Raw genomic sequence first — 71,899 nt, forward strand, 5'->3', positions numbered from 1 at the left:
CCTGCTGCCCACGTGGTCCCCCTGGGCTGGCTTCCTGGTGAATGCTATTTGGAGAGTGCCAATCCACTCCCCTCTGTTTGCTGTTTTTTCCTCCCTCCAAATGGTTCCCACAGAAATCTTTCCCAGCCTAGGCACTGTGATAAATATGCTTTACTAAAATGTCATTATGGTTTCATAAAAAGTTTTCTTTCAAGGTGCAGAACAACGCTGATGGTATGAATATAAAATGGCTCAACCCTCTGGAGAATTGTTTGGTAGTTTCTTATAATGATAAACGCACATCTATTCCGTGACCCAACAAGTCCATTCCTAGGTATTTTACCGTAGGGCAGTGAAAATATACGTTCACACAAAGACTTTCATAAAAATGTTCATAGCAGCCTTCCTCATAATAGCCAAAAGCTAGAAGAACACTAGATGTCTACCAACAGGAGAATGGATAAACAATTGTGGTGTATCTATACAATGGAATACTACTTGGCAAGAAAAAGAAATAGATTATTGATAAATGCGATGACATGGATGAATCTCAAAAACACTGTCGATTGAAAAAGCCAGACACACACACACATTAGCATACTATATAATTCTGGGGTGATAAAAATGTTTTATATCTCATTTTGAGTAGTGGTTGCATGGGTATAAAGTTGTCAAAACCCATCTAACTAAATATCCAAGATCAATGCTGCTTATTGATTATAAATGGTGCCTCAGAAAAACAAATAAACTTCCTTTATAAAATGCTGTTAACATACCCTCTGCATATTCTCAGACTTCAGGTGCTTGAAAATAAGCCTCCTGTCCCATTTCATACCTTAGAATCGCTTATGAGGTAAGTCTCAGAAGAACTCGAAGGCAAACACCAACAGAGGTAAATGACAAACTGTAGCTAAACCAAGGCAGAAACTGGGTAAGTGCTGGGGCCCAGCCAAGTGGCACTGTGGTGAAAAACTCCTGGCTGTTTTTGCCAACAACAGACCCCCTCTTCTAGTATGCCCTGGAAGGAGGTTGGTGCTAATTCCAGCTGCACTGGCTCTTGAGGTTTACACAGAGAGAATTTAGCAGGAGTTGACCCTATAGTCTTTTGTGTAGCCATCCTCAACCGATCCCAAAAGAGAACACTCCCTTCCCTGAATTCCTGTTGTATTCTCAGCTGTACCATACAACTCAGCATCTATTTTATATTTAATACTTTACTTATTAGGCAGGCAATACAGCAGAATGTTTAAAAGCATGGTCTTTGTAATCAGAGACCTGAATTCAAATTCTATCCCTGTCACTTATTATCTGCCTAAATTTGGAGAATGCACTCAAACTCCCTAAACTTCAATAACCATTTGCACTAGACAGGGAGTTTTCCAACAGGGAATTATTGAAGAGGGATGTATCATACTTGCCAAACTTACCAATCAGTTTCACCCTCCTGGGTGGAGTAAGCTGTGGGCAAGGCAGACCAGGGCTGTTGTGCTAACAGAAAGGAAACATAGGGAGTGGGGACAAAGCATTCTCCCCCTAGCAATTTGTATGAGAGTTCACCATTTTCAAAGCTCTTTCACCAATATTACCTACTGTGAAGCAGGTACTATTATCCACTCTTTATAAATATGGAAAATGAGGTTCAAAATCATGGTCTGTACCAACATAAAGCTGACAGTAAGCAGCTACACCTGCAAGTAGACAAAGAGTTTTCAAGATTGTTTTTATTGATGTCTAATTTGGGCAACTATTTTAAATTTTTATTGACAAATTAAGTACTTATATATGCTTTGTATATATAAGTCATAAGTATATGCTTTGTTAAATGTTTACAAATTGAACATACTCATGGAGTCATGACCCAAATTAAGAAATTGAACACCCTCAGCTCCTCCAAAGGCCAGTCCCTCTCCCCAGCCTGTGCCCATCTCAGATCAATAGCCCACCCTCAGGAATAACCATGTCTTAACTTCTGCTACTGACTGCATGTTTGTGTCCCCCTCCAAATTCATAGGTTGAAATCCAGTCCCCCATGTGATGGTCTTTGGAAGTGGGGTCTTTGGTGGTGATCAGGACTAATGCCCTTATAAAGCAGACCCCAGAGAGCTCCCTTGCCCCTTCTGCCATGTGAGGACACAGCAAGAAGACAGCCATCTGTGAACCAGGAAGCAGGCTCTCACCAGACACTGAATCTGCTGGTGCCTTGATCTTGCACTTCCCAGCCTCCAGAACTGTGAGAAATAAATGTTTGTTGCTTATAAGCCAGCCAGTCTACAGTATTGTGTTATAGCTGCTGGAACGGACCAAGACACTTCTAGCATCAAAATTAGTGTTGCCTGTTTCTGAACTGTATACAAATGGAATCCTGTGGAATCACACACTAGGCACTCCTTTGTGTCCATTGTTTTAGCTCAGTTTTATGAGATTTATCCATGTTGTGGTAAATCTCTCATCTTGTTGCTGTACAGTCTTCCACTGTGAGGACACACCAAAGTGTGTCCATCCATTCTCAGTGGATGGGCAGTTGGGTCGTTCCCAGTTGGGGGCTTTTATGATTAGTTCTGCTATTAGCAAGAATGTCTTTTGGTGACCAAATGATGTGCATTTCTGTTAGGTAGACACCTAGGGGTAGAGTTGCTGAGTCCTAGGTCACACATATGTTCAGCTTGAGGGTGTACCGTCAGTTTTCCAAAGGATTTGTACCAATTTGCACACCTACCAGCAGCAATTCCTTGTGTTCCAGTACTTGTTACTACCAGTCTCTTTCATCTTAGCCATTCTGGTGGAGCTGGGGCACATTTTGTCTTCGTTTTGATTTCGGTACCACTTGTTGGCACTTTTTTTTTTTTTTGATTGTGGTTTGAATTATTTCGTTTCCTTTCACACAATGGCTGAGATACTTTTGTTCCAGTTTCTTTGTTTTCCTTCCGATCATTCATCCTATAGGAAATTCTGGTGAGTCCTTTCTTGTCTCTTCGGCTCATCTGTTGTTTTCTTTCCCTGATCATTGCTTTCCATCACTCTTACACATACTTCACTGCCACTCCTCAGAGCAAGTCCTCCAGAGACTCCTGCCACATCCATCAGAATCTCAGCCGCGTGGAGTCTCAGGGTCCCTAGGAGGATAACTGTAGTTAACATTTATTGAGAGTTTACAGTGTGCCAGAGACTTCACAATACTCCTACACCCTCCACAAAAGTCCTACACTTTACAGGTGAGGAAGCCGAGGTGCAAATTTCTCCAGCTCAAATCATTAGTAACTGACAGAGCAAGGGTGCACACTCGAGAACTCCAACTCCAGAGCACGTGCTCTTAGGACTTTGGTCAGTTCGGCCAAACTCCACAGTATCTATTGTCTGGTCCACTCATCTGGCAGCTATATTTTGATCTTTATATTGTTGGTCATCCTTTTATTTCCATCACCATGATTTTGAATTTTTCGGATCTCCTCTCTGATTTTGTAGGGCATCAATTTTCTGGCACTGTGTTTCCGGTATCAGTTAGTCATGTCTGGACTCTGTCATCAGGACCTGGCAAACCTGGCTTTCCCAACCCCCCCTTTTGTCCCGAGGGTACAGTGGAGCCCTACAAATCAGACTACTTCGCGTACCTGCAGTATTATCTTTCCTACCCACAGCCCAGCCAGGCTGGACTCCTTTTGGGCCAGTCAGATGCCCCAGCCTCTAAGATGACCTATTAAAAAGCCATGTTACTTGTTGATGCAACACATTTTCCGGTCAGAAATTTCATCTGTTAACTCAGACCCCAGCCCACTCCTCTTTGAGTCCTTTCCTGACTTCACTTGCAGCCATGAATTTCCCTATCCTTCCTATAAAAGTCTTCATCATAAATAATACTGTCTATAATTTATTGAGTGTTTACTTCTTGCCAGGAACTGACATATATCCTTCATTTTAATCCTCCCAACAATACGTATAGTTAAATATAATCACTATTTTACAGATGAAACAAACAAGGGTCACCGATCAGAGCACAGCCAGGATCCAAAGGTGCATCTGTCTTTCTTCCGACCTGGGGTCCTTCTCCCCTCAGCTTTTCTTTTGCCAAGAGGAGCCCCGGCTGTTCACTGCTGAGGGCTGGACTGTTACCACCGCGGGTGACCTGCTTTCTCTCCGAATGGTGCTCAAGCAAGCCCTTACCAGTTTCCTCATGTCATTATCTGCACCAGAGACTTATACGATCAGACCTGCCCACCAGTCTCTTCCTGAATCGTTACTCTCAACACCTGTCAATCCAGCGCCACCCAAATAAGAGACCGCTCTTCCCTGTCTCCAGGAGCACGCAGCATCCTGTCCCCTTCAAGTTTGAGTGAGAAGATACTTTGTGTTTCTCTTGATTGAAACACTTGGTTCTATCAGCATGTATTTGTGTTTTAAAAGAAGAATGTGTCTATCCAAGTAAATCTCTAATGCAAGTATTGATACATTCTCTGAACAGGAAGAAGTTCAGAATAGCGGGGTGGCAGCAGTAAATCCCTGATTTACAAAGAAGGAAGCTGAGTCTCAGAAAATCTTTGGCTTGGCTGCGAATAAGTCGCAAAAATGTGAAAGTGAAGCTCTACCTTCTAATCGCTGACTTTAAACCTTGCCCTCTTTCTGCCCCCCGCCTGGTGCCCACCTTCATCAGCCACCACGCTGTGCTAAATCTCTCCTTCCTCTGTTTTCATGCTTGTAGGAGACTCATTTCCTCAGAGTGCCCTGGAGAGGGGCCTGGGACAGAGCTCCCCTCCTCCCCTCCAAAGCTGGACTCCATCCAGGCTCACAGTCCTCTCGGTGAGTAAAAAGTGTTGCTAAGGCTCGTCGCTCCATTGCAACATTCTGTGTCATTATTATTTTATGAGATAAAATGTTCACCTCTTGCTCACCAGTCTCTCCCAATTTTCCACCCAGGAGATGCTCCCTAGGATATACATCTAGGTTCCATAAAGTGTTTTCATTCATATATTCGTTCAGTGTCAGGGTATAATGAATGCTAGGTCCTGGGGAGAGAAAGAAGAACCCCTCCACAGAACTAGGGGTTTGATTTTATGAAATGATTTGCTTCAAATTCACTGGATTCTCCTTGGATTCCAAACTTACTGTCTCTCCAACCCAAGGCTTAAGGTGAGCCCGAATACTTGCGATTCTTAGGCAGTTGGTTGTTTGTAATAAAAAATCGTGCTACGTTGGTGAGCTAGCTCCACCTGATGCTCCACCGCAGATTCACACAGTGGCTTTGCCTCCTAACCATGGTAGCCCTGGCAGCAGCCTGCCCTGTCCAAGGGCACAGAGCCAAGTCACGGCTGCCACCTTTGGCTCCCTGACACCATCCGACAGAGCGTTCTTTCGCTTCCACACTCCATGCTTCCTGCTCCTGGGCTCCTCTGTTGTCACGGTGCCCACACTTAGCACATTGCCTTGTGTGGGGAGGGCCACAGACTTGTGCCCACTCACCGCTTCAGCTGCTGTCCTAAGACCCAGCCTCCTGACGTACAGACAGAGGGGCCAGGTGCATGGTCCAAAAGTGCACCTTATCCATCTCTGCATCCTAGCACCTAGAACAGTCTCTACTGCATGGTAGGAGCTCAGCAAATATTTGCTGAATGAAGGAATGAAGGACCAGAATACTGAAGTGACTTGCCTAAGATACCTAGTTTAGAACTAGACAAGGATCCTGGCTCCCTAGGTGCAATATCATGCTCATTCATCTCTATCAAGCTAAGTTTACATTCACCTCCTACAAAAAAAGAAAAATAAGATGAATAAAAGCAAGGGAAGGAGGAGAGAATATAGAAGAAAAGACACAATAAATAAAATCTGGGGTTGAATTTATAGGTGGCAAGATAGCCAGACTGGAGCTGACATTTTCCTGGGTCAGAGGTGGTCTGCTCCAAGGCAGATACATTGTATTTATGGATAAACGGTACTATAGCCCAAATTCTCACATCTGGAACAGGCCTGGAAAAGCACTTGACTCCAGGCATAGTCAAAGTAGCTCAGAGTGCATATTTATAAGATTGAAATGCGGCCGTTTACCACTTATCCTATCTCTAATTGTCAAGTATTTTTTTTAATCTCATTTAAAAGATAAATATGATATTTTCCTAATCATCCCAGCAAACTAAGTGTCCCCTAAGAATTTGTTATTGTTTTGGTTGCTGTTACTTTAAGTATCTTAAGGAAAGCAAGCATATTCATTAATATTTATTTTTATTTAATTAGTATGGATCAATTAATCCTCGGAAACCACAGCAGAAATTCCAGTAAGAAATTTTTTTTCTTCAGATTGTTACTTAGATGTGTATTTTTTTCCACAATGTATTGATTAATGAAGAGTACGGAAGAAAAAGTATCTTAAGAGGAAATTTCTGTGCATTAGCTGTATTGTTAAGACTCAAGACCTGAAGCAGAGAAATGGAGTAATGAAAAAATGATGACAATGCAAATTTAGGCATGCTATCACAGAGTCCAATAAAATGGGTTTTGGAAATTATCATTAATTCTTTTACTTAATGCGAAAAAATTTATACAGAAAGCTATAAAGAGATCAGTATTTCTTGGAATCCTATCATCTGAAAATAACTACAGTTAATGTTTTAGTACATAATCATTCAAATTTGGCAAAATAGGGGCAGTCCTAAGACATCTCAGATTATCAAAAAATATAAAGAAAGAGGTAATAAGGGACCTGGGAGGGATGGCTGGGGAGTAGAAGTGGGAGAGAAATTTTTCATTATTATGTAGCTTTTAGAGTTTGTCCTGTTTTAATGTATCTCCTATCAAAAATAAATCAAATTTAAATTTAAAACCAAGATTTAAAAAATATTTTAATAGGAACAGAGAAGTTTCAGACTCACAGTAGAACAGGGGTTTTTTCCACAGTCATTTCAATAATAAATGTGTTTTCATAACCATAAGTGTATCTAGTTATTGCCAGCTTAAAAAAAAACAAAAAAAGGTGAATCAAAAAGTACAAAAGCAAACAGACTCTTCCTTCCTTGCCCTTTACTCCCTGTACTCAGTACCCTCTGATTCCCTATCACTGCTGCTGTGCAGCTCTGCTCGCAGCCCAGTCCATAACAGCCAGGTTAAGCAGCAGCTTTTTTTCTTTTTATTTACTTCTATTCCGATGATGCTAATCATCAAACTATTCCCAACCAGTGCTAGTTACCATTAAGCGTTGCTCATATAAATTATGCTTCATAATTAGCTAATTGTGCTATACCCAATTCTTGTTATGAACACTTTAACTATAGAACTCATTTTCCAAATTATTTTTTCAAACTTTTTTCCAAGTGTGTGTACACATATCTTACATAAAAGTTATCTTTTGTTTTGTTTTTACCAAAAAAATGAGATCATAATAAACGTACTACTTTAGACATTTTTTTTTAACTGCACGGGACATTCTGAACTCTTCCATGCTAAGAAACGTAGATCTCCCTTATCATTTTAATTCATCACATTACACTTTTTCTACCTACAATATAAGTTTAATTAATCCCCTATGCCTTGGGTATGTATTTTCCTTTAAAACAATGAACACTTCGAGAATTTGCCTTTCTTCATTAAATATGGCCATGGTTGTCTTTGCAGTATCTTTACAATGTTAGTATATAAACTATTAAAATGAATGTGATTCCATTATCATTTAAAGACAGACACATAGGTCAATGAACCCTGGCTATTGCCTTTGCTGAAGCTATAACAAACCCAGGAGTAATCGAGGTTCACCCAAGATTTCAGATCCACCCAACCAAAGCAGGATATATGTATGAGTCAGCATTCTCAGATCTGTTTTAAGTCAAATCATTTCTTAGATGGGGATTTCATTCCATTCAATTCAAGCATTTTTTTAATTTGGTAAAGTGCAAGGCAGTGTGCTAAGGAAGAGAGAGGCACACTCTACTGAGTCACTGTAATTGTCCAGGACACTAACAATCTAATAGGGAAATATACATACATAAGACATACTTAAATAAGTATGATGCAAAAAAGACTTGTAAGTAAGACAAAATAAACAAAAGTGTTCTAAGAAACACAAAGGAACAGATTAAATTAGGCTGGGAAGGTAGCATTGGATTTGCTCCTGTAAGAGTCGGTAGGATTGCAAGAGAAGAGAGAAGACATGGGCTGTTGACATGGGCTTGATTCAAGCTGCTCCCAGCTGTAGAACCTCTCTCCTGTTTCCACTGTGTCCTTTTCAGTTTTCTCTTCCTGGGCTGCTATGTTTCTGGGCACGCCCAGAGGATCTTCAGACTTCACAAACCGGTCGTGCAGAGCCTGGCATTTCAGTAAGAAACAAAATGCTGAGTAACAACATGAAGTCAATCTGTCTCTTGCCAAGACCTGGGAGGCCTGGGTGGTTTCCCAATCTTAAAGAGGCAGAAGGATATTAAAGCCAGCTCCCCGGGGGAAAACCTGGATGGATTAACCAACACAGAAAACGCTGTGCACTAATCCAATTCGGGTAGGTACACCACCTGTGATTACTACTGGTCACTCCCAAATCCGATGGGCTATCTGAAGCTCTCCATTACTTTGCCTTTTTTTCCCATGACAGCCTAACATCCCACAAATGACTTACTTTTGTGAAGAATCTTTCATGCACTGCAGAACAGAGATATTGTGCAGTCAGTTCTGGGTCAAAGAGGAAAAGTTGAAGAGATTTAAACAGGAAATGACTCAACTACAAAGAATTCAAACGTATAAGTGAATAAAACGAGCCAGGCACAAATGATGAATTCTAGGTGTCCTAGAAACAACAGGGCCCATTGCCAGCTCAGATGGGTGGAATCCCAGGCTGATGAAACACTCCAGAGCTCCAAGGAGAGCACTCCTGGATCCATCACACCCGTGTCACAAGTTTTCCACCAGCTCAGCTCTTATTCAACACCCTGGGGCCTTTTGTCCAATCCCTCATGTTTGACCACTTGTTCTAGGAACAAATGCTGGGGTGACCTCACACTGTCTATAACTGAAATGAACAGAGGAATCAGCAGTCAGAGCAACTCAAGGAAGACCGAGGGCAACTCAGGAATTTCTTAATTTAATCTTTGCTTAGAATTCTCAATCAAAAATTTAAAATATGGTTATAAAATAATAGCTACTCCTGATGGAAAATTTGGAAAAACAGAAATCTAAAACACAGGAAAAAACACGAGTCCGCCACTGACATATGTTGGGTATATTTATTTTCATTCAGTGCTCTCTGCCCACATGAATGTATAAAATTGTGATCATATTATATATACATAGTTTTTTTTTTTGTTTTTTTTTTTTTGCGGTACGCGGGCCTCTCACTGCTGTGGCCTCTCCCGTTGCGGAGCACAGGCTCCAGACGCCCAGGCCCAGCGGCCACGGCTCACGGGCCCAGCCGCTCCGCGGCACATGGGATCCTCCCAGACCGGGGCACGAACCCATGTCCGCTGCATCGGCAGGCGGACTCTCAACCACTGCGCCACCAGGGAAGCCCTATACATAGTTTTAAGTTAAGTTTTATCTAACATTACACTCTAGTCATTTCCCCTGTTATGAAGCATTGTAAACATTGATTTTAATGGCTGTATAATATTTCATCCTACAAGTAAATGACAATTTATTTAAACAGTCCCCTTATTGGGGCACTTAGACTGTTTCCAGTTGTTTTTCTGTTTATTTTTTGTGTGTGGGGGGTTGTTTTTGTTTTTTTGAAGTTATACTGTGATGAATATCTGTACATATAAATATTTTACTACAGTTAAATATATTTCCTGAGGATCCATGTCAAGAAGTAGAATTATTGAATCAAAGAGTACTCTCAAAGTTTTCTAAAGTTATAAACAGATAAACCATGTTGTATGAGCAATGTAGTGTATTACAAAAAAAACATTTGTTTGAACATGAAACAAATCTCTTTGAATCACCGTGGGTGGGTCAGGGAGTCCACGGCCACACTCAGCCTTATTTTGTACATTTCACCTATAGTCCCTTGAGTTTCCTCACGCCCTGCCCCAGACCCCAATCTAGCCAGTGCTTTCCCATAGCTGATCATCTTTTTTCACTTGAAGGATTTGAAAACTGTTGAACTCAAAGGTTCCCTGTTCTTCCCAGGCATCCTACGTCCAAATAATCTGAAGGAGCAGGTTCTCTGGGCCATGAGACTAAATGCTCTATCTCCCTGTTTTACCCACCTGCCTGCATCTACCCACACGTATTGGGTGGACCAAAAACTTTGTTCGGTTAGTGAACATGTTGTTCAGTAAAGTTCTTTGTGAAAATGAAAAATGTGTCTTTTATTTTTACTTAAAACCAAACGAACTTTTAGCCAACCCAATATATATGTATTCTCTTCTGTAAATGTCGTGTATAGGTTGTCAACAGCCAAACTTATCTCTCCAGCCCAAATTTCTCCTCAATCCAACTGCCTACCTGGCATCTCTATTCAGATGTTTAATAATCATCTCAAACTTAATACTATGTCTAATACCAAGCTATTGATCTTTCCCAAACCTGTTCTTCCTGTAGTCTTCTGCACATATGTTAGTGGCAACACCACCTTTTTCTTTCTCAGTGCCCAAAACCTTGGAGTTCTTTTTCACGCCTCTCTCTCACATCCCACATCCAATCCATCAGCAAATATTTGCATCGTTTCTCACTGAATTATTGCAATAATCTCCTTACTGGTCTCACTGCTTTTCAGCCTATTTCTCAATACAACAGTCAGAATGGTCCTATTAAAACATAAATCAGATCACGTGACCTCTGTGCTCAAATCCACCAAAGGCTTCCACTTCACTTAGAGTAAAAGACAAAGTCCTGGGCTTCCCTGGTGGCGCAGTGGTTGAGAGCCCGCCTGCCGATGCAGGGGACACACGTTCGTGCCCCAGTCCGGGAAGATCCCACATGCCCCGGAGCAGCTAAGCCCGTGAGCCATGGCTGCTGAGCCTGCGCGTCCGGACCCTGTGCCCCACAAAGGGAGAGGCCACAACAGTGAGAGACCCGCGTACCGCAAAAAAAAAAAAAAAAACAACAAAGTCCTTAAAATGGCCAGACACAATCTTCCCCTCTCCCTGCCTCCGTACCCATTTCACCGTATGTTTCACTCTTTTCTCTTTCTTATCTCTGCTGTAGCCACACTGGCCTTTTTGCTATTCTAGGAACAAGGCAGGCACTTTCCTTCTTCAGGGTCTAAATACTTCCCATGCCTTTTATACTCCTCCCAGATTTCTGCATGGCTCACTCCTTACCTCCTTCAAGTCTTTACTGGTCTATCTTCTTTTTTTTTTCTTTTTTGGTCTATCTTCTTATGCGACATTTCCTAATCATTAAATTTTAATTATAAAACTCCTGTTCCAATGCTCCATATCTCCTTTTCTACCTTATTTCTCTCCATCATGCTTATCACTCACCAAAAGACCATACTTATTTGGTTTATTGTCTGTCTCCCCTCACTAACGTCTGTTTTGTTCACCACTATATCCTTAGCACCTCAGTTAGTGCATGGCACATAGTTGGAGCTTTAAAAATACTTGCTGAATAAAGTAAAGGCAAACCATGAAAAAGTATAGGTAAGGATTTCTGAGTCTCGATCACGAGAAAGTGATAGGCACCAAAATGTCTCCACTCAATATTCTGATTCCTGTTACAGAATCAGGGCCAAAAGTACACAAAAGAACCAGCATTATTACAGGTCAGGTGAACCAGGCCTAGCGTCTTTTAGTTATTCTTAGATATTTTTGTAAATTTTACACATTATGGAATTTTTTAAACTTCTATACACTAAAGCAAATCAGCAGGTTTTGAAAAGAGATCATTTGGGGGTTTTCAGCATTTCTACTTGGTCACAGAATGTGGCAACGGTTTCTGAAAATGGAACCAGTATCAAAGGGGAAGGACTGAAAATAACATGGAACTGAGTGGCTTCTAAATTGCTATGCACCTTATAATATCTCATTCAGACCTTCAACAACTGAGAGTCGAGGAACAGCATTCCAATTATAACAATATTAAAACTGAGGTTCAGAGAGAATAATTTCTTCAAAGCCACACAGGTAGTAAGTGGAAAGCTGAGAATTTCTTCTAACTAGCTCCCCAGTATAGGATTTAGAATCTATTGCTCCTATTTTGACTAATTAGATGACTTAGGAGAAATCATTTAATATTTCTATCTTGGTTATTTGCAAAACAATGTACATTCACTTTAGACACATACCTTGGAGTGAATCAGGGTGATGGTCTCAGGTCTTTCTGGCTTTTATTCACTTCTCACCTCTTTCAGAAGAAAGCAAATGTTCTCAAAGATCACGTCCTTGTGGCTCTTGTGTTTCTCGTTGAAACCTTTAAAGCTTCAAGTTAAACCACAGCCACCACTGTGACACAAAGCCTCCTGGAACATTTTCCCAAGTGAAACAAAGAGACTAGCTGTGTAAGGATGTCAAGAAAAGCTAGAGATGGAACTCCATGGTGGCTATCCATGTGATGGACTTTGTTTAAGGGGATCCTATGTTGCCAGCACTGTCACTTGTCAAGGACAGTAGCTGTTGGCCCAGCATTAAAATGTGTAGATTGGGAGAGCTGCCAGTGAAAGCAAACTGTTTTGTGGTATGGGCTATGTTGTTTTGGGGCATCAGCTGAAGTTCACCATTGATGACCACCTGAACACTGCGTTTCACTGTCAGTCCACCCAAAGGAGTGACTCAGCAAATTGGAAGATGAATTTCTAGGGAGAGGCAACATAGTATAATGGGAAAAAAATTAGAATAGAGGTGAGGAAATCCTAATTTTAATTCCAGTCCACCCAAAGGAGTGACTCAGCAAATTGGAAGATGAATTTCTAGGGAGAGGCAACATAGTATAATGGGAAAAAAATTAGAATAGAGGTGAGGAAATCCTAATTTTAATTCCAGTGTTGTGACACATCCCTCCTTTAACTGACCTTGGCCTCATTTTCCTCATTCCCTCACTCATCCAGTCACACATCCAGACATCCAACAGGTATTTATTAGATGCCAACTTGTTTTCAAAGGATTGGGTCAGATGATGTGAGCATTTCATGATTCTGCTTTATGTGTATTAAGGATAATAATAATAGTCTCATCTACCTCAAAATGATGTAATGAAGAGGAAAATCCAGTTGCTACATTGGTAAAAATGGAAATAATTATGTTTGTCTTGCTTACTGCATGGATTTACTATGAGAATCATGTGAGATAATTATGTGGGTATACTTTATGAACTGAAAGCACTATATAAATGTGTAGGAAGATAGGTACCTTGAGGAAGGTGAAACTTATACCATTGTTGGATATTAGTGAGAGAGAGCGAGAGAGAGAGAAAGAGAGAATGACTCTAGAAACTAATAAAATCTAGTGCCATTTTTCTTATTTTTTTTTGCAAAAGCAAGACTTCCAAAACTAAAAACAGAAGTTAGCTTAAATAATTATCTTTATAATTTTGCTAAGAAAACACACCATAATAACCAAACCTGTGGTTCAAACTATACTCTTGTGTTATACTGACTACCAGTAGTTTTAGGTGTTCAACCTCTACAATTCAATATTAGACCTGTGGGTAGGGATTTTTTATTGCTAATATATAGGTTAGGATTAAGTTTTGCTTCACGTTAAAATAAAATAAAATAAAGCACACTGCCAGTGCCTAAAGCAAGCCAGAATTTGGGAGGATTTTTTTCTCAGATATAAGAAGTCTGGAGGAAGACAATCCAACTCTGGCCATTGCAGAATGTTTTATCTTTTTTCTCCATTATCCTAGCATGACTTTTATTATTAAGGCCGTCTCAGGGCTGTTAAAGTTCCAGTTATCACATCTGCATTGCAGGCCAAAAGAAGAAGGAAAAGCAGAAACGACCCCTCCCAGCTGAGCAGCCTTTCTGGACTTCCCAGCTAGTAATGATGCTTTCCTCTCTTTGACAGAAAATAGTCACGTGGCGACACTTAGCCACAAGAGATGCTGGGAAATGTAGTTTTCCACAAAGACACCCTGTGCCCATCTAAAAATTGGGGTTCTGTTAAAGAGGAAGGGGAAATTGGATGTGAGGGTAGGCAACTAGCAGTCTCTTCCACACAAAATATTAATAAAAAAAGATGTCAATGGGTAGAATTTCCTCAATTTAACATTTTCCTCCATAAATGTTCCATATTCCTTTGGTTTTAATAATATTACCATTTTTTTATAATAGCACACAATAGAACTGACTTGATAAAAAATAATATGCATTTTTTAACTTAATTATTTGTATTTCATTTTATTTTAAAAAAAGCAACATGATTTTCAGGTGTTTCAAAACATGATTATATTTGAGCCCCATTAATCCAAGTCAAAGAAAATCTTAGATGTCCAGTTTAGAAACACATCCTGCGTGGAACTAAGCTGCCAGCTCCCATTCTGTCAACAGCCTTAGCCCAGAAGCATTTGCAGTGTTCATGGGGGATGGGTTTCAGGACCCCTTCAGATACCAAAATTCTTGGGTGCTCAAGCCCCTCATATAAAATGGCATGGTTGCCTATAACCTATGTACATCCTGCCATACACTTTAACTCATCTTTCGATTACTTATAATACCTAATACAATGTAAATGCTAAGTAAATCATTGCCAGCATGCAGCAAATTCAACTTTTGCTTTTTGGAATTTTACTCTCTGGAATTTTTTTTTTTTTCCCAAATAGTTTCCACCTCTGGATAGTTGAATCCACAGGTGCAGAACCATGAATACGGAGGGCCAACTGTACTAAAAAGGATATTGACATGAATGCCAGCATAAAACAAGGCATCTCTGAATGTTTTTTCAACCCAGAAGAGTGTCTTTCTACCATGGCCATAGCGTGTGCATCTTTCTACATCTGTCTTCAAATTCCTGGCAACATGCTTGTGCTCTGAGTAAAATCCCCTTAGTGTGCTGTGTTGAGCTTACCCATATGTGTATCTGTGGGACTTTCTGTTTATTTAAAATTTGCCTCAAGACCTTAAAGAACTCTGAGCAACAGTGCCTGAGGAGCTCATTTCCTAACCCAAGGAGCATGGCAAACCAACCGGGTTATGAAAGAGCAGTGGAGCGTCCCAGACTGTCCCTGTTGTTTGGGGAAGTGCCCTCTGAGGGCCACAGTCCTGGGATGGCAGCCAGATGAGAAACATAAGCTCTGAATTTCGAAGCAACGTTTTTATTTCTTTCAAAACAACTATCTCTATATGACATAAGCTTAATTTCAAGGCCATTTGGGCCTTGCTGGCAATAGTATAATTCCTGGATTAAATAAGGTTTGGAGAAATTTGAAAAATCTAATACGTTATGTGACCTTGGACAAATCACTTAACCACACCAAACTGTTGTTATTTTATGAATAACAATAATAATTACATTAGATTATTAACATAGTAATCCCCCCACCAAAGTATTGCAATACTATTAAATACATGTAAGAAAAATAACTACTTATCATCCCCTATTTGGTCAAAGAATTTTTGTCACTTACTAAGACGGTTTTAGCAAGACTTTTAATTGAGAGGTCAGAAAGTTACTCACACTAATGAGGGAACAGAACTCTATAATCTGTAATATCCTAGCTGGCTGCAGTGTTCTACCACCCTAGATCTTACTGTCTCTAGACTCCTTTTTTTCTTCCTTGGGTTGTTCCTTAATTCTGGGCATTTTACTGTTCATTGTCTCTCCCTCTAAAGGTTGGCAAAGGAAAGTAACAGCAATTCTGATAAACAGAGCAAATATAAATGGAAATGAACCAAAGGCAGCTCTGTTATATTCAGTAGAAAATCATATCTTGATCAAATGGCACTATAACTTGGGAGGCAAAATGGAATGGTAGCTAGAACATAGGCTCTGGAGTCCAGAGTGGGAAATTCATGCCCTGAAAATTATTCTGTACTGGCCACTTGACCCTTAACAAATCATGCAACCTCAGAGACTTCGTCTAAAGACTTTGGGTGGTAATAGTACATACTGTCTAAGATTTGTGAGAAGTAAATGATATTACCCATATAGTGGGTGTGAAAGAATTTCAATCTAAAATAGAAAGGAAGGATATAAAATGAAGAATCTCACGCATTTGCCCTCAGGAAGACAAAATTTAGGGACTAAGAGACTGATTTCCCACAAACGCCTGACTTACAGAAAACTGATAGTGTCAGAATTTTCTCAGATGGTGGGGGTGGGGTGGGTGTTTGGTTGATCAGAGGTTGTCTGTTATCAATCTCAGGAAATTCTGCTACAGGTATGAATAGAAGATGACCCAGGTCAGGTTGATCTAACAAACTGGGCTGACCTGAGCTTTGTATGTGTGACTGGACTGATGGTGTCTGCTCAAGAAGTTTTCAAGTCTGGTTTCTGTTTGTTTTTGATTCTGACTGACTCTAACTGAACTCTCCCCTCTTTACATCCCCTGCGCATAAATACAACCTACGCCAGACCCTCAACAGACTCGCCTATAGCTTGCTACAGTTTGCTTGTCTTGAATTGCAATTCCTCTGACTACTCCTGAATAAACTCTTTTTTTTTTTGAGCTTGCCTCAGTTTACCTCTTTATTTAGGTCAGCATGGTCAATGTCCTAAATATTACCTATTACTATTAAGTGATACTATTATGAGATATCTTTATGTATCAACAACAAAAGAATTCCCCTAATTTGAAGGTCCATTTAGTTCCAGCAATATCTGATCCCATGGAAATCTAGCACAATGAGACACCCCTGGAATGACTATAACAGGATTAAGTCTGTTTCCAGGTCGCTTCAGTAGGAAACTTGAGACTTCATTATCTGTTTGTCAATGTGTTATTTAATCCATAGTTCACTCACAGTCCCTAACTACTTTTCTTTTGTCCTCTTCCGGTGTCTTTAACAGCCCTGCGACTTTGAGGCTTTGCTCCCTTCCCGATTCACAGTTCATTTTCATCAGCACTCCTGTTTCCTGTTTTGCCCCCGTCTAGGTTGTTTTGCACCTCTAACTCCTTCCCCTTCCTCTTCAGAGGACATCAGCAACATTTCCACTAGGGATGGGCAATGCCACCAGCTTCTCTTGCTGTAGCTTTTCCTCTTCTTTCTTTTTCTTTTTTTAACCTCCTTTGAACCTTCCTAAGCTTCCTGTAATGACTGCATCTCTGTTTCAGCTATTTCAGTACTTCTGGGGCTTTAGAGTTTGATCTGGATTCACGTCTTCTAGCCGAAACCATCTCAAACAAGTAGTTTGAGGTTTTTGCTGGAAGGTAATTTGAATTTGTTTATATGGCCACCAACTCCCAATTTAGATGTCATGAAACCTCTGGAGTGGAGGAGTGACCTTCCCAGATTACCTTCCTCTTATTATCACTCAGTTGCATTATTAGTAGGGACGGGCTGTTTTGTTCATGACTCAACTTCGCTTCTTATATAAGTAATTACTGCTAAATCAGGAGAATTAGGAAAGACTTTCATTTCAGGAGGGTTGATGAAGAGTTAACTAAACTCAACCATAGATAGATATGGCTATATTTCTATGATTTGATATACCTTCATCACTATGAATGATCACATACACATACATGAGTGCACGCACTTACACAAAAACACACAATTACTCCTTTGTAATATTCCGGCATCTTTTCCGCAAGGAAGACACAAATTCAAACTGAATATGACAAAATAACTCAGCTGCCATGGCAGACGACCAATGACTTCTTCTGCTTCTTTTCTTTTTCTTTTTTTTTTTTAATTTTGGTCACCACTACTTAGGTGAAGAGCAAAAAAGCCCAAAATATTTCTCAGGCTGCTGTCAAATGATTGAGGTCTGAGATGTACATTCATTCATTCAACAAATACTCACTGAGCACCAACTATGTTCCAGGTGCTCATAGCACAGCTACTTACAAAACAGACCAGACCCCCGCCATCCAGAACCTTGTGTTCGGGTGGGTAATCATCATTCAGGATCAGCCACCCTGCTCCTTTGATCAAAATCCAATGTTGTTTCAGATTCCAAGGGGAGAAGGTTGAGGCGAGAACAGAGACGGAGTTTATCACGTGCCCCGTCGTGTGGTTTCCTAACAGGCCAAATGCAACACAGACGGAGGTATTGCTCACTCTTCCTTCCTGTTTCTGTCACTCAGAACTCACAGCAGCATTTCAGGAGCTAGATATTTCATTTCCTACCAACCTAAGACTGGTGTTGTGTTTCTTATTATTCTCATCAAATGAGAGGGCCATTCTCTTACCGAACAGTATTTTTGCGCTGCACCCTGACAATCCTGAGTAGAAGTCTTCTCTTGCCTTGATTTTCTCTAGGGGGCAAGATAGTTCCTCAGAGGGACCTTCTCTTGCTCTGTAACATCACTGTTCAGACTGACGGAGATGTTTACTGAAAAATGCCACCCGTTAAAAGTCACCATGAAGTTCTTATGTGAATCCCTACTTTAGTCTTTTTATGTTTTTGATTTATATGCTAAAAAAAAAGTAAGCAAGTATTTGCCATTCACATCTTTCTTTCATTTCTATAATTATGTTTTTATAGTGTAACTACAGATAAAAAGCACTTTCCAAGTCTTTTTACTATTATCTGGTTTGTGTAGAGTAAGGATGTAGGAGTGAGTATATTTGGCCCGTGTTTATAGGTAGTTGTGAGTATTTCTACAGATCTGCTATTTTCTAAGAAGTCTAACTGTTCTTGTTTTCAACTAACAAAAATTGGAAAATAAAGGTTGTGGGAGTATAAAATGAATGCTTGCGATGTTTGTCATTTTTTTAAACCCTAGTTCTGTGGCTCTTGAGTTTTTCTAAGATGACTTCGCCTAAAAGCTAAGGCCAAGCCAAAGCCCTTGTAAACAAGTGACAAGGGACATGATAGCTCATAATGAATGCAATCTGGGCTGTTTGTGGCATATTGTGTGGATAAAAAGTAAAAGGCTAATTTTGAACACAAAAGAAATGAATAAAGCCTCTTGCTACTAAGAATTAAGAGAAGACCGTTGGAAGGCAGAATCATTCTGTACAGCTGGACCTACATCCTCCCGCAGATTGGCAACCTCGCCATATGGTTAGGAAGTCCGGCTCTTACCCAAGTGGCTCGTATTCAATTCCCCATTTGGGCAAGAGTTGGGAGGAGGTGGAGAAGAGCAGTTAAGACACTGCCTAGATTCAAGTCCTGCCTTTACTACTTATTTGCTATGTGCTTTCTTAATAACCTGAGCACAGAATAACAGTACTTGTCTCATAGGGGTGTTTTAAGATTTAAATGAGATAATCCACGTAAAGCATATGGCTTAGCTGGCACATGGTCATCAGTGTGAGATATTACTGTGATGAAGATGATGATGATGCTGGGTGTCCAGGGAGACACCAGGCTGAATGCACCTAGAATGACCCAGAAGGTTACTGGAAGCCAGGAGTCTGAAATGTGAACCAGGTGACAAGCTTTAGAAGGTGGTTAGAGAATTGAGGGGGTAAGTTGGCAAGGTTATTAAGAAGGCTATGAGGCAATGCCTGTAAAGTCAAGAGGGGTAAGGGTGCCCTTTTGTCTCCTGTGGAACAAAGTGCATCACCTGTCCTAGATCCAACTATTCAAGGGCCTGGACCTCAGCAGAGAAGACATTGAACCCAACGATCACAGTTAAGGTCAAATGGGGCAAAGCTATTTTTCTTTTCTGTTTGTCTCGTTTTGAATACTCCTGAAGAGGAATTTTATGGTTTTCACTCTTCTAAGATCGGAATTCTGTATAACGGAAGGAAAACTAGCACTCTAGTAATCCTCTCTAAAGCCATACACATACATGATTAAATAAGGAGACCCTGTGTAGGATGATAAGAATGACAGAGCTCATCTGACCAAAGCACGAAGGAAATAAATTCCCTTCTAAACATGTTACAATTATATAAGCCATAAAATATATTTCCATAAAATGAGCCATCAATTTGAAAATACCACTACATATAGTTTGTATAATTACTAAACTGGTAATTGAAAAATGTAAAGTTGACAAGACTCAAGAAATAGTTGTGGAGTACCTATTTTGTGCATTATTACATAATGATAGAATCATGCTGTCCTGTTGCTTTATGCATTGATTTGCATTGCCTAGTCAATTTCTACCTAATTTCTTCAACCTTCATGAAAAATAATAATCCAGAATCTCCTACTGAGAATGCAGTAGCATATATTCATAAATTCATAGCATTTTAGAGCTGGAAGGACTCCCAGAAGAGAATGAAAATCAGTGCCATAGGCCTTCTTCAAAATGCTAGTTAATGTCCCAAGGAGCTTTTGAAATTTTAAAATATTATTTGGAAACCATCTTATAAAAGAAATTATTTAGTCAAATATGTTAACTGGCTCACTGAATACCCACCTATAATAAGAATTTATTCATCCTAGCAATGTCAATTTTAGGAAGCACAGAATAGAAATTCAGATAACATAAATGATGGATTCAAAGTGAATGGCATGAATCATTCATTAGAGTGAGATGGCAATCAGTAGGGCATCTAGAGAAATAAGGGCTAGCATTTGACCTGGTTATTTCTGTTCCCAGCTGAAAAATAGTTTCTACCTTCTGCCCAGCTCCTCTTGAGGTAGGCAAATGTTAAAATAGAAAGAAGAGATCATGTGCTTTTGTTTAGTATGGGCTCATGGGGAAAGTCCTATAATATTTACAGCTGGTTGCTATGGAGCCAGCCAACAGCGAGCTCAGCTAATAAATTTGGACTGACATTGTGGGATGGTGCTACAGTGGCATTTAATAGACAACTAAGCATTGGAGTTGTGCAGCAGAGGAAAAGTAAGGCAGGAGGATACTAGCAAAGTTCGCCTAATAGAAAGTCACAAAGTGCACAGAAGAATGGTTGGTTTTCAAACGTCACAAGGTATTTACAAATCCGGGGGAATGAGATATGCACATTGAGTGCCCATGAACCCTACCACAAGTAGATATCCCAGGGAGAGAAATTTAGCTGCACATTGTAGCCAGGGCACAAGGGGAAGCTGGTTAAACTATTTGGGTATTTAGCTGAGCTTTGAAGTAACTTTGAAAACCCACGTTCCAGGCTCGTTGGATTTCTTGAGTTGTCAGGTCTCCACTGTAGAACTTCTGAAAATAATCAGAAGTTCAGTTGGAAAGAGTTAAAGAGCTAGCTGCCTTCGTTTTGTTTTAAATGGGCAATGAAATCACAATGACAGTCATCATTAGCCATTCTCTTCTATGGCTCGGGACAGAACTTTTTTTTCCTGTTCAACGCTTCGCTTCCTGCTTGGTGTTTGTCTAAGCAGGGAGGAAAGTCATCCTTCAAACTCTGCAACAACAGATTGCAAGCTAAGGCTTTTCTACACTTTGTTTAATTTTCCTGAAATGTCCTTTTTTCCAGAAATGATTTATTGGTAACCCAGCATGCATTACTTCTTACTCAACACTCCCCTGGGGACGTAGTTAAAACACCGCTTAGCTGTAATTCTCCTGGGTGGGGAAGTGGCGGGTGGTGGCAATGAAACCAAAGCCCAGATTTGAGCAACTGTGGGCTGTTGACCTTATGGTAGTCTTTCATGAAGGGAGCCCTCAAAACACCACAGCCATTCAGCAAACAGTGTGCATTTCATCTAAGCCTGGCTAGCTTTGTGCTTGCCTTTCTTTAGGCTAGAATGATCCTAACCAGCAATGTCCTTGTGTCATGATGCAGAAAGTTGGCAAGTGCACACGAGGATAATGCTGAAGTCTAACTTCTGAGTGGGGGAGGGAATCGGAGAGAGAAGTAAGCTCTGCACAATGGCTAGTGGTTCTCTCTCCTGACGTTTGTTCCAAGAGAAGTCAATCATTGTGCATTGTCTTTTTGGAAGTGAATACAGCATATTATTTTTGAGTAAAATTTGAGAGTTCTGTTTGTTGTCAAATATATGGAAAATAGAAGCACTCTGTACTTGATTTCTTTCCTTTTATTTAAATGGCTCTTAACGGCATTCTTCTATGTGAAGGAAAATGATGTAATCGGTCTCTAAAGATGAAACTGATTTAATGATAGAAATGTTAAATATTAAATCTACTAGAACTATTAGGATAGGTTACCAAAGTTTTTAAAAAGTTCTCATATGTAGTGAACTTTGTTGATTGCCTACTCAGCAAAATGTCTTTCCCTTCTTCCCAAAAGAACCTCAATTTTGCTTTCCTCTCATCCAGCCATGTGTCCGGAAGAGATTGATCCCAGCTCCAGAGAGAAGTCTGATTGGTCTGAGTAATGCCAACCCTCTGTCAGTCAACCAATCAGGAATGGACATGTAATTCAATTCTGGCCAATAAGGTGTAAGCAGAAGTTTACACCTATAGGCGCTGGAAGATTCTGGGGAGTTATCCCTTGCTATTCAGAGAACCATAGGAATCCATCCTTTTCCTCCTTGGATGGAAATAAGAAAGCACATGGGCCCAGTAGTATAGTCATCCTACATCCACAAGAGGAACAAAATTGAGGTCAAAGCTGTGGATGGTCCGTATGACATCACTGAGCCAGTAGATCAATCAATATACTTCTTTGTTGTTTAAGCCATTCAAGTCAAGCTTATGTTACTGCAGCTGAAGGCATCCTTTGAACACGGAGTGATCTATCTGCCAAACTTCATCCCGTGCATCTCTTAGTTTTTTGCTCTCTCTTCTTCTTTCCCTCTCTCTTTTCCACATATGAACCCCAACTTTTGTTTTGACTCACATTACCCCACTCTTCTCTCTGTTTTTCTCCCTTTTGCCCTTCTTCCCACTAGTGGTACACATAGGTATGTATTAATCTCATTAGTCCAGGATCAAAGAGTAGAACTACCACTACGTATAACCCTGGAGCAGGTGGAGTTTTGCTCCTTTTCCTCCTTGTACTTTGGCTATCAACACCCCTCACCTCCCAGTAATTTCCTCCACTGCTCCTTACTTACCTTAACTACCTGTGATGCATTCTGACAATTTCTATTCTGTTGTTTCATTTTAAAAAGTTGCTTGTCCCTACTCAGTAAATTGATTTCATGGGTGGGTTGTAACTACCAAAAACACTGCCTTAACCCACAGCAGAAATTGATGGGCAATATGACAATCTCGCAAGGAAGTCTTTGAGGGTAGTTAAGGTCTTACTCAAACTTGAATAAAATGGCAGCCAACACAAATTGGAAAGGATTCTGTTTATGTGAGCTTCTGTAATATTTTTTTTCCTAAAAAAGCAAAGAGTGAGTAAGACGGTATACAAACGCTGACAACTGATGTGATCCTAGTAATTTGGGGAGCTCTTTCTGAAATGACAAATGTATTTAACAAATACCATCATAGTTATTTCCAAAAGGTAGAGATGTTTTCTTCAAAAGCTGTTGGTGTTCCAGAGTCAACTTACTGATTGCATTTTTATGTGTAACTTCTTAGGGCCTATTAAATACATCTGTTTGTTCATTAATTTGTTGGCATTGCTACTTCTTTAAGAGCTGGGAATTTGATAATGGAAGATTATCTGTAAGCACCATTTTTATACTGTTGGATTGTGTCCAAACTATGTTGGCTTTCCTGTTGATAACTAGTCGTTATCAGCTGTAACCACTCTTAACGGCCTGTACGTACAAAGGCCGCACATATAGAGTCCATAGAATGCTTGAGGATCTCATGATATCCAGGAAAGCCTTGTTTATAAAGTGCTATATAAACATAAAATGTGATTATGAATTTTTAAAAGTAAAAAACTCCCTTTGCTTAACAAATCACTCATGAATTTTGATATGGTACTGAGTTCTATGAATTTTTTCCCACAACTCTAATTAATACACACACACATTTGATTTTTAAGCTTATATTCAAAACAATGCATGCTGGTTAATTATCCACAAGCCTTAAGCTCTCCCTTATAGAATATATTAGGAAATAGGTTTTCTTCCATATATAGTTATATTTATAATGTGATACATCCAGAATTGTTAAACGATGTAATGTAGCTTTAATAGTTAAGACAAGGTTTTGGAGACTGAAAGCCTCCAAATGCATATTTACTTCTTACTAACTCTGTGAACTTGGGTGAGTTACTTAACCTCCTAAGGTCTGGAATTTCTCATCTGTAAATTGGGGATAATATAATCCCTTCACAAGGATGTTATGATTGTTCTTATCTCTACCCTTTAAATTAATTTCATGATTCTCTAGCGGATCATGACCACCAAAAACACAGCTTTAATCCACAGCATAAACTCTGATATTTAGAATCACGGGCACATGGTAAATTTGTAGTATGCGGGTGTGTGTGTGTGTGTGTGTGTGTGTGTGTGTGCGCGTGTGTGAAGCACTTATCACCGTAATGAAACCTAGCAAAAGCTCAGCAAATGGTAGCTTAAGAAATGATATTATTAACAATAATAACTAATGATAATCATGAAAATTTTATCTCATAGCTCCTTCATTATAAGAAATGCAGAAATCTAGAATATGATGCTTTCTCTTTAGTGTTGGGGGTTCTCGCCACTGCTCCCCAATCACCCATGTCTATAACTAAGGATGTATGTCATGGCCTTTATGCTTGAATTGTGGAAGAATACTGCGATACACATTTCTAACTCCCCGAGGCGCATGTGTGTGTGTGTGTGTCAGGAGGGACAGGGTGCTGGTCTCAATCTTCTTGCTAAAGGAACTTCCTTGAAAATAAATACGCTGAAAATTAATGACAGGAAACTTCACAAAATCAAAAAGAGGATGTCAGGAAGTACAGGATGTGAGGTTGTTTTCATTTCCTTCAGTGTTTTTCTTATTAATCATATATATTTATAACTTTAAAAAGCTGAAAACTTCACTCCTTAAGACACAGTTTATAAAATTAAAAAGCTGTGATACAAAAAGAACTAGTTTAATACTTCCTGTATTATAAACAGCTTTTAAGTCTCTGATCCTACATTACTGGACATCTGAATAGGGACTTGTCACACTCATGCTCATTCATCTATAAAACCGTTGCACACTCAGGGGCTCCATGCCAATATGGAAAGGGCACAAAAGCAAAGTACTAAATGGTAGAAACTGACAAGGAAAGGCTTGTTTGTTTGTTTTTCTTAAATTCTGATCATTACTTCTTTCCCAGAAGACAACTTTTGAACACAGGGCCCTGGGCAAAGCAACAAATGCTCAAAACTAAAACCTCCTTCTCCCTGTAAGAATCAAGACTACAGAAGTATCAGTACCCTCAGTGCTTGAGCGGTCATGTGCCAGATGAGCGTTCTGTGTTTTTCTATATGCAGAGAAAAATGAGCATGTTGCCTGCACATTTTTCTTTATGAAATGAGGATCTGCATCCTGTGGTCGTTACCAAGCAGCACGTTTCCTCTCAGACACTGAAACACAATTTATCTACAAACAAATTTCTAGAGTTCTTATTTGGCTGGAAGCCAAAATAAAAAACAAACAGAAAAAGTTGTTTTACAGCCCTCTGTTTTGCTGAACAGATAGATATGAAGGTTGTAGGTGGGCTTGTCTTTATTATTCTCCTTGACTTATTAACACCTTGGGACTCAAAGCATAAAGTTTAATCCATCTTTTAAAGAATTATGATCTGAGTCAAATAGTTCAAAATGTTATAATTTAGCTCCATGCACAGAGTTTAGATTTGAGAGGCAGAAAGTCTCTTGATAGTAAAAGCAGCCCCTCCTTTACTACTTGATAAAATTCTTGTGACGGTATATGAAGGACATATGTTTCCATCTGCCCAGCATCCCTTGCTCTGGGAAAACACCACTCCCCCTTCCACGTGATTTTAGAGGGGCTGCCAGTAGTGACTGTATCCCACTCCCACACGTGACACAGATCTGGCCAGTCCTAAAATTTTCATTTCCTGAAATTGAGATATGATGCTGAGGTTGACATGCTTTCTTTCTCCCCGGATGTCAAATTAGGCCAGAGGTCCCAGAGCTACCAGCTGCCAACTTCACCACGCACAGAGGAGGTGGAGGGGGCCCAGCTGCAGAGGGAGAGGATGACACCGACACAGGAGCCAGGAGAGGAGGGGAAGGAGAGGAGAACAGCAAGATAGGGGAGGGGAGGAAGAGAAGAAGAAAGAAAGAAGAGAAGAAATTTAATCTAACCTCAATGGAGCTATGATTGAAGCCAGCTGATTCCTGAACTTCCTAGATACTCAACAAATTCCTTCTCTGTTCAAGCCAGTTTAAATGAGGGACGTGCAACTGAGAGAGTCCCACCTAAGACAGTAGCTGATGTTCCATCGTTCATTCATTCAACAAATGTCTCTTGTGTGCCTCCTATATGCCAGGTGCTAAACGTGTATGGGGGGGCGGTGCACACGGTCCTTGCCCCTTTACCCTCACAGAGCTTATACCCTGGCTGGGGAAATAAACATTACACACATTCCATTTGAATATCTATATTCAATTTTTCATTTTATGGAAGAAAAGAATAGGGTACTGAGAAATAGCACTAGAGGAGAATGAGTTGAAAGTCTACAGTGTTGTTAGAATAATACTTAAAATGGCATGCATGGATTGCGATTTGGCAGTGCAGATGCGGGAGCCCAGGAGCCTCATCCTAGCTCCATCGAAATCGGCCATTTTTGATTTTTTTCATCAGTATTTTATAGTTTTCTGAGTACAGGTATTTTACCTCCTTAGGTAGCTTTATTCCTAGGTATTTTATTCTTTTTGTCATGATGGTCAGCGGGATTGTTTCCTTAATTTCTCTTTCTAATCTTTTGTTGTTAGTGTATAGCAATGCAAGAGACCTAAAGATTGTCATACTGAGTCAAGTAAGTCAGGCAAAGAAAGACAAATATCATATGATATCGCTTATATGTGGAATCTAAAAAAAGGGTACAAATGAGCTTAGTTACAAAACAGAAATAGAGTCACAGATGTAGAAAACAAACTTATGGTTACCAGGGGATAAGGCAGGGGAGGGATAAATAGGGAGATTGGGATTGACATATACACACTACTATATATAAAATAGATAACTAATAAGGACCTACTGTATAGCACAGGGAATTCTACTCAATACTCTGTAATGGCCTGTATGGGAAAAGAATCTAAAAAAAAGAGTGAATATATGTATATGTATAACTGATTCACTTTGCTATATCCCTGAAACTAACACAACATTGTAAATCGATTATACTCCAATAAAAATTAAAAAAAAACCTGCAAGAGATTTCCTCATCAGCAAAGAGGCAATAACTGTCTTTATTTCTCAAGGATTGTAATGAAAATCGAATGAGAAAACACAGCTGACGCACATTTGAAAAGAAGAGTGTGGTATAAATCCAGCGTGTGCAGGATAGAAGAATAACAGGACAACCTGGGGCACCTGTTAGGAAGCCTGGATGTTGTCCTGTCATTGGGGAGGCATTGAAGGGGCCACAGCTGGAAAAATATGTGAAGGTTAGTGGCCCAAAAATGGTCACTAGCAGCATTGTTTGCATACACAAAGGATATGCAACACAATCTTTATTTACTTATTTATTCTAACCTATGATGTGTTGACGCATATGTTTTAGTTAATAATGTCCAACATTCATTGTTGAGCAATATTCTGAGGGAACCTCTGGATAATGTTTAACATAATAACAGTTTTTTGAAACCACTTAAGGCATTTCCCAGGTGGCTTTTGTGCTCTCCTTACAAGACGCTTTAGGCCATTTTTTAAAGAAATGCCAAAAACAAAACAGCAAAGAAGGAGTCACCACTATCTCACTAACTATTGAGTTGACTTTTAAAAATCTAATTATTAAAATAACACACTAGTGTTTTGAAAAATTCAAGTAGTACAGAAGAACATAAAGTGAAAATTCCCCTTCCCACCCGCCCTATTCTCCTTGCCCAGAGGAAACTAATCTTAACAATTTACTCTGAATCCTTTCACAACTTTCTTTATCTGTATAGTCAGCTGGCTCTGGAAAGCTGAGTAGCAGTCTCTTGGTAGACAAAAAAAGGGAGCTTTTTTCTAGAAGTGGAGAAACAACATGAGCATGCATTGTCATGGGTATGATTGGCTCCCAGTCCACTACTCTTCTAAATTAAGTAGTTCCTTAAAAAACTAAAAATATAATTATCATATGATCCAGCAATCCCACTCCTGGGCGTATATCTGGAGAAAACTCTACTTCGAAAAGATACATGCACCCCAATGTTCATAGCAGCACTGTTCACAATAGCCAAGACATAGAAACAACCTAAATGTCCAGTGACAGATGAATGGATAAAGAAAATGTGGTACACATATACAATAGAATATTACTCAGCCATGAAAAAGAATGAAATAATGCTATTTGCAGCAACATGAATGGACCTAGGGATTATCATACTAAGTGAAGTCCGTCAGACAAAGACAAATACCACATGATATCACTTATATTTGGAATCTAAAATATGGCACAAATGAACTTATTTACAAAATAGAAATAGACGTACAGACTTAGAAAACAAACTTACCGTTATCATAGGGGAAAGGGAAGGGGAGGGATAAATTAGGAGGCTGGAGTTAACATTTACACACTACAATATATAAAATAGATAAACAACAAGGACCTACTCTATAGCACAGGGAACTATATTAAATATTTTGTAATGACCTATAATGGAAAAGAATCTGAAAAAGTGTATATATATATATGTATGTATGTATATGCAGCTGAATCACTTTGCTGTACACCTGAAACTAACACAACATTGTATACTTCAATTAAAAAATTAATTAAGTATAATTTGGCCTGAGATCACCTTGGTAATCAGGCAAAATATTCCATCGTACTCATTTAAGTGACTTTCAGAAATTCATGGGTCTCACTTTGCTATACAGCAGAAACTAACACAACATTGTAAATCAACTATACTCCAATAAAAATTAAAAAAAAAAAAAAGAAAGAAATCCATGGGTCAAAACAAACATCCCAGGAGTATGTTATCCAGAAAAAAATGGGGTTGAGTTGTGAATTTGTGTCTTGGCTACTTACTGCTCTTCAACATTGGTCCCTGCCCTGTGTGCTATGCTCTGGGCAGGCTCAGTGGTCATCTCCACTGACCACAGGCTGGCCGTGCCTCCATCTATAGCATTCTCCCAGCAGGGTTCTCTTCCTACCATTTGCAAGCTTTAGCCTGAACCTAGGAAGGGCCTTGCCTTCATCCCCTCCCTGTCTGGAAGATCCCACAATGCTGGCCTTTTTTTTTTTGCAGTACGCGGGCCTCTCACCGCTATGGCCTCTCCCGTTGCAGAGCACAGGCTCCGGACGCGCAGGCTCAGCGGCCATGGCTCACGGGCCCAGCCGCTCCGCAGCATGTGGGATCCTCCCGTACCGGGGCACGATCCCGCGTCCCCAGCATCGGCAGGCAGACTTCCAACCACTGCGCCACCAGGGAAGCCCGCTGGCCTTTTTTGAGGCAAGATGTTGGTGTGCTAGTCTTTTGTTTTTTAAATTCCTTCATAGTTCCCTTTTTATGAAAGGAAAGGCAAAGAGGCAGTAAACAACATCACCCACTGAGAAAACTAGTATTGCAGCGGGCAGAGGGCCCAATGAAGGACGGGAAGCCCAGAAGAGTATGGTTATGGGGGCAGGTGGGGACCTGATTAGAAGTGTCTGTACGGGGGACTTCCCTGGTGGTCCAGTGGGTAAGAATCCACGCTCCCAATGCAGGGGCCCGGGGTTCAATCCCTGATCAGGGAACTAGATCCCACATGCTGCAACTAAGAGTTGGCATGCTGCAACTATGAGTCCTCATGGCACACTGAAAGATCCCGCGTGCTGCAACGAAGACCCAGTGCAGCCGACGTAAATAAATAAATAAATAAAATATTAAAAAAACCACAAAATAAAGTTAAAAATGAAATAAAATTCCTTCATCCATTAAAAAAAAAGAAGTGTCTGTACGGTATTCTAATTTGTATTTATATAGGCATTGTGGGGACGGGATGATGGAAGGCTTTAAACAGTGCAGCGGCAGAAATCAGATTCCCCTTTGAAAAAACAGCTCTGGTGCGAGCAGGAACAGTGGGTTGGAGGGGGACAAGCCTGGAGGCAGTGATACCAGTTCGGGACCAGGACAACAGTCAAGAAAAAGATGTTGTGGACACAGCATCTTAATCTCCTCAGGTACCTGAGGGAGTGTCCATTCTATTGGCCTACGATTTGGATCATAGGCCAGTCTCCCGCCATAAAAGACAAGAAAAGCCGGAGGCATGCATTTCTAGCCTTCCTAGAAGCTGGAGGTAGGGCTTCGACAATAATTCACCCTGGTAGTGCTGGTTGAAGAGGCGACAACAGTGATCAGGGCAGCAGTGATAATGGCCAACGTTAAGGCATCCAGAGGCTGCTGGCGGCGGCAGCAGCGTCTTAGCTACAGGGGTTCAGTATAATGATGCTTGGCTGTGGTTCTGGTTGCCTGAACTCCCTACGTTCCCGCCCCTTTTCCAAGCCTGAGATCTCTGAGCAATTTTCATTCGATTTTTAAAATAATCCTCTGAGGAGGTAAGGCAGATGTTATGATTCTCATTAAGGGGAGGGAACAAACTCTGAAAAGATAGGGGATTTGTTTAAGAGCAAAAGCTGGTAAGTGGCATACCGAGGCTTGGATCCAAGTCTTTACGACGGGGCTCAGTACTCTCTCCACTACCCCCTTGCTTATCAAACTCGGCAGCTCATAATCCATGGCATATGTGGCAAAGCAAAGGGAAGTGCTAGAAACTATAGCTTACTCACTGCACAGCTTTCTAGAGCTATGTAGAGGTCTTATTAAAAGTTAAGTTATTTAAGATCATCTATAATGGAGTAAAACGCAAAATCCAAGTACATTTAGCAAATTCAAATAAATTTTACTTTTGTAGGAAGTGAGCATCTAGATTCCCCAGAAGTACAAAAGCATTCACCTCTGTAGTGTATACTTTGGTAGGAATGTATGAGAACTTCTGAAATGAAACATCAGCCAATTCTCAGGCTAGTGTTGCAATTAGCTAAATGTCCCCATTTAACTTAGCAACCACCATATTTAACCCCGCATATCTGATCTATGTGTACATGATTAATATCCTCATTCATACGTGTTCTTAAAGCCCAGAAGTCCAGAGCATCTTAATAAGTGTGTGATAAAATTTATTTGACTAAAGATTGGTAGAGATGCAAATGCTAACGAAGCTGCTAAAACTACATGAAACACTCTGGTAAATACCCTACTGAAAGAGAGAGAGAAAATGTCTTTTCTATATCTGCATGTTATACTGAAATGAGTATTTGTCATCTGGAGATAATTATGTGTGATGATTTCATAGTGAGGAAACAAATTCATGTTTCAATGAAAGGGTAAGGCAGATATGAATCATAATCATTCTAAATTATAGTTATTAAAATTCTATAAATTCAAAACATTTCAATTCTATGACTCGGGCAACGAGTCTAGTCCGAGCAGCAGTGACCAAATTTTCAGAAGTTCTAATATATATATATATATATATATATATATATATATATATATATATAGGTTACAGCTGACCACAAAACGTCTCTAGATTACTATTACCTGTGCCCATTTACCCATTCTACTATTCATTCAGGCACTGCTATGTCGTAAGGCAAGATAAATCCCACATAAGTAAGGAATTATAATACGATGTGATATACAGTAATAGAAGTACATTACAAGGCACAGCATAACCATCAAAGAATAAACTGCCTATTGGCTTCACTGAAGGGCTGACTCACCCTCAGGGTTGGGTCCTAAAGGAAGCATATGAGAACAGCAGTGGACAGCATGCTCAGAGGTGAGAAAGGTGAACAGACGACAGGATTCCAGACAGAGGGAGTGGCATTTGCAGGGGCGTGGAGATATAAAATAGTTTAATGAGTTCAAAGAATTGCAAGTATTTCGCTGTTTACGGAACCTAACGTTGAAAAGCAACGTTGGAATAGAAGTTAGGCAAACAGGGGACAGCTCATATGAAGTACCTTAAATAATCATGCTCTACGGGCTTTATTTAATGGACATGAGGCAGACGGTCAGAGTTTTAGGTAAGAGCAGAGCAAGAGAGTATTTACCCTTTGGAAAAATGACTTTGGAGGCACTGTGGAGAAGAGCTTGGAGAGGAAAGAGACAAAGGCAGAGAGTCCAGGTGAAAAGTTATAAAGACCTGTGCAAATAGAGGTGAAGAAATGAGAAAATATGTGACAGATTTCTATATAACATCAGCAGAAATTGATAATAAATTGGATGTGAAGGAAAAAGAGTGGTGAGGACTTAGACACATGAGTTACTATCAAGGCAAGAAACAAAATAGAGAAATAACAGATTTGGTGGATATAAAAAATAAGCTCAGTTTTGGCAAGAATGTGTTCAAGTTGTCTGTGAATTACACAGGTAGACCTACAGGACAGGCAATGGTATACAAGGAAGAGGTCAGGGCTGGTGATACTAATTTAAGTCATTGATCACACAGGTAGTAATGACAACTATGGGAATGAGATTGCCCGATAGGAAAAAGATGTTCTAAAAAAATATTATGTGTATGCCTGAAGTGTCATTAATGGTTACCACATCTTTGTCAATAACAATTGTTGGAGTGCGTTTTTTCATTCATGCCTAGGAATGTGCACCATGATGTGGTAGAAAGAGTGCAGTACTGGTGAGCAGGAAACTTGGCTCCCAGTCGCGGCTCCCTCAGAAGTCATTGCATGATTTTGGGCAAGTCACTTAACCATTTCTTTCCTTGGTTTCTTTATCTGTGAGATGAGGCTGAATTCCATGAGCTCTAACACTGTGTAATTCTTTAACCAGCCCTCCAAATCTTGTGATTTGCCCTGATGGGCTCTGATGAAGCTGCCAGTGAAACCTGAAATAACTAAATTATAGACATTGAGGGTGAAATGTGGCCTAGGAAGAGCCACAGACTTTATAATTTTCCCCTGAGTAATGAAAAGCTAACTTTGAAAAAATATTTTTGCTGTAATTTGGGGGCAGTTATTGTAGACTATTATGAAAATGTAGGGCTATTTATTGAAAGGGAATGATATTTGGCCACAAATATTTGGGCTTTGATTGAATGACCTTTTGACTCCAAGTTTTTCGGAAAATAACTATATAAGATTGTCCCATTTAAAAGCTATCTACTTATAGTTTCATTGCATTAAAGATTGTGTAATAGGTCTGACAATATTTGTCCCTTCTGGCCAATTATGACTGCCTACACGAAATATAGGAATAGAAAACATTTATTGTAATTATACTGCATTAAAATTGTATGTTCGTATGATGGCAGGTGATCGGGCAGAAAGAACTTACTGATAGATGGGCTTATAGGTGCTGAGCTGGCACCCAAACTAAATACGTGAAAATCTTTCCCTTTGTCTTCCCCAAAATGTAAGGTACAGTGGATTACAAGCACCAAAGAAACATAGATTGTAGTTCAACTAACAAATCAAACATCTGTGAAGATATTCACTAGCTGTGCTGTGCTATGTGGGTGACAGAGTTTTTGTAAAATTATTTGTGATTTTCATTGAGCTGCAGTCTGGCAGTACCCTTATACTAAGCCTCTGAATTACAATTACTCTCTGAATATTAGAGGATTATCTTGTTGTATGGAGCCTTGTGCATGCTGTGACTTATAGAAATCATGACACCGAAAACCTCAGAACATAGAGCTTTGCATGGTAAAAGGAAAGTTTATTTGGCTTAATCAGAATTGTGAAAATGTTTAAAAATCAAAGTAGAAGAGTAAGGAGTTAATGAATGAGGGCTTCCCTGGTGGCGCAGTGGTTGAGAGTCTGTCTGCCTGCCGATGCAGGGGACACGGGTTCGTGCCCTGGTCCGGGAAGACCCCGCATGCCGCGGAGCGGCTGGGCCCGTGAGCCATGGCCGCTGAGCCTGCGCGTCTGGAGCCCGTGCTCGGCAGCGGGAGAGGCCACAGCAGTGAGAGGCCCGCGTACCGCAAAAAAAAAAAAATTAAAGCAAAACACTACTGCATGATGTCAGAGAAGACTTTGGACAAATGAAAGACTTCTATTTAGAAAGAGATCCCAGGTTCATTATTAAGTAAAATAAACAAGAAGCAGAACAGTAGGCCAAGAATCTTCCTTTTCATATAAAAAAGGAAAAATAATAACTTACATTTTAATTTACTTGTATATAAAGAAACTCTGAAAAGAGTCATAAAAATGTACCTATGGAGGATATGGAAAATTAGTGGATAAGAGACAAGAGTGGAAGAGAGGATATTTTATATCCATTACAGAGCACTTGCTCATTCAATTTTACAGCTATATAGCATTCCATTCTACGTTTGTACTATAATTTGTTTTACAGACTTCTGTTGATATTTAAGTTGTTTCCAGTCATTTCCTATTACAATCAATTCTTCAATTAATCATGCAAATGATTACTTTTTCAAAAAAATCAAATTTAAAACCATAAACAAAACTTCCAGCTAAAATATCCAGAAAGAAAAAGCAGACCCCTTCCAATGAAAGCTCTGACTTAAATATAAACAGGGAAGGTCAAAATGGCAGGTCTTAGAAGTGGCCAAGTCCAGGATGAATAGCTAGGCGTCCTCACTCTCCTTTCCTTCTTCCCCTCCCACCACAGACCACACACCCAAACCACAGCAGCTCTCTTGCTTACGATGAAGCAGCGTCCCTGTGTCATCTGTGCATTGGAAAACCTGCTGTGCCCATGAGAAACAAGCCAAGTGATTTCATCCATGCAAGTTGGCACAGGGCTCAAAAGTTGTTCTAGTTCATCAGCTGTCATTATTCTCACCGTGTCTCTTGCCATGGTGGCTACCTTACTAGACTGGTAGGTGTGGCAAGGTGATTTATTACAGTATTAACTTGTGTTGGTTCTCTCTTTAGTTTTCCGTCCTGCATTTGAAATAGGTAGCTCAGTTTTTGTTCCCTTGTCTCAGAGGTGTTTTGTAGCTGAATGGAAAGCAGGAGCTTCATGAGAAAAGGCAGCTCCCTTATTTGTAAACGCATCAACTCACAGAAGAGACTATAATAGATGTCCTGAATTGAGGAAAGAGGAAGAGAAGTGCCTTTGACAGTGGCAAGAGGAGAAGAGGGTTAACTTGTCCATCCAGGGCAGGGATAGCAGTCTACAGGTTTGTAAAGTACTATCAGCTCCAGGCTCCCAGTCAGGGCCTCAGGAAGGAGGGCTTTCATGGCTTTGGAGCCCCAGGCACCAGGGTCCCAGCCCGGGTCACTTCCTATGTTCAGGGGCCCAGGAGCAGTTTGTCACTGAATTTCAAGGAACCGTTGGACAATAAATATATCAGCAGTAACCCATGATGGACCGGACAATAGAGATGTTTCCTCTTTGAATCAGTTAGCAATACTTTAAGCTGCAAATAATGAAAAACTCACAATACAGTGGCTTAAACAAGGTGGGTGTTTCTTTTTTCTCTCACAACAAGAAGTTCTGGAAGAAAGTGGATCCTGGAATTGCTTCAGTGGTTCAGTGATGTTGGGACCACCAAATCTGCAATTCTCCTGGCCTATTCTTCATGGTTACAAGATGGCTGCTACAATTCCAGATATCACATCCATATTAACTCAGGAGAAAGAGAGGAAGAGGGAACCCTAGGATGTTGCATCCATTTTATCAGGAAAGACAAATATATCCTATGCCCCAGCAGAAGTCCCCTTACCTCACATTGGTCAGTACTATCACTTGACTACTTGTCCACCCCTAGCATCAGGAAGGTGGCCCAAGCAGAAGGAGTCTGGAAACATCTGTTGGGTTAGCCAAAACCACAACCAAATTTCTGAGCATTACATAAGCATCCTTGAGTCCTGGGGAGATGAAACCCCAATAATGACAGAGATTCAATTTTCCACCACCCAGAGAATTAGGATGAATTTTAAAGAAACCAATTAAGAAAAAATAAACACATTTTTAAAACAATATCGATAAGAGGTAAAAGGTGATATTTTTTACACATCAGAGTTTGTAGTTGTAAATTTATTACCTTTTATGCAGGCACCTGTGATCTTCTCTTTTGATGAGTCATCCTTAAACAAAGTAAAAAAACAAAAATCAAAAAAGAGAAAACAACCAGTAGTCATAGATGCTTCCTAGCAAGCAGTCACCAAACCTATTCACCATGGACCTGCAAACTCAGCCATGTACATTTGAACACTGGCAATGAATATAAACCTTGTTTATGAGGCACATTTGACTAAAGTCAACATTACTTAAACTTAGTCATAGAGCCTCTAACCTTTGGGGTGCAGGTGGTTGGATATGAACTCTTACCAGATCTCTTAATTGGATAATGCCTATATTTTAAATGTCAGATACTAGTCTTTCTTTATTAAATGTGGTCGGTTTCACTAAAACCTTAATCTTTTTTGGCAGGTGCCCCATATTTCTAAATTTCTGTTTTGTTCTTGCTCTGTGTCCTTTTGGACTTGATTTTCACTTTTTTTTTTTTTTTTGCGGTACGCGGGCCTCTCACTGTTGTGGCCTCTCCCGCTGCAGAGCACAGGCTCCAGACGTGCAGGCTCAGCGGCCATGGCTCACGGGCCCAGCCGCGCCGTGGCATGTGGGATCTTCCCAGACCGGGGCACGAACCCGTGTCCCCTGCATCGGTAAGCGGACTCCCAACCACTGCGCCACCAGAGAAACCTTTTCACTTTGTTTCTAACTGACATTAGGCTAGTGAATTCTGTTGTCTCTTAACCCCGGTTCTGGATCCCTCTCTTCTTTCCCTTCTGCACTGTTTATGTTTTCTCTTCTAGTGCTATTCCAAGGAATATTTGTCTCCTCATTGGCTGTCTTCTCTCCCCAGAGATAGCATAATGGCACTGACTAAGGATAGCATAATGGCACTGGGACCAGGCAAACAAGCTGTTGCTTGTTACAGAGATAGATCATTAACTTCATATCACTAAATGCAATTCTTCAGCTTATCTCTTGCAAACTTAATATAAGAAAGTCATTTCCCAATGGTAACCACTTGCCAGCTGGAACTTTTACGCATATGATCAGGCTAGATGAAATTGATGGGGACCTTTGAACTCTTCTCAAGGAATTGTCTCTATAATGCGATGGTTTTCTCCATATCACGATCATATTGTTAATATTAACAAGCAGTACTTATAATGGGCTTGGAGTTTATAAGATGAAAGATGTCACATAAATAGAATGAATCCATCTGGGGAGATAGAATGTGAGTACAAGGAATATTACATACATCATTGAAGGCCTGTGGATTTATTCTCAATGACGTGTAGCTAAGGACAGTGGTCGACATTTTGAATGTGGTTTCTCCCATAAGACACAACTTTCCATTTAAAATTTTTAGTTATATCTAGTATTTTGTTGAACATGAACAAGTATATTAGTGGCATCATTTAAAATAAATCATTTTATTTGCTTCTCTGGCTTACGGTTAGTTTTGCAGTTAAATCTAACTATTTGGAGGCATTTTAAAATAACCCCTATTGAGGGCAATTCAGCAATAGCTTTAAAAATTATAAATGTATTTGTACAGTTATAAGTTGCCAAATCTACAAAACTGTCCAATAGCCAAAGATGGAAAACACCCCAAAAGTTATCAATAAAAAAGACTAGTTAAATAAATTATGGTACATCCATCTGAACACTGTGCAGCTGTAAAAAAAATGAGGAAGTTCTCTATGTGCAGATATGGAAAGAGTTCCAAAATATATTGTAAAATAAAGTGTAGAAATATATATATATATATATATATATATATATATATATATAGCTGGTTCAGTTCCAGACCACCACAATAAAGCAAATATTGCAATAAAGTGAGTCATATGAATTTTTTGGTTCCCCAGTGCATATAAAAGTTATTTTTACACTATACTGTCATCTATTAAGTGTGCAATAGCATTATATCTAAAAATACAATGTACATACTTTAATTAAAAATACTTTATTGCTAAAATAAAGCTAAAGCAATTACAATAGTAACATCAAAGATCACTGAGCACAGATCACCAAAACCAATATAATAAAAATAGAAAAGTTTGAAATATTGTGATAATAACAAAAATGTAACACAGAGACACAAAGTGAGCAAATGCTCTTGGAAAAATGGCACCAATAGACTTGCTTGATGCAGGGTCGCTACAAACCTTCAATTTGTGAAATATACAGTATCTGAAAAGTATAATAAAGCAAAGTGAAAAAAAATGAAGTATGCCTGTACATAGTATGCTATATAGTGCAGTAAAAGAGGGGAGGGGGGATAAGAATTTTTATTTATAATTACTTGTATCTGCATAAAGTAATTCTTAAATTTTATATGTTTAAAAATATATTTAAAAAAAGAGATTGCCTATGGTAGTGTGAGATTTGGGAATTGGATAGGTGAGAAATACGAGTAGAAGTGAGATATTTTACAGTTTTATGCATTCTATATATAATACCATAGGAATGTATTATTCACTCAAAAAGTAAAATCAAGAAAAGAACAAGAAAGCATTTGGATGCTCTGCTCCTGTCTCAGTGTATCTATATTCTTTTAGCCCTCCAGGTATAAGTATCATTATAATGATTTCATGAAGCTTCCCCTGTAGTGGGAATCTTGCCATTCTCTCAACTCCCATGGCACTGTTAGGACAGATCACTCTCCACCATGTGTGATTATCATTTATAGGTGTCATTTTCAAGGCTATTCTCTACTTACGTCCTGCCATGCTTACCCCCACCTCTACATGACCTTCACATTGTACTTTTCTCGGTTTCTTGAACAGGCTATGCTCCCTCCCACAGAGAAGCCTCTTCTAATCCCCTTGACTTGGTCAGGTTCCCTTGCTATTCTTTTCTAACCCTGTGCATTCCTTTTCAAAGTACCTGTCTCACTTGTTACTGCTTGTCATATCGGTCCTCCCTACCCAAGTCTAGACCAAAAGCTCCATGCAGGACTGGGCTGTATTGTGTCGTTTGCTTCTGTGTCCCTAGTGCTTAATACCGTTCCTAGCAAGGGTTAGCAAATATTTGTTGATCGGAAGTGAATGTTATTCCTCCCTTACCAGACAGTGATTTCCTTATGGGTAAGACATGTCATCTTTCTAAAGCCCACATAACATAAAGGACAGCAGGGTGTAGTGGATAAGAGATGGGGGTTCAAATAAGAGCACTGTTATGCACTCACTCTGGGATCTTAACCTTTCAGCCTCTCTGGGCTTCAGAGTTCTCACCTGTATTAAGTTTTTCATTCATTCTGTCTTTCAATAATATTTACTGATTATCAGCATGTGCCAGGCACAGTTCTAGTAACTGTGATACAATGGTATGCAACACAGAAAAGTGCTGGCTGTCTGCAACACAAATTCTAATTAGGATAGGCAAGGACAGTGTGGAGAGAGGCACCAAAAACCCATAAAGCAAATAAAGCCAAATTCCAAGTAGTGACAAAGGCTACCATAGAGCAGCTGACGGTGGCTACTTCAGAGCAGCCAGGGAAGGCCTCTCTGAGCACATAATACTGGAACTGAGTTTTCAAGCAGATTAAATGAGATGGTGTCTGTCAATACCTTAAAATAACATCTGGCATATAATAAACTTCAATAAATTATAACTCTTAGTATTATTAACAACTTGTCAAAAGAATGAACTGAAAATATAAACAGATTGTCTTTGGCATATAAAATACTACAATCACAACATTTATATGTGGATTTATATGTACTTAAATAGGGTGTGTGTGTGTGTGTGTGTCAGCAAGATCTTTTATGACTGAAAGAATCTCCTTCCTTGATTCTGAATAGTTAATGCTTCCCCCAACCCCCAGAGCAGTACAGTTTATACCCTGGGAGTGATTTAATTACTCACAGCACCTGACTAACAAGGTACTCAGGGAGAAATCCCAGAAACACAAGTAACATTTGTTTTCATAAATGGATTCAATGTTCTCTAAGGTGCCATGAACCTATGACGTTTTCTTTTTTACAGATGTTCGTTACATCTGAGGTGATGAAAAAAAATGGTTACAGGTAAAGGTCTGAGAGAGAGAGACTATGCATGTGTCAATACAATCCCACTCCAAACTCTAAAAAAAATCACTGACCATTCACATCTTCCTGAGGTGGAAGTAAAATCACTGGAGTGTACTGGCTGGTGTGTATCATGGGGTGGCGTTGAGAACCTCCTCTGTGTCAGGCGCTGCTCATTTAATCTCCCCAAAACATAGGAAGTTAGTAGCTATCTTAGGCTGGTTCTCAGAAGCTGACCCTTAGATATGGGAAGTGGAAGGGGCTGGGGGGAGTCAGGGTGTGATTTCTACGTAAAGTCTACTTGGGCTGGAGGTCCCAGGGAATTCAGGGGTATGAAATATGTGCCCACTGGAGTTAGGGAGTGGGTGTGTACATGCTCAGAAACAAAAAGTAAGACCCAGGGAATCTGGGTGGAGCTTTGACAGTGTCCTCTAAGGTATTCATATTCCTAATTTACCTAAGAGGAAATTTGGACATTTATGCACTCAGAGAGGTAAATAATTTGCTCAGGGTCACCTACCGGTTAAGTGGCAGAGCTTGGATACAAATTCAGACAGACTTGACCCCATGATTCATGCTTATTCTCCACTACCAAATGTGCTTCGCCTTCTGACCATCCATCAGCCATATATACAGAAACATATTCTGTATTTATATAAACAGATATCCTTACCCAGCTTCCTGAGGCAGAAGTTTATTAGAAATTACCATGAAACATTATATTTAGGAATCTCTAGAAGACCACCGTCCAACAGAAATAGAATGCAAGCCACATATACAGTTTAAGATTTGCTAGTGTCCACAATAAAAAAGAAACAAGTGAAATGACATTAATAGTATACTTTACTTAGCCCAGTATATTAAAAATATCATTATTTTAATATGTAATCAATGCAAAAAATAGATATTTTACATTCTTTTTTCATACAAATTCTTTTTGTATATTTTACACTAAGCTCACCTCAGTTCCGTTGTGAAATGTCATTCAGAAATACTTGATGTGAATTTAGATTTTATAAAATTTACAGTTGAAAAAAGTAGATTCTCATAGCCAAGTTTAAAGTATTTAAACATTTTCCACAACAGAATCGAGTATCACTTTCGAATTGAAATCAATTAAAATTCAATGTTAAAAATATTCAGTTCCTCAATCACACTAGCCACATTTCAAAGGCTAGTAGTTTCATGTGGCTAGAGGTTATCATATTGAACTGGATGGAAAATTTGTCCTATGAGAAGGTACAAGGTCATGAGTCTGTACACCATCAGGAACGGAAACAAATATTGTGTCTGTCATGCTGCACATAGTAGATACAGTGGTAACCAAAACCCCCATGTCCAGGAAGAGTGAACTACAAGGACTTTGCAACTGGAGTTGCTCAAAAGGAGTGAGAATTAGCCCTGTTAATAGTTTGGGATCAGAGCAACTCAGGAAGAAGATGGTGATCTTTGCTAAACCACCTACATGCAACACTTTATTTTCATCTCCAGAGACCTGATTACCCAGTGTCAGTGCATTTTGTAATCTGGTAATCTTCTCTGTGGACAGAGAAGCTCTGCAACAAACCCAAGAGCCCTGACAGGTGGACATTTTGACCCCATAACCTCACCTGTACATGCCAGATGGTGCTGGAAGCACAGCCAGGTGCAAACACATGAAAGCACTAGAAAGACTTTAAATATATGTGAAGATTTATGCTCAAAGGAAATTTCCAAAGGCATGTGCAAAAATGTTCATGGTAGCACTATTCTTAAGCTCCAAAAACGGGAAATTATTCAAACGTACAACAGTAGAATGATTTAATAGATAGTAGAATTTTCTGGAGTATTCATGCAATGAGATACCACATAGCAATGAGAATGAAAAACTTACAGTTATATCCAGTAACACTGATGAATCTTACAAACATACTGAGTTTGTTTGAGCCAGATAGAAAAAAAGAACAAAATGTAAGATTCCGTTTATACCAAGTTTAAAATTAGGCAAAAGTAATCTATGGTTTTAGAAGTCAGGATAATTATTAAATTTGCTGGAGTGGGGAGGAGGGAGGTTCTGATTAAAAAGTGGCATGAAGGGGGCTACTGGGATACTGGCAAAATTCTGTTTCTTAATTGTAAGCTGGTTAGGCAGGTATGTTTGTTTAATGAAAAGACATGGTTGGTACACTTTTCTGTGTATATGTATGCTATAATTTAAATATATATATAATCAATAAATAAATTATTGAAGACCAACAGAGTTTTGTTGCCTATTCTGGAGCTCTAGAGACAAGTTGGGCATGTGTAAGAAAGTCAAAGTTATCATTCCACTCTGTGTTCCACCTTCTTAAAATCACAAATATCTTTCTTGGAGGTAAAGGAAAACCAAGCTGATCATAGGGCCAGGGGAATACAGGAGGATAGAAGGTAACAAAAAAAAGAGAAACTTAGTCCTCGTTGAAGTTCCTCTGCCTGGCATGTCCTTCCCTCACTTCTGCTTAATGAGAACCTAACCTCTTTCAAGTTCCATTTGTGACACTTCCTCCATGAAGGCATCCTTGATTGCCACAAACAAAAAATGATCTCTCTTTCTTCTAAATTTGTAGGGCACTTGTCAGTACTATTCATGATATATTACCATGCATCATAGCAATTTCTAGAAGACAATGCAGTGTAGTGCTTATGAGCTCGTGGGGTGAAGTCAACTAGGCTTCAAGGTCTTCCTCTACCACTTGCTGTGTGAGCTAGAGCAAACTGCCCAATCATCATGCATTTGTTTCCTCAGTTGTAAAATGAAGATGATAAAACTAGAGCCTCCCCAATAGGTTGTTGTGAAGATGAAATGAGATAACGGATGTATAGCTGCTGAAAATCAGTAAGATCTCAGAAAATGTTTATTATTATTATTGAGTATTATCTAATCTAGTGGATAATAGGTTCCTGAAGAATATGGAATATGACTTAGAATATGGAATATGATTTTACAAAGAATAAACTTATTACACATGAAACCAAGCAGGACCCTGTGGGATCTTCCTGTGGACAGACCTCCACATGTCCCCTGCCTGCCTCTTGTTTGTAGCTTTAGCCTCCTAGTCCTTCCTGAAGTTCCAAAGAGCAAATTGAGTCAGAGAAGTGGGAAAATTCAGAAGCAAAGGAAAAGAACCAAGCAAGATGAAATAATAATAGTTTAGCCATAAAACAAACTCAAGGACCTTTAGTTCCTCCTTAAGTGTGATAGATAATATCCTGAGACATATCCTTGAGTTGTTTTGCAGATACTAAAACCCTCACCAGGAAGACAAAGTTAACTGCATGCTGACCCCAGACTGGTTGGAACCAGAAGGTTGATGACCGAGATTCCTGAAACATCCTGTTAACCTCACCACCAGCCAATCAGAAGGATGTGCATGAGCTGATATGCACCCTATGACCCTCTCCCTCACCTTGCCTTAGAAAACCCTCTCCTGAAAGCCATCAGGGACTTAGAACATTTTGAGCATGAGCTGCCCGTTCTCCCTGCTTAGCCCCACGTTGGGCGCCTTGCAATAAATGTTATACTTCCCTTCACCACAATCGGTGTCAGTAGATTGGCATTACTGAGTATTGAGTGAGCAGACCCAACCTTGGTTCAGTAACTCACACAGCCCATGTGGGCTTGCCTTACATGCAGTCATGTTCTTTTCTATGTTTCCCATTAGCATAAGCTCCATAAGAACAGGAACTTATTAATGGTAATATCCTTCGCATTGTATAACTCTGGAATTTAGGCTTTATAGATGCTTAGTAATGGGTTGAATCACCATGCCCTTTCTCATGTGTCAATACTCAAAGCAATCAAAGGAGAATTTCCATAAACTCATACCACAAATCTTCCTATCTCAAGGGTGACCAACTCACTCCCGCTTGCCCTTGGCTGTGCCAGTTTGGGCCCTGAAAGGCTCATAATTGAGGAAACCCCTCAATCCCAGACAAACCAGGAAGGTAGATCCCCCTGCCTGAATTTGTGCCCATGCATTCGGGCCGGTAGTTGTTTTTATGGATGAACAATATCATGATCCTATCTAAAGCCAAGCCCTCGTTCTGGTCGGCATTTCCTCTGCCTGCTCAAGGACTGGGCTCTTGAAATTCTCCTCTCACCTTCCTACATCAGCAATCTTTTCCTCTCCACAGAGCCATTCCCATCAGCATACCAACATGCTGTAATTTTTCCTATTAAAAAAAGTGTTAAAAATATTTAAAAACAGTACCACCAACAACAAAAACCTCAAAACTACATCTCCATCAAGCTACTGCCCATTTCTTGGCTCCCGTTTATAACAAAACTTGAATGAATTATTTATACACAGTCACCAATTCCAATTCCTCCTTTCCCCGAGGTTTCTGTCCCCAACTCTCCATAGATATATGTCTTATCACAGTTTGCCAGCAATCTGAAACCTTCCTAGACCATTGAATTATGAGAAATAAACTTCTAGTACTGAGCCATTAAATGTTGTCATTTTTTTATTTTACTTTTTTTTTTAAATTGAAGTAGAGTTGATAGTGTCATTTTTTGAAACAGAGGAGTTTATCCTAACTTAAGTAATAACAGAGATTAGAACTTCCATATATATCTTTGGTTTAATATATCTTTGTGTATATCTTTGGTTTAATATATCTTTGGTTTAATATATCTCCTCTGCCCTTCTCACTTGTATATCCAGCTGTCTACTCTGCAACCAACTGAATGCATAGTAAGCATCTCATACTTCATGAGTCAAAACTAGACTTGTAATTTTCCATCCCTAAGCACTCTCCCCCTCTTAGAAAATAACCCTCCATTCTTCTTGCTCAGGCTCCAAACCATGAAGGCATCCCTGACACCTCTTCTTCTCTCCTATTCCACCTCCAGTCCACCAGGAAAGGCCATCATCATCTCTTGCCAGATGACTGCAATAGCTTTCTAACCTGTCTCACTGCTTCCTCCCTGGCCCTGACCCCTCTCAACACAGGAAGCAGAATAATCCTCTAAAAATTTAGGGTCAGCGTTAGTCACTCTTCTTCTCAAAGCTTCCCCAAGAGACTTCTCAGCTCATTCAGAATAAAATCCAGGGTCCTCAGCTGGACCTGCAAAGCCAAACGATCTTGTTCTGTTCCCTGTCTGACCTCATCTCCCACCGCTGTGTTCTCCATTCCTCTGGCCCACTCACTGGCCGCCTTGCTTTTCGCAAACACCACAGCCATTCCAGCCTCCCGGCCGGCCATGAACTTGCTGCTTCTCCTGCCCAGAAGGCTAGTCCCCCCAATAATGACACGATTCACTCCCACACTTTCTCAGTCTCCCCTCAAATTTTATTTTATTTTTTAGGCTGCAACGTGCGCATGTGAGATCTTAATTCCCCGACCAGGGGTCGAACCCAGGCCCCCTGCATCGGAAGCACAGAGTCTTAAGCACTGGACTGCCGGGGAAGTCCCTCTCCTCAAATTTTAAACTCTTTCCTTTGCCTTTTAAATCATTCATTTACCAATTTAAGAAATATTTTCCATGCGATAGACACTGTGCTGGGAACATGATGTTGAACATGACATGACCTCTGCCCTTAATAAACTGCTAAATCAGACTAGAGACTGGGCTTTCCAGGAAGGTTTCCTAGAGGAGGTGGCCCCTAAGATGAATCTTGCAGGAAAAATAGGAGTTGGTGGAGGAAAAGGTGATCAGGCAAGTAAGTGCCTTTCAGGGAGAGAGTGTAGCAATTGTTAGCGTGTGTGGGTTTGACATATGCCGTATTCAGAGGCTACAGGATCAGCCAGCCTTACCTGTCCCAGAGCCCGGTCATGTACTATTATGTGAGCATTAGAGATAGCTCAGTTAACTGCAGAGGACGGGAAAGAGAGAAGAAGAACAATACGACCAGCTACTAGGGTGGCCAAGAGCAACGACCAGACACGGGGACTGCAGAGGACTGCCAATGACAAGAGGGGATGTTCAGAGGAGCAGTTAGAATGAGCAGAGAGAGGGAGGGATGGCCCAGCATACGGGCAGAATCGAAGAATAGGGATGCCTGCGGCAAGCAACGTTCCGAGATAGTAATAGTGGTGAGAGTCCTTTAAGCTGATGGCTCTCAATGAACCATTCTCCTGGTAATTCATGTCCTCCTCAGCCTCTCCCCTTGAATCTGGACTTGACCTGTGACTCACTGTTAAAATCTCAACAGGTCTCAACCAGGGGAGATTTTGTTCCCCAGGGGACATCTAACAATGTTTGGAGACAATTTTTTTTTGTCACCAGTTAGGGGAATTGGAGGTGCTACTAGCATCTAGTGGGTAGAGGCCAGGGAAGTGTTAAACAGCCAACAATGCCACAGTACAGTCCCCATGACAAAGAATTCTCTGGCCCCAAACGTCAATGGTGCCAAGGTTGAAAAACCAATAGAATGCAAGCTAAGTCTTAAGACTTTATGCCTTAAGGACCTAAAGGCTTCCACTTTTGCACCTTTGGAAGCAGGGTAGCCAGCCTTCTTACATGGGCAGCTCAGAAACTCCATGGAGAGACCACGTGAGAGGCCACATGGAGAGGAAGCAGTCCTAAGGCTGAATGCAGAGCTGACAGCAAGAACCAAGGTCCCAGATATATGACCCCAGGCAAGCTCTTCCAGCCAGCCTCCAACCGTCTGAGGAATGTTTGCTGAGATGCCAGACACGTGAGCCAAGAGGCTACCATGGATGTTCCAGCACCAGCAGACATCACAGGGAACAGAGACGAGTTGTCCCCTCCAAGCCCTGCCCAAACTACAGAATCATGAGCAAATAAATAAAATGTCGATTTAAGTCACTAGGTTTGGGGAGAGTTTGTTACACAGCAATAGACAGATGAAACAGCCAACATAATAGGTACTGTGCTAAACGCATTCTGACTACAACCCTATAAGATGAGACTTGTTATTATCAATACCACTTTAACTAGGAGGACACCTAAGCACACAGGCATATGTAAGCTAAGTACCCGCCCCAAGGTTAACACAACTAGGAGGTAAAAGAGTTGGGCTTTGAACCCAGGTAGCCTGACTCCACAGGCTATATCTTAACTGTCATGTCATACAGCGGGTCTGGTCATTCATTCATTCACTTATTCAACAAATACTCATAAAGAACCTACCCTGTGCCAGGCGCTACACTATGCACATAAAATACAACAGAGACCAAAAGAGAAACATTCTGGTCTCACGGAACTTACCTCTAGTAAAGTCTGAGCAGCCACAGAAGTATTGCTTTCAGGTAGCAAGACATTGATTTCTTTCTCGGCTGTCAGGCATCTATTCTAGCACCCCCCATTTCCACTGGAGGACTACCCTTCTTTCTGGATACAGTCTGTTAGGACTGTTACTCAAGGTGGCTAGCCCTTCCCTCACCAAGCCAGGCCAAATGTTCCTGTCCTGGTATTTGAATCTTCAGAAAAGTAGCAAAAAGATTGAAACTAGCTGGAACTCATTCATTCCAGGCGTGGCTCTGAGACAGAACTACTGAGAAGCTCTTGGTCCTAGACCTCCAAATCTGCCCTGCGTCCTACCCATTTATGAGCCTTGTTCTATAAACATCTTGCTGTTCTGTGAGCCATCTGATAACTTCCTAATAAATTCCTATGTTGAGTTAGGCAGAGGCTGGTCCTGATGCTTGTGGTTACAGGACTCTAATTACAAGCCTGGAGTCCAAGAGAAGGTCTCTGGGCCCAGCGGGGAGACTGGTAGGAATAAATAGTAATGATGTTCCCCAATAATCTCCATTAACTTTATCTCTGGTTTCTAGGTATGGGCAACTGAGGCTTCCTCAATTTTATGTAAAGTGTTAAGCAAAAACAGTTTCAAGGCCTCCTTCTTCAAATCAGATTGCTGTACTAAAACCTTTCTGCGTAGAAATTCTGAAAACACCATTGGAAATAGTTTTTAAAGCAAAGATTCACAGGATACTGGTTAATAGAACTGTAATAAAGACACAAGACTATTTATAAGTACAACTGGCAGGATTACGCCTAAGCTCAGAACCAGAGCAGCAGCACATGCCCAAGAAAAAGGAGAGTCCAAGCCCTTATCCCAGACTCCCTAAATCGAATCTCTGGCGTGGGCACTAGGAATTGTCATTTTTGTATCAATGATTCTGTCAGCGATTCTGAGGCTCGCTAAGATTTGATAACCACATTGCTCTGTGCTGGGCTAGAGCCCCTTAGATTAGTGCTTGTCAAACTTTCACATGCAGACATGTGGTCTTGCTAAAATGCAGATTCTGATTCAGGAGGTTTGGGGTGGAGCCTGAGATTCTGTGTTTCTAACAGGTGGGCAGATGATACCCTTGCTGCTCAGATGGGTCATGGTCTAGGTGGGGCAAAGCCTGAAGCTGGGAGGCAAAAGGCACAGACTCAGGAAAGAAGCTGAGAAGTAGACATCCTGGCAGCTTATTCCTCAGCAAACTGACATAAGGGAACCACAGAGCCTGCAAAACCGACAACTAGACTCTTAACCCCCACAGGGCTGCCAATCTGGCTTAACCTGAGCAGCCCCTAAAGCAGCTAGGAGACTCAATCCGTTAATTCAATCCCTAAACAGCTACTTGGCCTGACTCTTTCTCTCTGATTCCTTGTTCAGCATTACAAGATGAAACAAAAACAGAGATGTGATTCCAAAGTTCAATCTGATGTAATTGGGTGCTTTGTTCTTAGTTAGAGTGCGAAGCAGTACTCCTTTTGCAGGCCACTGCATCTGTGTAAATAATAGTTTCATGTTTACTGTTCTAATAAATACTACTTCTCATTATGATAATAAAAGTGCCTACGAAGCTGACATAGTTTCTAAATGATGGGTGAGACAGAATCAAATTATTCTGAAGAGCCTGTGAATATTTAATTACTAGACATGGCCCTTCCCCTTGTGTTCATTGATACACTCAACAGTAATCATGGCCCAGGTATTATGCTGAGCATTGACATTTGTTATAAGGATTATGTGGTCCTAAAGGCCTGGCCAAAAACTCAGAAATTCAGCCTCTGTATCTTGTTTGATGAAACTCACAGGATCCACTCCATTGTTGGATTTATTTATTAAATGGAAGACTATGTGCAAATCCCTGTTCCGCGTCCTCTGGAGGAAACCCAGAAATGAAGGTAGAGTTCCGAATGGTAGGGAATAAACAACAGGTGGTCTGGGCTTTGTTCGAAATGTGAGTCACACTAAAAATGAGTGTGGGTTTTTTTTCTTTTAAGAGTCATTTCCACTCTAGATTTCAAAGTGTGATGCTCCACAACATGGGTATTTAATAGCCACCACAGCAGCTGTCTATTAAGGCAAAGCTCTATTGAACTGATATTTTTTTTAAGTGCGAGTAGCATTTGCAGGGCTGAGCAGAGGATCTGAGAAAGGTACTTCTCTTAAAGTCTTTTATCCCCTCTGGACAGAAGGTCATCAAATCAAAAGTTTGAAAACTTCTGGTTTATACTAGAATTATTTCTCAAATAGCAATTTCAAGACAGATGAATAATATTAAAATCATTTAAAAGTAGGTATTAAGCACCCACATGCAAATTCTTTATGACAGGGCTATGCTGTTGAAGGAAACTCCTGGAAATGATTAGGGAGAGAATGTGAGACCATAGGAAGAAGTCCAGAGTGAGGGCAAGCAGAGAAAGCAGGACCATCATGGAAAGGGCTGAAGGGAAGGATGTGTTGACACAAGCTCTAGTTAAGAAGTGTGATGTAGAAAGAGAGGTACAGAAATGGATCACCAGCACCTCGAAAGACTGGAGAAGAAAGTAAAGGCATCACAAGGAATGTCACTTTATTGGAGAGGCCTTCTGTGACCAATGTGCCTAAAATAAATACTCTCATCTTTATGCATCATTTTCCAACCATTCACACTGCTGTATCTTTTTCCCATGATACTTATTACTACATAACATTATTTTATGTGCTATGAATATATATTGGTTTGTCTTCTGTTTTTAGTTGCAATGTAAGCCCCATGATGCCAGGAACTTGGTCTTTTTTCACTGCTATATCCCTAAACCTAGAGCAGTGCCTGGCAATGGCAAGTACTCAACAAAATATGTGTTAAATGAACTAAATGAATGAAAGCAATAAAGGGATTTGAGGAGGGGAAAAGGCAGAATTCTAGTACAAGTTTTAGAATAGAGATGCAGTGAATAAGGATGGCAGGGGGAGAGAAAATAAAAGTAGAACAGTTTATTGAAAATTTTAAGATAATAAGATATAGGAGGTCCTAAACGCACCCAAAATCCAGTCTAAGCAGTCTAGAAGCATTGTAAAATAGTTGTGAGCTTTAGAATCGAAGCATCAAATAATTCTCAAGGAGAAAAACTGAGCCCTTGATTCTGGGTAAAATGGCTCATGGACAGCAAAGACCCTCCAACTGCTCCCATCCCAGCAACTTGACTTGCCCCAGGGGTTCAACAAACCCTCCTGGAAAGTCACACTGGAAGGATCATCAGATGTCACTTGGGTGCTGTTCAAGAAAAGAGGAAAGCACAGTTAGTAAGGGGGAGAAACTTTAAAAATCTAGTAACTAGTCAGAAAAGAGAACTCGCCTAGCCATCCTCCTGTTCCCCGCAGACAGTGCCTCATTGTTGGGATTATGTTTACTTGAGAAAACACAAAGCCTCAGCTGTGAGTTTGTGGTTGTGCACGCCTAGTACTTATTTTACCAAATGTCTTTGTGCCCAGCAGGAGTGATGCTGAAGGGGCTGGTTCAGGCAAAGGACAAAGGAGCATCTTGTAACTCCACCAAGAAGAGAATTCATTCCAATGCACCTTCTCCATCAGAGCCTTGCATTAATTTGTTCTTGCCTTGTGTGTACTGATTCCCAGCTCTTAAGCATCCTCAGACCAACAGGATATACACACAGCAGAATATTTATTCCGTGAAAACAAAATTCAAACACAGGTTGATCTGATAGTGGGGTTTACCTCTGAAGAGTGAAGGGGAAAAGTGAGGGACACTTTATTATTTTATGAAGTCTAAAAAAGTGGTGACATTTGTTGCTTCTTTCCTTGCTTTACTTGTTCCACTTGATATTTTTGAAACTGTAATTTTATTAAGTAAAAAGGGATACATTATGAGTACTTATTTTACTTTCTTTTTTCCATTTGACATTCCTAATATACATATATTTTTAAGCAAATTAGGTTGTAGGAGAAGATTGTATTAAGAAAAGTTGATGGCCATTCAATTTTAAATGGTTTGAAAATATAACTACTACCACCTCACACCAGTCAGAAAGGCCATCATCAAAAAGCCTACAAATAGGGCTTCCCTGGTGGCGCAGTGGTTGAGAGTCTGCCTGCTAATGCAGGGGACACGGGTTCGAGCCCTGGTCTGGGAGGATCCCACATGCCGCGGAGCAACTAGGCCCGTGAGCCACAAGTACTGAGCCTGAACGTCTGGAGCTTGTGCTCCGCAATAAGAGAGGCCGCGACAGTGAGAGGCCCGCGCACCGCAATGAAGAGTGGCCCCCGCTTGCCACAACTAGAGAAAGCCCTCGCACAGAAACGAAGACCCAACACAACAAAAATAAATTAATTAATTAATAAACTCCTATCCCCCACATCTCTTAAAAAAAAAAAAAAGTCTACAAATAGGGGATTCCCTGATGGTCCCATGGTTAGGACTCAGCGCTTTCACTGCTGGGGCCCAGGCGCAGCCAAAAAAAAAAAAAAGTCAATAATAATAAGTGCTGAAGAGGGTGTGGAGAAAAGGGAACCCTCCTACACTGTTGGTGGGAAAGTAAATTGGTGCAGCCATTATGAGGGACAGTATGGAGGTTCCCTGAAAAACGAAAAATAGAGCTACCATATAATCCTGTGATTCCACTCCTGGACATACAAAACTCTAACTTGAAAAGATACATGCACCCCAATGTTCTTAGCAGCACTATTCACAGTAGCCAAGACATGGAAGCAACCTAAAAGTCCATGGACAGATGAATGGATAAAGATGTAGTATATATAATGTATACAATGGAATACCACTCAGCAGTAAACAAAGAATATAATAATGTCATTTGCAGCGACATGGATGGACCTAGAGATTATCACACTAAGTGAAGTAAGTCAGACAGACAAAGACAAATATCATGATAACACTTATATGTGGAATCTAAAAAAAATGATACAAATGAACTTATTTACAAAACACAGACAGACTCACAGACATAGAAAACAAACTTATGGTTACCAAAGGGGAGGGGAGGGACAAATTAGGAGTTTGAGATGAACATATATGCACTGCTCTATATAAAATAGATAATACCAAGGACCTACTGTATAGCACAGGGAACTATATGCATATCTTGAAATAACCTATAATGGAAGAGAATGTAAAGAAAGAACATATATATATATACATACATACATATATATATAAATAATTGAATCACTTTGCTGTATGCCTGAAACTAACAAACACAACATTGTAAATCAACTATATTTCAATAAAAATTTTTTTAAAAATACCAAGAACATTGAAGGTATTTGTTTCAAAAAGCAAAGCTGATGTCATGCCTCCTAGTCCCTTTCTAATTTAAGGACCCCAGGAACACAGAGTTTAGTTGATTTTACTCTTTTTTTTTCCATTGCACACTATTTCCACAAGTCCTTGCTAGGCTCCTCTCTAATGAAAAAAATTTTAATGTTTTTCTCCTTTATCCCCCCATTTTCAATCACACTTCTCTTCCTCCTAATATACCTACCCTAGAATATTTAATTGTACAGCACAGGAAACTGTATTCAGTATCTTATATACTTATTTTGGGCTTCTTTCACTCAACATTATGTCTGAGAAAGTCATCTATGTTGTTGTGTGTATTAGTAATTCATTCTTTTTTATCGCTGTATGGTATTCTATTACATGAATATTCTACAATTATCTGTCTATTCTCCTGTTGATGGACTTCTGGGTTGTTTCCAGCTTTTAGTTACTATGAATAAAACTGCTATGAATATTCTTTTTTGTGTTTTTTAAAAAACAAATGCCCTTATTTCTCTTGGGTGTATACTTAAGAGTGCAATTGCTGGCTTATAGAACAGATGTATATTTAGAGTTCATAGATATCGCCAGTTTTCTAAAATGGTTATGCCCGCTTACACTCCCACTAGCAATGCATGAGAGTTCCAGTTGCTCCATATCCTTGCCAACTCTTTGTCATTCTGTGGATAGTAGGTGTATAGCGGCATCTCATTGTGGTTTTAATTTGCATTTCCCTGTTAACTAAGAATGTCAAGTGGCTTTTAATATCCTTGTTAGCCATTTGGATATCCTCATATGTAAAGTGCCTTTTAAAATCTTTGCTTATGTTTTTTAATTAGGTGGTTTGTCTTTTTCTCATTGAATTTTAGGAGCTTTTAACACGTTCTTGTTAGGAATCCTTTGTCACATACATGTAATTGGGAATAAATTCTCACAGCCTGGCTTCTCTTTTCATGCTGTTAATGGTGCCTTTTAACACCAAGTCCTTTTCAGGAATTAGGTAATAAATATATTTTATATGACACATATAAAGGAGAGAGCTTATCTTATTAGGTTATCAACATGTACAGGGTAATAAAATTTATGTCAATAACATCAAATAAAATCTATTTTAAATGACCATTTTATTCATTCAAACATACATTTCAATATTCATCCCGAGTTAATTATGTACAAGGCACTGTGTCTTGGGAACACACATGCCTGAGACTCTTCTTGCCCTCAAGGAACTCCATGAGGTTGGCAGAGGATAAACTGCAATAGTGGAATGAGAGAAATGATAATAGATATGTGTACATTTCCATGAGATCAGGCTAGAGTGAATGAATGTACTATAAGGGAGCCCAGTGGGAAGAATATTAAATCAGTTTCACCAAGGGACATTTACCCAGAGCCTTTAATGAAGAGGAAGGAGAAAAACTTTCTGGAAGGGGTATGGAAGGCATGGAGGAGGGGTAAAATGCAAATACTCTGCTCTCGCTAAAGCACTGATTTCTAATATGTGGTTTTCAGACCACCTGAACCAGGTTGACCTGGCGTACTTGTGAAAATTGCAGATTACTTACTGCCTTTTACCCTAGAACTTCTTAATTCAAACCTTTGGATGTAGGACTTGATAATCTGCATTTTAAACACACCCCTTGAGTGGTTGTGGTCTTTTTTACACCCTTATTTTTGAGAACCACTGAACTAGAATGTAGGGGAACCAATATGACACAAGACATGGTGCCTAGAACCAAGTTATGAAGAGCCTTTCCTTGAAGTTCATGCTGAAGAGTTTAGATTAAAAAAGTGCCCTAAATGCTGAAAATGTAATGAGAAATAAGGGGGAGAAGCGGAAAGACTGTTTTAGTCTAGATTAAAAAAAAAATTGAGACTTTACAACCAAATATAATGCTTGAGGCTTGATAGGATTCTGGATCAAAAAAGGAAAAAAAAATCTATAAAGAATATATATATATGATACCTGGGGAAGTTTGAATATGATCTACATATTAGATGATATTAAATCAATGTTACATTTCTTAGATCAGATAATGATATTGCAGATATGTAGAGAATGTCTTTGTTCGTAGAGACCCAGGCTTATATTTAGGGGTTAGCGTGTTGTGAAAATGGTTCAACAAAAACAGAGAGAGAGGGCTTCTCTGGTGGCGCAGTGGTTGAGAGTCCGCCTGCCGATGCAGGGGACGCGGGCTCGTGCTCCGGTCCGGGAAGATCCCACGTGCCGCGGAGCGGCTGGGCCCGTGAGCCATGGCCGCTGAGCCTGCGCGTCCGGAGCCTGTGCTCCGCAACGGGAGAGGCCACAACAGTGAGAGGCCCGCGTACTGCAAAAAAAAAAAAAACAAAAACAAAAAAACAGAGAGAATATGGCAAAATCTTACCAATTGTTAAAGCTAGGTAAAGGGTATATAAATTTCACTGTACTATTATTTCAACTTTTCTGTGGCTTTGGCTTTTTCAAAAAATAAAATTGGGGGAAATAAATATTGCAGAGTTCAATATACAGTACGCTAGTTTCTCCTTTGGAAATGCGAAAGAGGACTGGGCCGCTTCAAAAAAAGTTAATTCCGTATTAGATTTCTATCATAAAGTAATGGAAGTCCTCGTAGACACGCTCATTTTCAGGCCTGGAGGTGTCATTTAGAACTTTTGGCTCTGCCTCACCGCAGACCCACCGCAACCCCATCCGCCTTTGTTTTCTCTTTTTCTTCCCCCAAGTTGCCTGAAGGAGGGATGTGAAAAAAAAATCCACGTTCCACAAGTATATGACATGTCATAAAACTGTGGACTGTGGCCATGCTCAGAGCTCTGCCCCACATCCTTTCTGGCGAGGGTGTCCCATATTGTGGCCCCGACATTGTCGCTGTTGACATGTTGAGTCCCTTCTGTGTGGAGTGTGGGAAGTCGATCAGAAGGGGGTGACAGAGGCAGAGCTGCCAAGGGGACAGAATCATCTGTTTACACAGTTCTCTTCTGTCTCCGGTTTTGAGTCCTCGGCTCTTTTATCGCCCTCTGCTTTCTGGCACAGCCCCGACTCCTCTGGGGGTCATTTCCGGAGTGGAACCCTTGCTCTGTCACTGCGCCTTTCTGTTTCTGTTTCCTTCCCCTTCCCCTGGGCAGTTACAGATCCTTGTGCTTGAAAATTGCTCGAAGGGGGACGGGGTGGTAGGCAGTTGCAAATAACTAAATTTAAATCGTACCAAACATAGCTCTGATTTAGGCTGCAGTATAAATTTATCCTGAAAAAAATATATATATATGTATAATATGAAAGGAAAGACAAGTAAGAGTGCTGTTTAAAAAGAACAGAGCTAACAATAACAACCACAAAAGCATTGTACATGTGAAAAAGCATGAGATTTGCCGTTAGGTAGACCTGGACCTGAATCTCTGCAATGCCACTGACTGGCAGGATGATCTTGGACAAATTACTTAACTTCTCTGAACCCCAATTTCCTTATCTCTAAAATGGAACAAGTAACACCTACTTCTTATTAGGATAAAATGTTGCAATATATTCTTTCTTCTTGGCTAAGAAGCTTCTAGATATCTGAACACTGATCTAGTATAACGGCTGGTTCCGCCTAAAGTGATCCTTTATATTCCACAGGGATGATTGAGTACACAGCCAACCTGGGAGAAAGGGGGCAGTTGGATACCTGCCCCCAGGGCAAAGTGGAAAGCCCTTCTTTGAAGTCTTTACAATTAAAACGCATACAGATATTATCAGTGTTTCTCAAACCTTTAATGTGAACACAATCACCTGGGGCTCAGGTTAAAATGCAGATTTTTATTCCAAAATCTGGAGTGGGGCCTGAGTTCTGAACTTTTATCACGCTCCCGGAATGCAGCTGCTGCCCTTCCCCAAACCACACGATGATGAGAAGACCCCAGGGTCTGTACTGAATAGGAGATCTCCCAGACTGGGAACTCCTAGGACTTCTTAGTCTCCTTTAATCCATCTTCATTCTCATTTTCATTCTGGGGCAGCAACTCATTTTAATGCCCATATTTTTAGTTTTCTTTCTATTAAATGTGATGTTCCTTCCACCATGTTTTAATGAAGTAAAACTTCTTTTCCAAAATAACTAAAACAGAGTGTGAGCTGCCAGTTGAAGCCTCACTAAGGAATTAAATAAACCATGAGCATCTCCACAGGCATGAAGGAATGAGTTTTGCTGTGTAAAGTTGGGAATGAGAAAGGAAACTTGGCAAACAGCTGCTCAGTGTGCAACCTTGACCCCCGAGGCCCCAAGGGTGGGCAGGAGACCTACAGTCTCTTGCAACTGTGAAAGTGAAAAAAAGGGGAAAGCAAAGCTTTAGAGAGGCGAACCCGTGAACCTGTGCTTTTAGGCTTCTTTCTTCACTTCCCTCTCCAGCCTACAAGTCAGTGCACGCATAGCCCTCCCTCCTGTGGGAGCGATTGGGAGCCCAGGACTTGCCCAGCAGGTTCTGGCCCATTCAAGGCCTCCCTTGGTGAGTCCTGGTGGCTCGCAGGGCCCAGAGATTTTTAAACAGCTTGACTTAGCATATGTTTAATGTCAGTGAGTTGTTAATGGGAAAGAGTTGGCTAAATTTCTCCTCTACGATCACCGAAAGAAGTTTTGAGGTTTTAAAAAAAAATCAACCAAAGCAACAAACACTTATGGAGAGCCCATTAAAAGCTAAGAATTAGGTTAAGGACTGTGGAAAATCAAATTTAATGAGACACTCCACTGTCTTAAGGAGTTTTCATATTATTAAAGGAGGTAGACAAACATTTAAAAGCCACAAGACATGAATAAATGCTGTAACAGTGAAACGAGTAAGAAGGTACAGCTAATCAGACATGGGAATGATGGAGTCCAGTAAAGTATAGTCTGTTTTTGCCCAGTGAGTGCCACAGGGCTTGTTACGTAAAGGCACAAATATTCAGTATAAATGAACAGGTGAGTGTGAATAAGTGAATGCAGAAAAAGACCTTAATCTCTGAGGAAACTAAACTGGTTTTTTTCCTGTTTTTTTTCTTTTTCTGAACCAGCATCTGCTAGCCTCACATGGCATGCAGCCCTCACACTGCGTTCCATCCTCTCCCCGGACAGCAGTTAGCCTTAGAGTACAAATCACCCCTCACTCTGCCTTTAATGGGCTTTGGGGGTGGGGTGCTACTTGTATATTGGTAGCTATATCTGTCAGTCATTTCCCCCGGCTATTAGCAGATATCCTGAGAGCAGTCCTATAACCCTCGAAACAACTGTTGCCAATTTTCTCATTGAAGAAAACAGGACAAGGAGGAAGAAACAGGAGACAGCGTGGGGAAGTTGCACTGACAGTAAAGGACTGAGCTTTTCTGGAAGGACAGTTACCCAGCAACCTGCAGGTGGTCAGTCATGCCTCAGAGCCATGTGGGGCTGAATGAGACCAAAGGCCTGTGCCCTGTTCAAGTGGGAAGGTGCCCTGTTGATTGTGTTTTATTGTGACACCATGTGTGATTAATAACAGTCTTTGAGGAAAATTTGCAGAAGACTTTGAAATGGGCAAATTTAAAAAAAAGATTTAGATTTCCAGGTGTCCTTTTAATGCAATACTAGGTGTTGTCGCATAGGCCCACCTTTCAGGGTTTATCTCATTCTATAGGGTCTATGCCTTTCATTGTCTTTGAGCTATTTCACAACTCTGTAAGTTGTAGACAACTGACAGCAATGCCAATAATTCCTGTTCATAGAAATGCAACTTTATCAAGGTGAATGTGCTGTTAGTTCCACCATATGGAAGAGGCCAGTTTTGCCTCTATCGGCAAATTTATTTCAGTGCTCCTATTTGCCTGTATATGTATCTGTTCTCTGAAGTCTCCTTTGAACTGGTTTTTACATCTTACTGCTTTCCTCATTAATTGAGTTAAGTAAAATATTTGACACATATCCATTTTATATTTGTATGAAAGTCATGATAACAAGGCATCAGATATTCATACCTCAATGGCAATGGAGAAAATAGATCAAATGCAAGTTTGTAATTATGAAAGATAGTATTTTGTGTACAAAATGAGTATTAAAATTTTATCCACTGGAGCTGATAACTTTAAATACAGCATGTTCAAGCGTGGTAGTTCTAAGAGAACAGTTTGACACCTTTACATCTTCTTTTTCTCATTGGTTATCAATGGTAACTCTTTGCAATATCACTGGTGTAGGGGAGGAAATACTTTTCCTCTACCTTCTTATTGTAAGAGCCTGTGGCCTGCAAACTAAATTGACAAAAGCTAGATTAACAGGAGAAAAGGTTTATTCTGCATGTACACATGGGTTCTACAGAATGAAAAAGTGAAAACCAAAAGAAATGGTTAGGTGAGCAGAAACAGACTCGAAGACTAAGAAAACAAACTTATGGTTACCGAAGAGGAAAGGTTGGGGGGGAGAGATAAATTAGGAGTTTGAGATTAACATGTGCACACGACTATATATAAAATAGATAATCAACAAGGACCTACGGTATAGCACAGGGAACTCTACTCAATATTCTGTAATAACCTGTAAGAGAAAAGAATCTGAAAAAAAAATAGACATATGTATATGTATAACTGAATCACTTTGCTGTGCATCTGAAACTAACACAACACTGTAAATAAATTATACTCCAATATAAAATAAAAATTAAAAAAAAGAAAAAGAAGAAATGGTTAGGCCTGGAAAGTTATATACCATATTAACAAAGGGTGTTAAGTTGTGGAGGACCGGTCAACACAAAGTAAAGGGGTTTGGGCTTCTAGGCGTGGTAAATTATGGGAAGGTAAATATACGGGGGAGAAAACGAATGGAAGTTAAGGGTTATTTTAGTAAACTTTGTTTATGCAGACTCATCTCAGTTCAGACGTTTTATCTCCTGTGATAAGGGTTGTTTTCCTCCTCCTGGTGCTGGAGAGGGGAGAGGGCCCACCTTCACAAAGGGAATTTAATGCCTTGCTTTAAGTCACAAAGGGGGAGGGCGAAGATTTCCTGCTGTGTCTATTTCTTAATTGTCATCAGCTCAAAATTATCCTTATGCTAAAGTGGCATATTTTGGCGTGGCGTATTCTGATCCCCCTTCATTGACACAAATTTAATTGCTTTATTTATGCCTGCTCCCTGACGTTGCTACAATATGTACATTATTTCTCCTGATATAATCACTGAAGATCCCCTTTAAAGCTTTCAGAGCCAGGTCTGCATTTCTGCATGGCTGATCTGCCTTACTTTATTTTCTCATCACATCTAGTTCCCAAGACTTCTTACCATTAGGGATCCACGAAAGAGAATCTAGATTGGATTGGAACTGTTGCTTTAGCCAAAATAATTAAAGTTATAACCAGTTCCATCTCCAGAGGATTTTGAGAATGATGTAACAACCAGCCCTATTTCATTTTCGAAGTATATATCGCAGTTCTAACATGTATGTGCTTCACTACTCTTCTATACTGCACCTTCACGTACTAATACGGAGTGACATATGATATATTAAATGAAAAAAAGCGAAGTGCAGAACAAGGTATACAATATGCTACCTTGTGTGTAAAAAACGGAGAAAGATCAGAATCTATATTAGAATTTGCTTGTATAGAAAAGATGGGAACAAAATTGGGTATTTTGGAGGCAAAGATAGAAGGGCGATTTTTAGACTATATACCGGTTTATGCTTTCTGCTTTTTGAATCTTGTGAGTGTATTATTTATTTTTTTTAAATTAACCATTTTTCAAAAAAATTTTAAGTATAATGTAGCTCATTAGGCTTTTCTTAAGTTCCAGTTTCAACAACATGTTAAAAAATAAAATAAATAGTGAAATAAAATGTGAACTGTAAGATTATGAGTGTGTATATATTTGCCTGTGCTCTATGTGCCAGAATGATCCATCAGAACAGACTGTGTGCTCCAAACAGATGACCCCTGGCACACTGAGAACACAGTCACTACTGAGCAATAACGATATTATGCATAGCCTTTAATTTGCAAGCAAAAGAGGTTTAAAGAATGAGAGATTTGACATATACACACTACTATATATAAAATAGATAACTAATAAGGACCTACTGTATAGCACAGGGAACTCTACTCAATGCTCTATAATGGCCTATATGGGAAAAGAATCTAAAAAAGAGCAGATATATGTGTGTGTATAACTGATTCACTTTGCTGTACAGCAGAAACTAACACAACATCGTAAATCAACTCTACTCCAATAAAAATGTTTTCAAAATTAAAAAAAAAAAAGAATGAGGGAATTTGTGTTAGGAAAAAAAAAAGAAAAATTGCAAACATAAGACTAACACCTGACATTCTTCTTCCCTGCTCCCCCATTCTAAATCTCCAAAAGAAAGACCTCAGTTTCCAGGGTCCTCAAGCATTTTAGTTACAATTGGAGCTACAATTAAACTATGTTTTAAGATGTTTGGGAGCTTATCAAGTCTTTGGTCTGTATTGGAAGTGCATGGGTCAAATTATTTACACGGGGATACATAAAGTCTTACAAAAAAGGATACCTCCCACTTTGTAATATTACTGAAATCTTCGCTTCACACAGGGCTGGTTAGCACCCGTAAAGGAAAGGCCCTAAGCATGGAGCTTCTACTTACTCTAGGGTCCCTCTCCCACATTAATCCATTTCTATATTTTGAGGGGGGCGTGACCTGTTTTGTGAATGCCTTCAAGCATGGGCTTCCGTTGCCTGCTGGGTAATCCAACAATAGATTTGCTCTACATCGTTACAGTCAAAACAGTGTTTTACAGATGTTAAAAGCAGATAAATTTGAATCTTAGCTCCACTATTTACTAATTACACAACCTTGGGCAAGTCAGTTGGCTTTTTTGAATCTCAAGCTCCTCATCTTTTGAAACGTTCAAAATAATACCCACCTCTCAGGCATCTGTGAGAAATAAGAATAGTTAACACCTATGCTTGCTGTACACCAAACCCTGCTCTGACCACTTCAAGTATCACAAGTCATTTAATCATCAAAACGACTTTAGGAGCTACGTACTCGTGTCAAACCGCAGAGGCCATTGAATAATTCCCCAAAGTCACACACCTGGCAAGTGGCTGAGCCAGGATTTATACCAAGGTAAGTCTAGATCCAGAATTTATGCTCTTAACCACCACAGAATACTGATAGTGCTTCTGTGATGTGCTGACAGACTAAAGTAACAGTGGATTATATAAGAGAGTATTTCTTTTCTTTCTCAGGCAACAGTCTGTGTATCAGCATTCAAGTCAAGCACCCAGGCTCCTTCTATATTTGTGTTCTTCTGCCTCGACGGAATTGCCTTCATCCATCTGGTCCAGGATGACTCATCATTATACACACATTCCACTCAGTCAGAACGTTGAAGGGGACAGGCAGGTATGCGTCTTCCCTGCAGCAGCATCCCTCTGAAGTTGCACATCTCACCTTAGCAAACTTCCTGTTGCCTAGTATGTGGGCATACAGACACATCCAACTGCAAAAGAGCCTACAAACATAGCTTTTATTCTGAAACAGAGAGGGAGAGGGAAGGTGGTAGAGAGGGAGAGGAAGTAAATGAAGCAAAATGTTTAAAACTTAGAGAAGCTGGATAAAGGGCATACGGGTGTTATCTATACTATTCTTGCAATTTTTCTTTTTTAAAACTGAACTGAAAAGTTCAGTTTTAAAGTTTTTAAAAAGTCTATTTATGACAGGGAAAAAAGGCAATATCTACTACTTAGTCAGAACTTAAATTCCAGGCCCTATGCTAAGTACTTGTGGCAAAAACTGCAGTTTTTCCAATCTATTCTTCTTTTCTTCAGAAAGTAATATAACACTGATCCGGACGGGCGTGTGTGTGTGGTGGGGGGTGGGGGCGGGGGGGATTGGCATATGGGCAAATCCTGCCACCTGTTTTTTAAATGAAGTATATTGGAGTACAGCCACTTGTTTATATATACATTTTTATGGCTGCTTTTGTGCTACAATGACAGTTAAATAATCTGGTCCACAAGGCAGTAAATATTGGCTGTTGGGCCCTTTACAGAAACGGTTTGCTGACTCTTGCTCTAAACCAGTTGGCTTCAAACTTTAATGAGGATTAGAAACACACACATTGCATATACATACACACAGGTATCTTTTCTGAGCCATTTATATCATACTCATTTACCCCTTAATATTTGAGTGTATTTCCCAAGAACATTTCTTGCATAACCACAGCACAGTAATCAAATGCAGGAAATTTAAAATAAATACAATACTTTTTCCAACCAACAGTCTACATTCTGATTTTGTTAACTGTCCCCATAGTGTCCTTTACAGCAAGGGTCCCCAACACCCTGGCCGTGGACCGGTAGCGGTCCACCGCCTGTGAGGAACCGGGCCGCACAGCAGGAGGTGAGCGGCAGGCAAGGGAGCGAAGCTTCTCATCGCTTTCCATCGTTTCCCATTGCTTCCCATCGCTCCCATCAACAACCCCGTCCGTGGAAAATTTGTCTTCCACGAAACCTGTCCCTGGTGCCAAAAAGGTTGGGGACCTCTGCTTTACAGCATTTTTTCCCCCCTTCCACTGCAGGATCTGATTCTGAATCACATACTGCACTTTCAAATCTTTTTGGTGAGTTGTTTTTCATGTCTTTCCCCTATTTTCAATAGGCGTAAATTTTTTTCAAAATTCAAAAATTCTTTATTAGAGATATTAGCCCTTCATTTCTGATATCCACTGCAAAAATTTTCTTATAATTTGCCATTTGATTTTTGACTCTGCTTATGGTATATTTCTGCCCATGCAACCATGCAAAAGTGTTTCTGTTTTTTAAATGTAATGAAACATCTTTTTGCATCTGGATTTTGAGTCATAGTTAGAAGCTTTTTCCTACACTGAAGTTGAAGGTGGAATTCACCTATGTTTTCTTCCAGTACCCGTATAATTTCATTTTTTACATTTTGATCTCTGATTCATTTGGAGTTTGTTTTCAGGTGAAGTGTGAGGAATGAATCTAATTTCATCTTTTTCCAAATGGCTACCCAGTTGTTTCAACAGCACTTATTAAAAGTCCATCTTTGCCCCAGGGATTTGAGATCCCATAGTTATCACATATGAGGTTTCCACATGTAGTTGGGTCTATTTCTGGACTTTTCATTCTATTTCATTGGTCTGTTTGATTATGCATGTGCCGGTATCACGCGGTTTTAATTATAGAGGCCTTGCAGTGTAACTCAATAGCAGGCATGCGAGTCCCTCCTTGTAGCTCTTTACTTTGCCATGTTTTCCTAAATATTCCAGAATGTTTATTTTTCCATATGAACTTTATTTCAAATCAACTTGTCTAGCTCCAGAAAAAAAGTGTTGGTGTTTTTTTGGGATAACATTAAAATTCCGGATTAGGTACAAAACTGACATTTTGAGACTAGAGTAAGGGACTTTTTCCATTTATTTCAATCTTCTTTTGTGTCTTTCAGGAGTGTTTTATGGCTTTCTTTGTATGGGTGTTCAACATTTTTTGTAAAGTCTATTCTAAATATTTTATCTTTTTTGGGTGCCTCTGTAAATAGGCATTAAGAAATTTGAGGTTTAGGAGATTTAAATGTAACATGTTAATTTTATATCCTGTTACCTTACTGAATTACTTCATTGTTATCTAAGTTTTACAATTAATTATCTAGGGCAACACTGTCCAATTGAAATATAATGTAGTCATACATATAATTTAAAATTTTCTAGTAGCTAAAGTAAAAATTGCTAAAAGAAACAGGTGAAATAAATGTTAAAAATATATTGTATTTAACTCAAGATATCAAAAATTTTCAACATGTAATCAAGAGTAAAAGTAAAATATTTTTTAAATTTTTATATAGGATCTTCAAAATCCAGTGTGTATTTTATTTATTTACAGAATATTTCAACCTAGAGCTTAAACTTTTATCAGAAATATTTTGTGAATTTAGATTTCATAAATTTTACAGTTGGAAGAGTATATTCACATACCCAAATTATTCCAAACATACTTAAAAGTTTTCTTGTGACTGAAGCAAGTACCAAAAAGATCATTTTCTTTTAATATTTGTGTCCACATTGACAAAACTTGTTCTTCTTCTTTAGAAAAACTGACATGACTTTGTAGCAAAAGCATCTATCTGTTAAATAAATTCACTAATTCTTGTGTCAATTCTGTATTACTAACATCAAATTTTAAAAGGTATGTCATAAATTGAAATTCAGCCTTGAAGTGAGGAATTAAAACCTCCCAGGGGTAACTCTCAGCAAATGGGGATAAGAATCTGGATAAATACTTCAGCACACCGTTGTTCAGGTGGGCAATTCTGAGAGCCATTCTGTAGGCTTTGCAGGAGATTACGTGGACCTATCCTCGGGGTGACCTTGATAATGCACCCTTGCGTCAGCTTTCCCTCCTTTTCCAGCTCATCCCCTCCTGTGTTCACTCTGGCTCCCTGGGAATAGCTCCTCCAAAAACAGCCTGTACTAAGTCTTTATCTCAGGCTCTTTTTTTCAAAGGAAATTCAAGAAAAGACAGAGATCTACCAAGTTTGGAGCATGGGCATGTGTAAATGGTGTAATGCTTGTGGAAAAACAAATTAGAAATATCTGTTAAGTCCTTAAAATATTAATCTGGATTTTGATTGAAAGGTGAGACCTAGAAATATAGATTTAAATGTATTTGTTATTAAATTAAGTAAGGAGAAAGGCAATGTTAAAAACTGTAGTCTGTACTGTGGCTATGTAAGAGAATATTCTTATCTTTAGGCATATACAACTTATTCTTAAAAGTTCAGAAAAATATGCTTATGCATATATACGTATCTCCTTATATACATATATGTATACATATATGAAAAGAGAGAGAGAGAGGGAAAGAGAGAGAATCTGGGTAAAGAGTATATGTGTGTTCCTTGTACTATTCATGGAGCTTTTCTGTAATAAAATTATTTCCAAATAAAAAGTTAAAAAAAACTACTATAGAGTTTCTTTTCAAAAACAGCAAACTTCAGTCATATAGCTTCAGGGTCAGCAGCCTTTTATCTTTGTACCACCTACCTATAAAAAAATTTCCTGAAATGCTGACAAGCTAATATTGTCAAAGGCTCCACATTTGGGTTCACTAAGAAAAACAAGGAAACATTCACTCGGAAATGATTATAAACAGTCACACTTTCCCCCACTTGAAAACAAAAGGTAACGTTGGCTATTGCCTTTAAAAACTTGGCTGGCCCTTTCCTTACTGTGATGACCTGGTTTGCAGAGGCACTGAGAAAATTCATTAAAAAATGGTAAAACAGCTGAGATGTTGGATTCAAAGGTCGTGTGCTGATGTAATTTCTTCCCTGGATTTCTTGGAAACTTTGCTCAGGAAATCTCTTGCTGAGTTAGTAAATAAAGACAATACAGATCTAATGGAGAGAAGGTCTGTTAATGAACCAACAGTACGCTGGCCAGCAACTTGAACAAATGCCTGTGAGGCAGCTCTAACATGTCAAGGCTGAAGAACTTTTACAACTGATAGTACACAATTCCTTCACTTGCCAGAGTTTACTATTTGGCGGAGCTCACGACTGTCATCTGTTCTAACTGCTCACCTGCAGTTTTCTGCAGCCTCTAATGGTACCTGTCAGGTCATCATCCGGTCTATGCCTAAATATGTCCATTACGCCTGAAACCGCACTATTATTCTTTCTCCTTGTATAAACAATGATGTTCATGGCATTATTTTTAATAGTAATTAACAAATTAGGAAGACCTTAATGTCAGTCAGTAGAAAAACTCATAATTCATTGAAATTCTGAGTATTATTAAAAAGGATCAGTTGGATTTACAGATACTTATTTGGAAGAAAAAAGTTTACAATATATCGCTAAGCAAAAAAAAAAAAAAAGAGATTGTAAAATCCCTTTCAAAAATCATTCTGATTTTTTTACAAAAAGCTATAAACTTTATCTCCATCTGCCCCAAAAAAGTCTGGAAAAATAAATTCCAAACAATTCCAAACCATTAACAATGGTTTCCTGTAGGGAGGATGGTGGAAACAACTTACTCCTACTTCTTGTGTTTCATTGTGGTGAGAGTTTCCCTTACACTCCTGACCTCTTGATTCTTGTTCCTATTCCACTCCTTGGAGGTGTGTGGGCAATATGATGGGATACGCTTATTCTCTCTGACTCTTATTTCCAGGTAAGGAGTAGGCATTAGAGAAATACCACTCCTGGGTGAAGGAGTAGATTGGCAGGTTTGAAGAAGAGCGTTGTCTCTTTCCCTCTGGAATCCGACTCTAGCAGAAACCACCCTTCTGCTCTTTCATCCCATGCTGTAAGTTATGGGGATGGACCCCCTTAGGTGAGGAGGCCGTGGTTGTAACGGGTTCCCAATAATTCACTGACTGGGGCAGATAAGTGCTATCCTGGGGTTTGGTATTAGCAAGCCCACTGCTGCCTCCTATCTAGACTGTAGAGTATGCAGTAGATCTAGCAGTAGCAAATCTGATGTTTTGCTATCTGCCTGATTCCTTATTTCTCATTGGTTCTAAACTTGGATGAGTCATAAGTATCATTCATTGGAAGCCCTCAAATGTGAAAACACTATTTTCTTTTTCTTTTTTATGCTTATATATTGTCTGAATTTTTTGTAATGGTGAGCATGTATCAATACTACATAGAGAGATATTGATACCTCTAGATATAGAGGTATAAGGTCATAAAATCTATATCCTCAGTTTTTACCTAATATCAGTATTCTTGTTTCCTCTCTGATTTGTATTGTCCTTCATACTTCAGTCGCTTAAAGCAACCACATTGCCTTCCAAGCTTAGGAGGGGTGCTTTTCCTTGATCTACTCTCTACTCCCTTGGTCACTGGACACTAATTCTCTTGTTCCATACATACTTTCCCCTATGATAGAAACCATCTAATTTGGCTTCTCTCAAGAAGATCATTGCCCCTCTATTCCATTAAGTCATTCCTATTCAGACTAGGGAAAAAGCTTTTCCTATTTTTCTAGACCCCCAGAATAATTTTGCTCTGGTGACAGACTAAGAATGGTCTCCCAAGTGTTTATGGAATGTCTCCTTCATTTTCCATATCAAGGACTTCAAATATATAAAATACTATGTCCTCTCAAATCTTTATTTTTCCAGGCAAAATATTTCCACTTTTTTCAGCTATACATCACATGACATGGTTTTGATTCCCTCTAATGTATTGGCCACTCTCCTCTAAATGGCCCCCAGTTTGCTGATAAGCCTCCTAAAAGGTGGTAAGGAATGATACCCACAGAGGAATATAGTCCTCTGGGTGTGATCTGAGCAGTGCTGAACAGAAAAGGGTCACAACCGACTTGTTACAAGGATGGTACACTCTTAGCACAGTGGGAAGACTGGTGGTATACTTATTGTATGTGCGATATTGGTGATCATGTCAGAGGATCCACTCATATTGGGCTTACTGTAATATGAAACACATAAATCACGTTCAGCCATGCTGTTGGTAAAATAGATTCATTCCTCTCAACATACAAACATCTCACGTCCCTTCCACACTAAATTATAAACGCCCCCATGTTTTCTACAGTGATCATCTCTTCACAACAAAATATCCTTCCTCCTTTACTGTCTATCACTGCTCAATCCAGGTGATTCTGATTTGAGTACTTTGAAGTTACTCTTATAAATAATGCTAATAAGAAAAATCCAATAGTCTCTTTTCAGGCCCAGTCCTGCCCTCTAGAATGTTGACATTGTTGGCCATTCCCTCATTCTTGGGTTCTAGATTCTACTGCCTTCCAACTCCTATAGCACTTTCAAGGTTCCCTTCCCATTTCAAACAGTTTCTCTTCAGGCTGTCCCACCCATATCTCTGTTATTATCCCACTTAAAACACATCAATGCCTCCTTACAGCAGTTGTTCACAAGCCATTTATATATTGGAACCATCTGGGGAGCTTTTAAACCTAGCTAAGTCCAGGCCCCATCCCAGACAAATTGAATCAGAATTAATATAGAGACTCCTGGATTTAAAAACCACCAGAGATGGCCCCTACTTTTTTGTCCAGCATCACCTCTCATCCCTTACCTAATGATCTAACCATATTAAATAGATTTCTTCAACACGGGCTGTTTTCTCTTTCTAGGTTGTACACTGTCAGTTTAAGTGTCACCTCCTCTGTGAAGCCTTCCCTAGGTCTACGTCAACGACACACTATTTTTTCCTTACTATTTAATTCCTTTGACTTGATAGTGAGACAGGGTTTAGGCTGAGTCAAGTTGGTAAAGCTGTAGGTATGCCCAAATCAAGGAGCCAAGAGTAGGGAGGGGTAGAAGGTAGAGTATGAAGAAGGGGTGGTACTCATATCCCTTTCAAAACCTTCACACGCATGTACATAGACACACACACACAGACACACAGACATACACACACACAGTGAATGAAAGTGGGGTCCTCTTCAAAGACTTAGATTGCAAAGAAGTGAAAAGAAAGCATTTGGGGAAGAGATAAAGGATGTAGGAGGATTGTTTTATAATTAAAGGATCAAAAGAAAGTAGGATGTAGTCAGCTGGGGATAATAGTGAGAGAGAAGCGATTGTTTTTTGGCAAAGGGCCTTGGGTGACTGGAATGAGAAGTTTGGGGCAGACATGAGGGAGCTTGTGGGATTTACATAGCTGGTGGGGTGAGGGGTGTGTGGTCAGCAGCTGTGGGCAGCTGTCTGCAGCTTCTCAGAACCAGTTTTTGATGCTGAACTAGGATTGATGTAAAGGTCATTGGTCCGTTGTTTGTGGTCAAACTCCTTTCTAGTTTTGAATACTTCTTGTTCTTCTGATTGTTTCAGAAGTTGCTGTCCTGTGATTTCCCTCTTAAACTATCTTAGTATCTTGAAATAGAGAATAATATTGATTGCCTACCCAACACCATTTCCCATTTACTCTTTAAATGACTTCTTTCCCATACAGCTATGTGCTTTAAAGAAACATGATTCCATTCCCACCTCCTTATTATGATTAGTCTAAAGTTTAGAGCAATCTGTGCATGGCGTTTCCCAGGCAACTGTAATTGGTTTGGGGGATGTACCTAACCCCAAATCTAATTGGTTAGGGGATAGGGTTTCTCTTCTTCTGGACACATAGAAGAACTTTTGTAGCCCAGTGACCGCTGACAGCCATCTTCCAACAAAGAGAAAAACAAAGGGATAAACCCGCTCCTGAAGACAGCAAAGCAGAGGGATGCAAAGAATCTAAAGCTTTGATGATATCACTGAGCCACTGAATCAGCCAAACTTGGATCCTGCCCTACCTCTGGACTCTTTGTTATATGAGAAAATAAATGTTATCAGTTACGCCATTTCTGGTGATGATTTCTGTTATTGTAGCCAAAAACATCTTAACCTTCATCTGGATATAATTTAAAAAGATTAAATGCCTTAAACTTACATAAATTAAATGATTATCTTCTCAAAATTTCTTCAACCTTCTTGAATCTTGGCCTTAGTTCTCTCTTTCCAATATTGGTTCTAGAACTCTGCATTCAAATATCACTGAGATGCACGCACTGCTGCTACCACTCAGCTCGTAGACCTTCCAGGAAAGCGAGGGAGGACTGAGATGAGAGCTCCTTCCCCTTCCCAAGGCTTGGAAAGGAGTCAGATTGATTTTAACTTATCTAGTACAGGAAGCAAGTTGTTAAAGCTTTTTAAAATTATTATTATAAAATAACATATGCATCTGAGATAGCTCTAGAATGGAATTCCCAAATGATAGGACTGTATGATTTGAAAGAGGAAGAAAAAGTTAATGTGTCATCTGGTGTGTGAATATTTTATTGTCATTGAAAAAAGTTGTAAGTCCATTCATCACACTTGGTTTGCTACTCTATATCCTTTGCTTGTTCTTCAGAGGAAAACAGAATAGTTTTTGTAGCTACAAGAGGCACATCTCTCAGTTCCTGAAAGTTTTGTAGAACAGCAGCAGGAAAGAATTATTTCCAATGATCTCACAATTGACACAAAGTTGTAATTTCATTTCTCTTCAAGAAGGCTTTCAGATATTGAAATTAGAAGGCTTTTTAAAAAATGATAATACAGAAGAGACAAATTGACACTTTGATGATGATTTTTTTGTCTTTCCTGTCACTATTGGCAACACAAGTCACTATTAAGGTGGCTTCCAGAAACACTTAACAACTGTAAAAATTACAAATTAATCAAATGAATTAAAACTTAGGAAAGAGAAAGTTCAAGCGATCCTTCTAATTAGGGAATATAGACCAAAAGTAGAATATTTCACAGTCAAATTTAGTATACAAACAATCAAGGAAACATATATTTTGAATTATTTGCATGTCTGCATTAAAAGTTTAAAATATCTTAAAAGTTTAAAATATCTTAAGTGAAAATGATAAAAATACACTCAGAAACTACGGCTTGTGGAATCATTACTTCTCCCTCTTCATAGCAAGAAGACTCTACAATAAGATTAGGCTGTCCCCATCTCCCTGTGTAAATTAAACTTCCCATAATCACTCTCTATCCAATTAACGTTTTATTTTCTTTAGAGCACTTATCACTCTCGGAAATGTTCTTCTCTATTTGTTGTCTAATTCCACTAGAATGTAAACTCCGCAAAAGCAGAAACCTCATCTAGCGTATTGCTCCTGCGTTCTCAGCAAGGCACTTAGAACATCTAATGCCTTTTAGGGGCTTGGTAAATATCTGTTGCATACATAAATGATGGATAAATAAATCTTGGTGAAAATATGTTTTAACTTACAGGGGAAAAGAAAAGACTCTGTACAGTATATCCTAACTAATTCAGTTAATTAGGAAAATTTTCCCCGAGAAGTATTAATAATGTGACATTGTATAGGCATGGGCATTTAGAAGCTAGTTATGAAAAAAAGAATGCTAAATATGTACAGGTCCTTTTTAATACAAAAAATGTTTACGGAATGATTTGAATTATTTTAAACGTTTCTAAATTTAAATCTTCCCAAGTTGAAAGGTGCTTTACTAAGAAGGACTAATGCCATCTCGAGAATATTTATGATCAGAGATTTCTGACCCAGCCTGAGACCCGGGGGCAGCAATCACCAAAAGTAATTCTTCTAATTGCCCTAACTAACTAACTACTCTTTCACATGTAGCCAAAATCTCCAAAGATGGTGAAAACTTGCCAAACACAGACTATATTCATTTGTTCAGATTGCTATAACACAGCACCATAAACTGGCTAGCTTATAAACAACAAACATTTATTTTTCACGATTCTGGGAGGATTGGTGAGAGCCCACTTACTACACGGCTGCCCTTCTGCTGAAAACTCACAGCGTGGAAGGGGCGAGAGACCTCTCTGTGGCCTCCCAGATGGGATAAAGGTACCGAACCCATTTATGAGGGCTCCGATCTCATGACATAAGCACCTCCCAAAGACCCCCATCTCCTAATACCCTCACCTTGGTGGCGAGGATTTCAACATATGCATTTTGGGGAGACACAAACATTCGGACCATAGCACAGACAGACAAAAATGACAGAGCCAAGAGTTGAAATTTCAGGTGTCTAACTTCAA

At 39.7% G+C, this 71,899-nt stretch overlaps 1 long non-coding RNA gene across 2 annotated transcripts; it reads right to left on the reverse strand.

The window, feature by feature from the left end:
- Positions 1-6,878: 6,878 nt before the first annotated feature.
- Positions 6,879-27,751, reverse strand: LOC149749183 (uncharacterized). Of its 2 annotated transcripts, XR_016393340.1 has the most exons (3): positions 12,170-27,751; positions 8,564-8,616; positions 6,879-8,259 (listed from the first exon to the last, which is right to left on the reverse strand). It is a non-coding gene; the product is annotated as an uncharacterized LOC149749183 (long non-coding RNA). The 2 variants fall into 2 exon arrangements; XR_016393339.1 differs by lacking the exon at positions 12,170-27,751 and having other exon boundaries at positions 8,564-12,159.
- Between the last annotated feature and the right edge of the window lie 44,148 nt (positions 27,752-71,899).

This window comes from Delphinapterus leucas, chromosome 5 (assembly GCF_059928025.1).
Source record: "Delphinapterus leucas isolate spDelLeu-1000000601 "Yukka" chromosome 5, BTC_Dleu_Yukka2, whole genome shotgun sequence".
Taxonomy (NCBI): Eukaryota; Metazoa; Chordata; class Mammalia; order Artiodactyla; family Monodontidae; genus Delphinapterus; species Delphinapterus leucas.